General features: G+C 55.2%; 1 protein-coding gene and 1 long non-coding RNA gene across 23 annotated transcripts; one reads left to right on the forward strand and one right to left on the reverse strand.

Annotated features, from left to right (window-relative positions):
- Positions 1-2,436: 2,436 nt before the first annotated feature.
- BIN1 (bridging integrator 1) lies at positions 2,437-57,922 on the reverse strand. 22 transcript variants are annotated; one of them, XM_047722686.1, is made up of 20 exons: positions 57,503-57,920; positions 30,802-30,882; positions 24,421-24,475; positions 24,069-24,163; positions 23,619-23,714; positions 22,651-22,758; positions 21,746-21,838; positions 17,585-17,670; positions 17,308-17,383; positions 15,967-16,049; positions 14,535-14,579; positions 12,785-12,932; positions 11,366-11,494; positions 8,110-8,217; positions 7,572-7,595; positions 6,487-6,594; positions 5,482-5,571; positions 5,117-5,227; positions 4,707-4,808; positions 2,437-3,086 (listed from the first exon to the last, which is right to left on the reverse strand). In XM_047722686.1, exons 1-20 carry the CDS (start codon positions 57,584-57,586, stop codon positions 2,979-2,981), a joined length of 1,830 nt encoding a protein of 609 aa, XP_047578642.1. In that variant the 5' UTR covers positions 57,587-57,920; the 3' UTR covers positions 2,437-2,978. The 22 variants fall into 22 exon arrangements, with proteins under 22 accessions (XP_047578642.1, XP_047578643.1, XP_047578644.1 ...); XM_047722687.1 differs by lacking the exon at positions 14,535-14,579 and having other exon boundaries at positions 57,503-57,922; XM_047722688.1 differs by lacking the exon at positions 21,746-21,838 and having other exon boundaries at positions 57,503-57,915.
- LOC125096064 (uncharacterized) lies at positions 10,970-34,371 on the forward strand. Its single transcript, XR_007126046.1, has 3 exons — positions 10,970-11,098; positions 32,702-32,712; positions 34,361-34,371. It is a non-coding gene; the product is annotated as an uncharacterized LOC125096064 (long non-coding RNA).
- Positions 57,923-70,090: the final 12,168 nt, after the last annotated feature.

A 70,090-nucleotide genomic window follows, 5' to 3' on the forward strand; every position in this document is an offset into this window, starting at 1 on the left:
AACATGGAGGAACACCCCCACATGAGTTATATTTCCTGATCACATACTGACCCTCTTGAGGTGAGTAATGCAAGGGTCTACCCAGTCTCACACACATGTTTGCACTCCCAAACACATACACACACACACACACACACACACACACCCTCTACTGGTAGCCTCCATCCAGTCACATTCCCTGGTCTCATGGCCCCTTCTGGAAGACACCATGCAGTGCACACTCACTGGTTTGAGTTCCAAGAACCCATCCCCCATATCCTTGGAAACCATGCCCAAATTTGTGCTCAGGTGTCCACCCTCTTTCACTCAGCTCAGCCCCACCTCTGGCTCAAGGCCTTGTAACTTTGGGGGCTGACCAGCCACAGAAACTGAGTCAGCACTGGGGACTCAGGCCAATGAGACAAAACTTTGCTGAGGGGCTTCTGGAAAGGAAGACTCGTGTCCTCTGTGGAGGTCTCTTCTGCACATTGCAAGTGACAGACATCAAACCTGAAACTTTAAGAACCCTGTCCAAAGATGAAGCCAACCCCAGGCAACAGGGGACCCAAGAGCATCACAGAAGGCCTAAGCTATAGCCTGAGTGCCCACTTACTTTAGATGCCAAGAATGCCCAGCCAAGGCTTGCTGAGCAAATGAACCCAAAGTTTGGTCACAGTGTCTCCATTCAGACCTGGTATTTGGGAATAGGTGACACTAGGGGTGTGAATACTTAAATTCCCAGAGGCAAAAACCACAGGTGATGTCAGGGCTGGTGGGACTAAGAGAAGCAATGCCAGTGTGGTCTCCAAATCCAACCAAGGATGAGGAACAAGAGGTCAGCCAGAGCTGACCAGTGTCTGAGTCGCTGTGGAAGAGCTTGGGAGCTGGCAGGAGGGAGGGGAGACCAGGGGGACTTCCCAGGGATGGTCACTGTTTGTGCAGAGTCTGTGGCCTTGAGCAAGGAGAGGGGCCATTAGCCATGACAAGGTATGTGCTGTTCGCCTCTAAAATTTTGAATTCCTCTCAGACAGACACAAACCTGGTAGTGTCCCAGCTCCCAGACACTCGGCTGCAGGCCAACTGCCTACCATTTGGGCAGGGGTACCGCACCCAGGCTCCCTCCCTCTGGGAGCTATCTGTGCAGGGTCAGCTTCCTCCACCGCCTACACAGAGCTCCCTGCAGGTGCCACCCCTGGGAGACGGAGCAGGGCTTTTCCTGCTGAATGCAGCCCCACGGCAAGGGGCAGGACCTCCTTGAGGGTCAGGGGATGAAGCTCAAAGCCACCGTTTGATACAGCCATGAATCTCATACTGAGACAAACCCAAGGCAAATGTTTTGTCCTGCACAATGTGTTTAAATTTCTCACCATGAAATAAAACGGAAGATTCTCACGGCACACCCCCCCACCCCAGGTTCTGAAGCACAGTGGAGGGGACCAAGCCTGAACTTCAAGCCCACCTCTGCCAGCATGAGTGGTCAACGTAGGAGGAATGGACAAATGAATGAAGAGCTAAAGCTTCCGAAGCAGGGGTAACTGGAAATGAGCTCAGTGTGCCCCGCCCCCACCGTGCTCACGGAAACCATGGTGGGCAGAGCCAACACGGTCAGCCACAGACAAGGAAAGGCCACAGCAGTGATTATCCCCCCTGAAGCAAAGCTCAGGGGTTTTACCCAAAAATAAATCTAAGACTCTGACGTTCATCTCCTTCACTGGCTTTTCTCCACTATCCAAAGTTATGTAGGGAGACGTCCTTTCCACCTGGAAGTCCAGCGGGTCCCCGGGCCCGCGAGCACAGCTCCAGACCCAGGCCACCACTGTGTATGTCACAGGCTTGTTCACAGCGGCCCAAGCTCACTGAGCAGCTGAAGAGCTGGGCCGCATGCAGTGGGGACCTTCGTGCTGGAAAGCGAGGCAGGTGGTGTGAAGAGGGAGAAGCTGGCCCAGCTGTGCTTGTCCTTCCTGGCACCAGGCTCAGGCCTTTCCCATGCCCCTGAGGCCAACTGTGCAGATTCACAATCCTATCCCACTACTCACCAGCTAGCCACCCACCCTCCTTGGGCCTCCACTTCCACATCTGGGAAATGGAGTCCTGGCACCTGAGCCCACAGTTCTCACACATATTAAATAATGTCACTTAGGGCGGCACCTAGCTGGCTCTTCAAGCTCCTTCCCTGCCTGTCTCTTGGCCCCCATCACCTACACCCCAACCGACCACCAGTCTAACGGCCAGTGTGCAGGGGCTGAAGCATTCAGTGGGGCCCAGAGCAACTCCATAGGCGATGGCGAGCACACCGCGGCTGGTGGGGCAGCTGGGAGAACGGAGGCTCTTGACCAGCAGCACCTGCCCGGGCAGAGGGTCAGTGGGGTGGACTGCCTCAGGAGAAAACCCACTGATAATCACAGTGTGGTCGCACTGCAGACAGGAACGGAGTGAGGACAAATAAATGAACACAAGTTTTCTGCGTGTCTTTGTCAGTTGGTTTCATTTTGTTTAGAACACTAAGATTTATTTTCAAACAGCACACAGACGGTCTGCAGGGCAGGACCAGGCCAGGCCGATGTCTGGGTCCTAAGGTCTCTGGAGAGACCCGACCCTACCCACAGCAGCTGCCAGGAAAAAGAGGACCCTTGCCCGGGCTGCTCAGCCGAAGCTTCAGGCAAGCGTGGTGGCTCGGCAGCCCCCAGGCCCCGCCCTGCGGCCGGGCACACATGCGGGCACAGTGTGGGGGCGGGGGAGACCAGGGTGGCCAGGAACCTAACTAGGGGACACAGCAGCTTCAGGAACACTGGTGATTCCACTGGACTTGCCGAAAACAGGCTCTTTGGAAAACAACCTAATCTTTGGGAGAACACCTCTTGACTTGGGTCTCTCCTCTCAATTTCCCTTTTCTTTTCAAAAGTTTAAAAACAAAATCAGGAAAGAAAAAAAAAAAAAGCCCACACATTTTTCGGGAAAAGGTGTTCTTCACACGCCCAGAGAGCTGGTGGCTGCTGCCCTCACTGAACCCGCTCGGTGAAGTTCTCGGGAAAGACGCCCCGGCATTTCTCCAGCTCCTTGTGCTGGTTCCAGTCACTCTCCTTCACGCCCATGAGCCAGCCTTCATCCTGAGAGTGAAGCGGAGCACCCAGGTCACACAGGGAAGGGGACAGAGGGCACTCAAACCCTGCAGGGCATGGGTCACACTGGAGACCTGCTGGGAGGATATCCCCTCATTCTTCCTGATCATTTCCTCCAGCCTATCACACCCACCTGAAAGAATGCCTCCTCCAGGCAGCATTCCCAGCCACCCCAGATTCAAACCAGCCCAGGCTAGGAGCCATCTGCCTTTTATTTAGCAGGTGGATTTAACTCTGGCATTTGGGTGAGTCCTCCTCTCTCTAGAAAGGCAGCCTAACTGCTGCACTGGTCTGAATGTATCTGAACACCCTCAATCCCAGGCCAGAAGCTTCCCACTCTCTGGTGCCCACAGAGCACATCAGGGGTTCTTCCAGACTTCTACGGACCCAGAAATTTCTGGTGAGCATTGACCAGTTAAAGTTTCTCAAGTGACTCAAGGCCACCCCCTCAAGCCCTTTACCAAACACCTGTCCTTTGCTTTCAAACTGACCCCTCACAGGGACCACCTACCCAAGCCCTGACAAGATCCCTAGCCCCAGACCCTGACCCCTGGGCCCACAGGAGCCATACATCCCTGCCCAAGGTGGAGGCCATCACTGACCCCACTAAGCCTGGGATCTCCCTCGGTCTTCTTTATGTCATGGCCTACCAGTCACAGAGCCTATGTATGTTCTCTGACCCATGTCCACCCACCCACATGACTCCCACTGCGGGCTAGGGGCCAGGATTCTGCTTCTTAAAATCCCACCCAGTCCAGGGCTGGCCCTGGGAGGACATGAGTGGAGAGCCGGGGGTTGAGAGGAACTGGCAGGTTTAGCACTGCGCCCAGTTTAGCACTGGGCTAGGAGGTTTGTTACTCTAGGAGGTTTGTTACTCAAACCTCCTAGCCCTTGTGGCCTCAGTCAATACCTACTACACTCAAGTCTCAGCACCCACAGTGAGCTCCTGCTAAGAACCCACAGTTACCCAAAGCAAGCAGCCTGTGGGAATTTAGGAGGGCCGTCCCTACTCTGTGCCAGGCCCAGTCTCCACTAGGAGCTCACTCTGAGATCGACTAACGAGGAGAAGCCACCGCAGGGAAAGGTATCTGGCCTGGGAAGCAGCTGGGGACACAGCTGGGGGTGTTTGGGGGTCCTGCAGGAAACCACACACTGTCCCTGTGGGCAGGGGGCAAAGCCAGCCTGGAAGAGGCAGCCCAACATGAGGCTGACGAGAGGACACCTCACCGGCTCGCTGCTGGGCCAAAGGTTTCACGGAGAGGTGGCCAGGGATCCTGTCCTAGGAGGGGAAGGAGACTTTGAAGGGTAGGGGAGGAGGAGGGGAGAAAGACACCTAGATGCAAAAAACCTGAGAGAAAGGCAGAGCCAAGAAGGGAGGAAGCCAGAAGGAAAGCTGACAGCCCGAGGAAATGGACAGAGGGGACACGAAGACCCAGGGAAATGTGACAGCACGGGAGGAGACACCAAAGGGAAGGGAGAGACAAGGGAGAGAGGTGAAGGGAGGGGGAAATGAGCAAGGGGAGAAGAGAAAAAGAAAGAGAAGGAGGGGTGAGCAGCTGCGCACTGGTGGGTCTCTGCTGCCCCCTGCTGGCCACTCCTGCCCCTTACCTGCTCCTCAGGGTTCTGGAAGGGGATCACCAGCACCACGTCACCAGCCTTGAGCTGCAGCTCATCCGTGTCGGTGGCCACATAGTCATGCTGGGCCTGCACCTGCAGAGGTTGGGGGAGAACTCAACACCCCATCCTCCGAAGCCTCTGGTCCCACCTGCAACCTAGCGCAGAGCACCAGTCCTTGTGGTGGCTTCAGTGTGCCCTGGAAACATGGTGACTGGAAGCACGGGAAAGCAACAGGACCAGGGCTCAAGATGCCACCTCGCAGACTGGGTAGCAGGGGTAGTGGGGGCAGGGGAACTTTGGGCAAATGCACGTAGCGTCCTTGCTCAGTGCCCTCATCTGTAAAAGGGCACTGACGGGTCAGATGATGGCAGAGGCTGTGGGGTCAGCTGGCCAAGGCTTACCTTGAACATGAACCCCGGGGGCAGGTCCAAGCGTCCCGCCCCGCTGCCACCCTCCACGGTGCCGTTCACAGTTGCTGAGAAGGTCTCTACCACCACCGCAGGGAGAGAGCTCTGGGGGATGGAAACACAGTCAGCATGGGCAGGAAGCTGGTCCCAAGAGAGCAGGGGCCACAGGGGCAAGGGAAGGGGAGGGTCTCTGTGACCGATGCCAGACTGGTCTGCCTCCGGGTTCCTCGATAGGAACTGTAACCTGGACCAGCACAGAGCAAGGAGCATAGGCAAGACACAGGGCTGGGGAGCCACGAACGGGAGGGCAGGTAGACAGCAGGAAAGAAAAGACAGGGCCTTGGCCCCTGTCGTCTTACGGAGGCCGCTTCACTTGCTGCTGTCTCCCCGGGCTCCTGGGCTCCAGCCGCAGGTTGGGTCCCACCCGCCACCTCCGAGGCCTCCGCTGGCTGCAACATAAATGCCGGCATGGGGTCAGACACAGGACAGACACTGTAACCAGGACAAGGAAGGGGGGCATGGAGGGCAGTACCCCAAGTGGTGTCTAGAGCTCGCCAGTGCTGCTGTGTGGTACAGGGAGCCCCTGGAGGAAAGGCCAGCTTCCTGCCCCGGGAAACAGCTGGAGAAGCAGCTAGAGAAGGTGCTGGCAGCACAGAGATGCCAAGTGACCTGCCACACAAGCCCTTGGGTGCCACCAAGACCCTCCCTCACAGGCCCTGCCCTCTATGCCCAAGACCTGGCCAACTCTCAGTTTCTTCCCATCTTCCTGTCCTGGTGGTTGAGCCAGTAGACCCCACACTCGGGGACAACAGTAAGCACCTGTCCCAGCCCCAACAACCCAGGGCAGGCCAAGCAAACCCCAAGAAGGGGACAGCAGAGAGCTGGGCACCATGGTGGGGGCCCAGCCAAGGCAGAGTGGACACTGCCCAGCCTCAGTCAGGCTGACCTGGGTCAACACTCACACTCAGCCAGTTCCAAGCTCTGGGAGCAATCACTCAAGCTTCCTAGCCCCCACCTTCCTCATCTGTAAAAGGAGGAAATGTCTAGGTTAGGGAGAAAATTAAATGAGAAAATTCTGGAAAGTGCCTGCCATAGGTCAGTAGATGCTCTGACCACATCTGCCTCCATCTGCGGGAGGACTAAATTGGGAGGCTGGGGCTGGCAAGGAGGAGAAGGGCCCGTCTGGCCTGAATCACTGCAACCAGGAGTGACAAGCCCCATTGTGGGGCCTCCTGGCTCATGGCCCTGGCCTCACCATTAGGCCCAGAGGCCTTGTCCATCCTGTGCCCCCTCCTCGGGGCTCTTCCTCACTGCTACACCCCCAGAGACTGGGGACAGGTGGAGGCTGGCAGGTGGACACTTACTTGGGCAGGCCCCGGCTCGGCTGTCTGGCTGGGCCAGGCCACAGCAAAGGTGCCCTCGGCAGCGCTGGGCTCCCTGGAAGGCAGGCTGCCAGCCGGACTCTCTGTGGGCTAGTGACGGGCCACCAGGGAGAATAGGGTGGTGGGGGGAGGGGGGAAACCAGGGAGGAGAGGTTTTGGGCAAGGGCACGAGACAAGAGAAGAGAGTCGTGAGCAGCCCAGTGTTGGCAGAAGGGAGACTGGGTACCTGTGGCAGGCAGCCTGGCCCAGCAGTGGACAGACATGGAACCCGTAAAGAGAAAACCACACCCACTTCCTTGCTCCTAGCACTGCCAAGGGGACAAGCAGGTGCAAATGAGCCGCACACAGCTCAGCGCCCACCAAAACCCACTTATCAAGGTGGCTGCCCACACCAGGCTTTCTCTGGCCTCCCCCAGAGTAAGGTTATGTGGAGCCTTGGAGCTGGCGAGAGACTGTGCTACCAGCAATTCCACACCAGCTGCCCCTGATCCTGCAGAAGCCGCACCGTGTTTGCTGATGATGTCCCATGCCCTTCCTGAGCCGCATGCCCGAGCCACCCAGTGATGATGACACCCACCCAGCAGACCTGCTCACATGAGGACACCTGGGCTCACCCTGTTCATCCTGTATCTCAAGCGTCCCTCCCTCTCCCCTCTGTCCCAACAGCTCCCTGATGCCACTGCCCTGTAGGGCCCCCACAGATAGACAACTCCTCAAGGACAAAGACCCTCCACCCCAAGGCCCCCCTCACAGGCCTCAGCCCAGCAGGACACCACATCCCTCCCAGGCAACTGCTCACAGACCCTGACTAGGGAGCTAAACCACAGACCCTCTTCTTCAGCTAAGCTGAGGAGCCCCTTCCCCACAGGGCTTGGCTGAGAGGAGCTTCTCCAGACGGGAAGCCGTGGGACAGCTGGAGACAAGCAGCGGCGGCCCACTCCCTGTGTGCACAAGCACTGGCCTGTGCGGGCATGTGCATGCACCTGTGAAAAGGCCAGGGTGGGACCAGACACACATAGAGAGCAGCCCCTCCCCCCAGGGGTGGGCACAGAGCAAACACTGCTTACCTCCCAGAGGTCCCATGGAATTGACTAAATGCAGCAGAGAGGGAGAAGGAGAGAGTTAGTACAGAGGTTAGTTGGGGAGAGGGGGGAAGCTGTCCTTAGTGACCCCCAACCCAGGTCCCTACAGCTCAGCAGGGACAGGGCAGCATGGAACCAGGCTCCTGGGTCTCCAGAGGGTCAAGTCCTGGATGCCAGCCAGTGGGAGGAGACCCCAGGCCAGCGAGCACCCAGACGTGGGCCTGCTGCAAGGAGAGGGGAAGGACGCTGACGGGGCCCCTAAGTTACCGAGTGAGTGTTCAGTTGACCCTCCTCTTGAGGGCCTTCTCCCTGACCTGTGTGTGCTCTTACCCTCCTCCTGCTCAAGGCTGGAGGAGATGACAAGAGCTGGGGGCCAGGGGAAGGGCAGTGAGTGTGAAGAGAGCCTGTTGACCCCACGACCCCAAAGGCCTGGCTCAGATGGGCACACATGGCCAGACCTAAGCCCATCACCCAGTGCCCCATAGACCCATGGGCCCACAGGTGCTGGTGGACTCAGACCAACCTGACCAGAGGGTGTGGGTGCCTTCACAGGGCTCGCCACAGGTGGGAGGGGGTCAAAGTCCAGGTCCAGCAGACTGGCCTGCTCCGAGAAAGGCCCCGGGGCCTCAAACTTGGCAGCAGTGGCAGAGGAGAAAGGCAGTTAGTGACCGGCTGGGAGCATTCCATGGGGTACACACGGCAGGTGCACACACTCACAGACACCTCCGCCTCACACACAAAGGAGCACGGCCTATGCACAACCCTGGCATGAGCTCCTCGCACACAAAAACAGCACCCACCACCCACCTCAGACACCAGCAACAGACCCACCAGGGCAGCCACCCACCAGCACCAGCCCCGACTCTGTCCTGAAGGCCGAGACGGTCTCCCAGCACCTGCTCCTCCTCTCTGCTCCCCACATCCTCAGGCTCTTCCAGCCTCCCCACCCCCACCCCAGAAGCAGCACAGTCCACCACCCTGGGCTGGACGAGACCACACACACTCCCTCTAACTGAGAGGGGGCCCCTAGGACAGACCCTGGCCAACCCTCACTATCCCTAGACAGACAGGTCATCTGCAGGGACACCCACCTGCCCATCAGCTCCTCAGAGTGAGGACAGGGCTGAGCCAGAGCACACTGACTAGGAGCCCAATCTTAAGTGTGGGTTCCCCAACACTGGGGGCACCTATGCTCAAGCTACAGGTCCTACCCCCAGCCACCCCCAGAGACTCCCATTCAGGGGACCTGAGTGCAGCCTATGAATATGCTTGTAACAGGAAACTGTGTTCACACTGAGAAGCTGGGCCAGACAAGGCAGGGAGAGCTGCCCTTGAGGAGGTTAGGCTGGGTCAGGCGGGGCCTGCTCAGGGGCACCTCCCGTTCACGCACAGGGTTGTCCTTTGGGGGTCAGGGAACATTTTGCCTGAGAGAAAAGTGCCCTGGCTTGGCCCTGGGTCCTCCTGCCCTACTTCATGCGTGCCAGGAGGGCCAGCCCAGCTTCCCATGTCTACTCGCTCTTGATGGCGCCCAGTGCCGAGAGAAGCACCTTTCCTGCCTGTGTCCACCTGAAGTTTTCCATCAACAAGGACCCAAGGCTTTGGTCCTAGGGAGACGGTCTCCCCAGAAAGACCTTCACACCTAAGCTGTGGCCTACCAGGAGAGACCCAAGACTCTCAATTCTGAGAACCCAAAGTACCAGCTGTCCCATGGCTCGGAGGATAAGGCATCCACTCTGGGCCAAGCCACAGACAGAGAGCCCAGGCCAAGTGGTCTCACTTCCTCAACATGGGTCCCGATCTTCAAGCCTCTGCCCTAGGCTCACCCCTAGCCACTAACTTTCCTTAGGCTGGTCCTTATCTAATGAGCCAGGGCTGGGGCGGGTGGGGGGAGGGGGTGTCACTGCTCTGACCCCCAAACCCTGCCCTCTCTAAGCGAGAGAGTGCTCAAGACTCCATGAGTGCATGGTTTTAGGTGGCCTCCCACTTGATGGCAGCAGCATTTCCCTCCCCCAGGTAGCCCCAGCACCAGCCCCTTGTCAGAAGTCCATCAAGACCAGACAGCTGCCCTCTCATGCTCCAAGGGGAAAAGGTCGCCAGGCCAAAGGCAGACCACATCCTCCTGCCCTACCTCCCAGCTGGCCAGCTTCCCCCTCATGGAGGATCAGAAACTGTCCTTTGGTGTAGGGACACAGGCTACTCACTTGAGCCCTGCAGAGCAGCCCTGTTAGCACAGCCTCACCAACAGCCCACCCCAGCCCCAGGCAAGAGCACCCACGGTGTATGCATCCCCTCCCCCCGGGACAAAGATCTGGCTCCCTGGAGTGGGCAGATAGGGTAGCAAGGCAGGCATGCAGTGAGCGTGAGAACAGAGAGGCCGACACACTCTGTGCAGGCAGTCTGGCTCCAGGGCGGGCCCATGGGTTCCTCACCTGTTAAATGGGGACAACAACCCCCTCCCGGAGTGTAGATAAAAACCCAACAAGCTCGCGTAGATAAGTGGCTGGCGCCATTCCCCACTGAGTGTTTACTAGCGCTCTGCATCCTCCTGTCTCCCCCAAGCACAATGCCAGGGTGAAGACCTACTCCGGCGTTCCAGCAGCACATTGCCCAAGACGCTGTGCCGCCAGGTTTCCTCACGGCTCAGGAGCACCCCTGGACCAGTGCAGGCCACCATCTTCAGAGGGGAGTTCGCCTGCCTCCCAGGGCCCTGAGCCAGGGTGTCACCCACCTGCCCACTGTATTGAAAGTTCCTAGTCCTAACTTGGAGTCTTCCTGCTGGGGCTTAAGGCCCACTCTCCCCAGGCTCCTCTGAGCAGAGACCACTGTCCTCAGTTGTCAACTGGCTCTCCCTCCACACTTACACTCTCTGGCCCTGCCCTTCCCCTCCAGGCATCTGAGCTTGGGCAAGGGAGCCTTCAGGGTGCAGAGCACAGAGGCCCTGGGCAGAGCAACTCTATGGCAGTGCTCCTGAGCAGGGGACCACAACCTGGGATGAGCCAGCCTGCACCACAAGTGAGGACCCTAGTGGGAAGGGCCTTGGCTGTAAGGCCTAGAGACAAGACTCAGAGGGGTGAGCCCAGTGTGGCCTCTGCGAGCTGATCTGACATGTGCAGCCCACTCCCGTGCCACCACAGTGACCTTCTGTCCCTCTGGGGACAGGCATGACATACCTTATGAGCAGCAGCCCTGCTCTATGGCCCAAGCACCATCCCAACTCCAAAGCCAGTCAGCAGCTCTGGGAGCTAAAGTCTAGGTGCCTTGGCCAGACATACCAGGGTCTTCCCAACTGTGTTCTCGCTGCCTCTTCTTACTGCCACACTGCAGCACTCTGCAGACACACTGAACTCCCAGAAGTTTCTGTACCCCTCCTGGCCTACATACATGCTGCTTTCTCTAGGTAAAGCAATGAGTCTGCTTACAGCCACCTGGCAAATGTCACCTGCTCCAGGAAGCCTTCCCTGATGGCCCGAGTCCTCCCCCACCTCCCGCTCTGCCCTTTGGCCATGGCAACAGTGGAGGTATGAAGCCACTACTGAGTTGACCAGCTCCACAAGAACCACCCACCTGTGTCCCTGTATCTGGCCACAGTACATGCTCAGAGATGGATGAGGGAGGATGGATGGAGGGATGGATGAATGAGCAAGGGGGAGGCTCTGGGCCAACCTCTAGGGCCAGATTCTGGCTCTTGAGGCAGAGGCGCAGGGCATGGGATGAAGGAAGATGGCCATGCACACCCCGAGAGAGCAAGAGAGAGCTGGGCCGCGGTGGCCGCGGCTGACCTGGGAGGGGGTGGTCACGCTGATCTCAGGGACAAACGTGTCATCAAACAGGCTGAGGATCTGCTCCTGCTTGACCTCCTTGGACGGGGTGTGTTTGGGAGGCGGAGGGACTGGTGGCCCTTTCCGGAGCTGTGGGTCCGCGGGTGAGGGGCCGCACGGGGAGGCCCAGCGGAGCGTGGGGGCAGGGCGGGGCAGACAGACAGACAGAGACAAAGCCACAGTTAGTCACACCCCAGACTGTGGCCCCACCCAGGCAACTGAAGGAGACGAAACCAGAGGAATCACTGCTGCCCTAGGCACAGACACCAGAATTACAGGACCACCCCCGGAGGGAGATTGAGGCAAGAGGTCCAGAAACAATGTACAGAGTGAGAGGAGGAGAGGAGGGGACCGAGGGGGGAGGAAGTAAAAAGAGAAAGACAGGGAGAGGATAGAAAGGAAAGGAGAGAAAAGGGAGAGCGTGCAGGCTGCCTAGCGGCCACTGGAAAAAAAAAAACTAGGCTGACACCCAGCTGGGTGAGACACTGTAGAGAGGAGTAGATAAGAAGCCTCCTTCCCAGCCTGGGCTCTCCACCCTCCCTGGACCCTCCTTGCACCTCCCGCCCAAGGAGCTTTGGCTCGCCTGTCCCCTGTGGCAGAGCGGGAGCCAGCGCCTGGCAGTGGGGGACCTCAGGCAGGTAAGGAAACCCCCCCAAGCCTCGGTTTCCTCAGATGTTGAGCTGCTGGGCCTCACAGAGTGGTTATGAGGATTGAATGGATGAAAATGTAGAACGCACTGGCACAGTGTCAGGCCCAGAGCAAGTGCTATTCAAGTGTGGGCTCTTGTCACACTCTTAACGTGGTTATCCTAATCAGCTGCAGGGCAGGCGATGGCCCACCACCAAGAGGGCTGCTGCCAGGAACTGATGGTAGGAGAAGGCTGACAGCTCAAACAGAGCTGCTGGCCAGCTCCTGGGGACATGACTGAAACCTGGAGAAACTGGCAGGGGTAGGGGCCAGGTTAGGCTGGGTGGGGGCCTTCTGGAAGCTCATGGCAAGTCCCTTTAGCTATCGCACACTCCCCTCACTGAGCCCATTCCTGCTGACCCTGCATGGCCCCACACCTAGAGAGAAGGAAGGTAAGGAGGAGGGAAAGCAGCCACTTCTACAGATCTTGGTGCCCTGGGGCTGAGGGCCTTGGGAGCCCATAAGGAAAGGAGGAGGAGGAAGTCAGCAGCCCCAAGGGTTAGGGAGAAAGGGAAGGAGAGGATGCTGGGGGGGTAGAGGAAGAGACACAGTCACAGGTGCTCCTGAGAGAAGGCAGGGCACCCTCACTGAGGAGAACCCAGGCCAGTGTTGGGGATGGAAGACTGGGAAGGAGGGGGACACCGGGAATGCAGAAGGAAGACGAGGAGGGGGAGGAGGGGACAGGGTGCCTACCTGAGATGGGGACTTGGGGAGGGATGCCCCGGCTGTGGCCGAGCTAGGCGGCTCAGGCTCGTGGTTGACTCTGATCTCTGGGGTGGCTGCCGGAGAGCCATCTGGCGGAGGCGAAGGGCTCTTGTTCCCTTTTGCAGGGGCGTTGTCACTGTGGAGGTAAGACCAGAGAGGAAGGCTGATGGAGGGAGGTCACCGCTTACAAGAGGCAATGTAGGAATCCATAGGTGTGCATGGGTTGGGATGTGTACCCCAGGAATCCTTGTGTGAAAACATGTGTCCATGTGGGCATGTGTGTCCACCAATGTGTGAAAAGGAGGGGGTATGTGTGTCCACATAGATTTGCTGTGAAAATATAATGTCCATGTGTGCATGAGTGTATGTCCCCATGCTTGCATGGGAGAAATGCATGTGCACGTGTATCAGAGTGGGGAGAAATGAAGGGGTGTGGGCACAGGGCCTGCCTCAGAGACAGTGACAGCCCCAGGCGGAACTCCAAGCTGGAGGTCTTCAGTCCCCAGGGAAGCCACCCCACAGGCCGCTGCCAGGCTCCACCAGGGAGCCCTGCTCCACAGCACAAGAAAGCCAAACATCCTAGAGGCAAATGAGTCTCATCCCACACGTCACGCAGCAGCCCCAGTGCCCAGCCTGGGCCCCACTCCTCAGCCAGCTCCCCAAGGCCTCGGCTGGCCTCCCTGCCTGTCCACCCACTCACACCAGGACACCAACCACTGCCCCGTTCCCAGGGTCCACACTGCCCACCCACTCCGCACCCACACCGGCATCTCCACACCTTTGTCTGCCCAGGCCCTTTGGGGGAAAACAGAAGAAGCCAACCAGAGGCACAGCCAGAGTGGCTGCTGGGGATGAGAAGGGGAGGTCTCCCAGCCATATGGTTCAGTATAGAACAGAAAACAAGGGCAAACGGTGTGCGTCACCAGCCACTCGGGTGCGAGGGGGCAGAAAATAAAAACGTGTATTTGTCCTTGCATTAGGAAGCTCTAGACCGGCCCTGATGAAGAAGAGCCACTGGCCACAGACAGCCGTTTGAATTCATATTCAAATTAAGTGAAATTAACAGTTCAGCGCTCAGTGGCCCTGGCCACATTTCAAGTGCTCACCAGCCTCTTGAGGCGAATATCGTACAGGGCAGCTCTGGAAGGCTACAAAGAGCTAGCGACCACATCACCTAGGGAGCAGGGGGTCAGATGATGGGACAGGTGACAGGTGTGAGGGACATCATGGTCTTGCCTCATCTCTAGTCAATTTGTGTTTCATGGGAATGTATTTGCCTCCTTAGAGCATGTATAGTAACACAGTACACACACACACACACACACACACACACACAATTTTTAAAAACCCCACCTGCTACCAGAGCCCTTCCCCAGAGGCTCACCAGGCCTCCTTTCTGGCTACATTCCCTCATTAACCTCCTGGTCTGGGCCACAGCCTGGTGGACACACTGTGGTACAGAGAGGAATAGACTCAGCTGAGCTCTGGCCATGTGCCCCCCTTGCTCCCACCCAACAGCCCCCAAGCCCTCTGCCCCCACAACACACAGAGGACACAGCGCAGCCTGCCGCCCTGCCGGCCCCCTCCCACCAGCAGTCCCACCCATAGCACCGCACACAGGAGGACAGGTTAGGGGTTAGTGGTACCCTCCGAGAAGGGCTCTAGGCGCATGCACGGGGCCGGATGGCCGGGGTGCTGGCCTCGGACACCCCCACAAGGCAGCACTCGGTGCTGGTACCTGTTCTTCTTTCTGAGCAGCCGGGAGAGCAGTTTAGTTTTCTTTCTGTGGGAACGGACGGGATGCGGAGGCCTTCATTTCGGGCATGAATCATGCCTGATTCAAGGCTGGCTGGCCTGTTCCCTTCCCTCATCAGCAACCCCTGTGCTCAGAGGAGTGCCACAGAGCCAAGCCTCCCCTAATACTCAAAGACCATGAAGAGGGCCTGACCTTGCCCTCAGAACCCCATCGCCCGGTCCCTGGCCTCGGCCTGCTTCCAGGTGCCCTGGGACGGAGCTGAAAAAATGAGCAAAAGGAGCAGCCCCAAAATAGAGCATGATGAGCTGGGGGAGACTACCAGCCACCCACTCATTCCTGTGGTTCACCACACAGGGGCTCTGGGGGCCCACAGTGCCAGGAGGGAGGGGTGGGGTGGGAGGGCCACTGGCCGGTGTGGGGGCTGTGAGAGGAGGCAACCAGGCACAAAATGAGCCACCGTGGTCAAGGAGGTTCTCAAAGTTCCCCATGCCCCCCTCAGCTCAGAGCAGCCTTCTCCCACAGGAAGCATGGATCCAGCCGCCCAGGCCAGCTGCTGCTCGCCACCCTCCTCACCCATCCTGACCCTCCCACCGTTACCCAGAGGCCAGGCGGGAGCAGCGCAGGGACCTGGGAAATGGCCTTCTGGCCTTTATCCCCACCCCCTCCTGGCCCGGATGCAGTCCTTGGCCTCAGCCCCCCTCAGTCACACATGTCCAGTCTTATTTTCAGGGAGAAGAGAGCAGCAACACCCACTACCTTCTCAGTCCTGGGGGATCTCCCAGCGACCTCAGGCACAGATATATTCACCAGTTTTACAGACAGGACAGCGAGGTTCGTCCATGCTCGCCACACTGTGCTGCCACAGGTGCAAGCCAGAAAGGAAGGGAAACCCCAGACTCGCTACTGTTTCCCCTGAGCCGCAGCCAGAGGGCAAGGAACGTCCCCCCTCCCTCATGGCTTCCCCTCAGGAAGCAGGAATCTCCTGGACGCTGGAGGGGCCCTGAGAGGCGGGCCGGGCTAAAGACAGCAACAAGGATGCTTTTGTGGGTATGCAGAATGCCACTCTCCAGGGACTCGCCCTTTCCCAGGAGCAGGAGAGGGGAAAGGTTGCACTGCCTCCCAGCTCTAGGAGGAAGGCTCACCTCCCAGGTGGCTCTGCACCAGCACTGAATCATTTAGTTCCTGGGCCTCCCCTCCAGAGCCGCACAGCGTCCCTGGCTACTCCGACTCCACCAATGGGAGAGGCAGGCCCAGGCTCAGGGCATACACAGACTGCCCAGGAGTGCTCTTTCCCAGTGGGACACACCGGAGGGACGTGGCATGCAAGCCTAGCCCTGGTCTGGCAGGAATGAGCCACCCAGGACCACACCTCCCCCCAGCCATCTGCAGCCGGACCGCAGTACATGTCACACACCTGGGCTGGGCCTTGACTGTGAAGGTGTTGCTCCCGTGCTGCTTCTCCAGGCTGACCAGCACATCGTTGAGGCTCTCGTTGAGCTGCAGGAGAAACAGCAGGCAGGTGGGCAGTGCCTCTGGGGCCACCAAACAGTCCCACTGTCCCCAGTCACATCCCTGCTTCTCCCACACCCTGGCCCCTTCCTGGCACCCCTGTCCCTGACCAGGAATAAGCTTTCCTTACTCTATCAGTCGGAACTGGGAAACGCACACCAGACCCAGAAAACCAAAGGGGAAAATGGAGGAAATGGGCTCCATTGAGAAATCGTTACTGTTTCGGAGGACTGTCTTTTCTTTCGACTCAGAGAAATTTCCTAAAATGCCTCACACAGCATGTACTGTTTTTAAATGTTTTTAATTGTTTTTGAAAACTAACTTCAGATTCTAACTGTTAAGGTCATTTTGCCAAGATGTTTCCAGGCCACATTATGACTGCCAGAGATTTCACCAAAAGCACAGGCAAGATAAGAGGTTTCCTTTCCTCAAATGCCTTTTTCTGTTTGTTTGTTTGTTTTAATTTTTCATAAGTTGTCTCAAATCTTTAAAGGGAGGAAGGGAAAAAAAGGGAAGACCTAAAAGGCAGGAAACCATGGTCAGGGTGGTGACTCAGGATAGGCCCCAAGCTGCTTTTCCTCCTCCCGCCCTGGGCCTGGAATCCACGACCATCACTTTGTTCCTCTGGGGCCAAGAGACAGAGTCAGACCTGCTGACAGCATAGAGGGAAGGGCTGCCAACACTGGGTTTCTCCAACTCTGCTTTGCAAGTTTAATTGCCAGTTAAGTTAAAATGAACATAGCACAACATAAGAATTTAAGCTAATCACACCCCTTCTTATACCAGATTCTGGCAGATAAAACAGATATGTTTCAATGTCTTAAAAAAGATGAGAGAAAATTTGAGAAAATTCCAATACTTTATTATTCGCCTATGAACTGGGAGAGGGTGCCACCATTCTCTGTCTCTGAGCTCACTGGGTCAACATTGACAGCTGGAGAGGGGCTGGCTCTGTCCAGGCAGGAGGATTGGACTGGGGACTGGAAGGAGACAGGGGCTGGGCCTAGGGGTCCTGCTCACAGCCTCTCCAGCACTCCAGCTGGGCCTGGACACTCAGAATGGAGAGCTCCTGGAGGGCAGGGCTAAGTGGCACCAGGGCCCAGAGGTGGCGCTGTGGTCACCAGTATGCACCAAGCCCCAGCCGGAAAGAGGGCACTTGACCGGCCCCTTGTATGCCCCTGCCCCTGGCCCTTGGCACCAGAGCACAGCCCAAGGCCTGAAGTGTACAGGGGTCACCAGGACCTACCTTACTCATCTCCTTGTGGAAGTTCTCCTCCAGGCCCGCAATGCTCTGAAACGTGTTCACATAGAAACCTACACGGCTGCGGGAGGGAGGAAGGGAAGCAAAAGGGCGAAGTGAACACACAGATCAGTGCAGACAGCCCAGGAGAGCCACACCTCCACCCTCCCCAGAGACCTAAACCATGGGAAGGCATGGGGCCCAGTGGACAAACACAGGAAGATACCGCCTGAAGCCTCAGGAGGGAGGCCAAGGCTCAGCCCCACGACCTCCTGGGACTTACCTGTTCCACAGGGATGGCAGCTCTTCCTGCAGATCCACGTTCATCTCCTCAAACACTTTCTGGGCTTTGATGAGCTCCTCCTCTGCCTGAGGGGCGGGACTGGTCATTCCCCTCTGCTGGGCCTCAGTCCCAGCCAGCCCAGGCCAGGCCAAGCCCACCCCCAAGACCTGCTCCCCTTAACCTCCCACCCAACACATTAGGACCAGGGCTCTGGGCAAGATGGGGTTAAACCAGATGAGGACACTCAAGGGGATTCCCCATGCTCCCCTCTCAGGACACCTGCCTCCAGGTCTGCTCCAGGAAGGGGAAAGGAGAGCAGCCCATTAGCCCCACGTGGGCCAGGAGAGAGATGAGAAGTGAACAGGGCACTCCAAGAAAGCTCAAGACAAGGGGCCCAGGGCCTGGGGCCCAGGAAGGAGGCAGAGGCAGACCCCAGATCAAGCCCAGCAGGGATTCTGCCCACTTACCTGTAACCCCTCTCAGGCTAAGCATCAACCTGCTGCCCAGCTCCCTTGGCCTTGCCCTTGCTGTCCCTGCCTGAGTGTCCCTTTCTCAAAGCAGGTCCTACTCTGCCTCAGCCACCTCCAAGTAGGATGTGGCAGCAGTATTTCCTATCCCTACTCCTCTCTCCTCTGTGATCTGTCCCCACCAGCTGGAGACCAGAGGCAGCAGCTCAGGCACATCCAGGAAAGGCAGGGGAAAGATGGGAGAGAGGGCAGGGCCAGGGGAGGAGGGAGCTAGGCTGCTGGGCAGGATGCCTGTGCTCACCCCCAAAGCCTTCACCCTTCCCGGGGCAGGCCCAGTGCCCTCTGGGCCTGCTCATGCCCACCATCAGGTGGCGCTAAGGCCCCATCCCACAGCCAAAGACTGTAGGGAATAAGGCAGCTGGCTGAAGCTGAGGGAAGGGTAGGGGTGAGTCACAGACCCTGGGCAGAGAAGGAGCTCTGCTAGCTCATTTGGAAGGGGCTGCTGGAAACAGTGACTCAGGGGGGGTGACTTGGATTCAGGGTCTGAGTCACAACCCAGGAACGTGGCAGGCCCCGCCCCAGAGAACACTTCCCGCCAGCAGCCTTACATTCTCAGGCCTTCTGGCAAAGGCAAGCCAACTGGCCAGAACGCCAAACTGCCACAAAGGACACGATTTCCACGGCCCACCCAGCTGTCCCATCCAGCTTCAGGCACCAGCCCCAGTCAGCCCAGCCTCAGTGACATGGGTGGGGGCTGGAGGAGAGAGAGGCCACCTTCCTCCTGACTACAATTACCTTCAGGTTATCAGAACTTGCTAGAAGGAACATAAGCTCCACGCCTAACTTTTTAAAATCTAATTTAAAAATTAAAGGTAGGGGCGCCTGGGTGGCTCAGGGGGTTAAGCCGCTGCCTTCGGCTCAGGTCACAATCTCAGGGTCCTGGGATCGAGTCCCGCATCGGGCTCTCTGCTCAGCAGGGAGCCTGCTTCCCTCTCTCTCTCTCTCTCTCTCTCTCTGCCTGCCTCTCCGTCTACTTGTGATCTCTCTCTGTCAAATAAATAAATAAAATCTTTTAAAAAAAAAATTAAAGGTAGAGGAGGGGGGGAAAATAAGAAAGAAAAGAAATGTCTGTTTGAACATGCATGCCTGGTGCAGCTCCCACAGAGGATCAGATCGAGGGCCTTCCCCGCCTTACCCCACGGGGCATCCTGGTACCTGAGTGGAGGCCACTAACATGAGTCTACAACCCCTAGAACTAGTGACTCCCATAGGGGTAACCAGTGCCGGCGCTGTCACACACCCCTCCGACCTAGCTGCCAAGGGTCTGGCTCAAGGCCCATGTTCCCCAGGAACCTGCCTTGGTCTGGCTCCCGTACCCCCAGAGACCACCTCAACATGGGGATTCAGCCACCTCCCCAAATGCTGGCCATAACGCCTCGGATGAACATCCATGACAATGATGACGACAGTGGCACAGCAGCCCACGTGGGTAGCCCAAGCCCTATTCACACACCCAGTGATGCTGCAAAGAACAGGGTGCCTCTATTTTAGTGTTCCTGGAAATCAGGGCCTCTGTCTTTTATTCCCTTTGGGTCCCATTCCTCATATTCGGGCTGTTTCAGAAGCACTTGGGGTGGCAGGAAGTGGGGGGAGAGCTGTCCATTGTTGGGGAGGCTTTGCAGCCGCAATGGCTCAACTAGATGCAGATGGACACATGGAGCAGCCCCAACAGGCCACTGACCAGGCTGCAGGGCACCAGGGTCCTGCAGGCAGGTTTGAGGGGACTGTGGCCAGTGTGGAGAGCAGCTCAAGATGAGCCAACAGGGTATGTGGTGCTGGTCAGCTTGAGAGAGCACAGCTTCATCAGGTCACACTCCCTCCCCAAAGTCAATTTAACCAGCAGGACAGTCTCAGGACCCCAGTGCCCCGGCTCACAGCCAGCCAGCTGCCCATGAGAACTCGGAAGGCTGCCCTGCTTCCAGCCAGGCATAAGGCAGGGTGGGGGCAGAAAGAGGATATGCTCAAATAAAAATTGGGTCCAAATGGGAAAGCCAATTTGGCCGAAAGGCCAAACATCTGCAGTCCAACATCCAAAAATGAGATCATGTGTGTTAGCCTCCCTAGTGGCTCCCCTGAGGTAGGGGTGTGGGGCCCTCCCAGTAGGATCCCCCATCCACACCCATCTCAGGAGCCCAAAATCAAACCATAGGCACTACCCCCAAGCCCCTACTGTCCCTGTTTCTCAGGGACAACAAAAATTTTCACCTGGTCTCCCACGAAACCCATTTCAGAGAAAATTATGCAGACACCCTGGCACTGGGTCAGTGGCCCCTTCTCCCTCCAGCCAGATGTCCTGAACTCTACAGGTCAGGCTGGTGCTCCAGCCCCAACTCTTCTCCACTTCCCATGGACCATCTCCCCCAGACTGTGGAGATCCAGGTTACCCCAGCCTCAGGGTGGGACTGTCACCAACTCCAAAGTCAGCCCATAACTTTGGCCTAAAAGAAATCAGGCAGCAAGTCAGGTAAGAAATTGGGCCGTGATCCCATGCTGAGCCCAGAGCTCTTCACATCACAGGCATTCAACACATGTGGGTTGAAGATGATGAAATCAGGAGATGGCCCAGAAAACATGGGGCAGCTGCCCAAAGAGAAACCCAACCTTGTGGGTCAGGGCTACGTGGCCCATCCCCACCTCAGGACCATGAAGGGGTGCTGGAGTCCTGTCAGTTTCGCTGGAGAGGAAACCATGATGCAACCTCTCCCAGGGTGTATATAGTGGTCCTCGGACACACGGAGCTCACCCAGACCCCAACCCATCCCAAGGACAGAGGGCTGAGAAGAGTGAAGTACTGTCAGAGTATTAGGACCAGTCAGGAGTTTTGTACAAAGACCCTCCTCCAAGAAGCCCACCAGAACCACTGTGGTGCATAGTTTGCCCTTCATGGAACTCCTAACGGGCAGACCATTTAGGCCCCCGGTCTCAGCATCCCAGCCACACTTGAAGAGCCCTGCCAGGGCTCCCCATCCAGGAGCATCATGAGGGTCCACAGGTCCCAAGGGTCCCTTTGAGCTGGGGATTTTGCCTCTCTGGACAGATTTGTCTCTTTGGTAAATTCTGGATAGCCTTCCAGCTTTTATGAGGCTCGAAGGACCATACATGTCAGGACAGGAGACCTCAGAAAGGACAAATGGCTCAGAGGCTTTCCTGTGTTCCCAGAGTCTAGGATTTCACAGAGTCCCAGGAATACCAGAGACCTGGGCACGAAGCAATAGACTGGGGCCCAACCCAGGTTAACCAGAGCCCCAAGCCTCTCTCAGCACCTCCCCCGCCACATTTGACCTCAAGTCTCATCTAAATCAGGCACTCTTTTTGGCTCAGGTCATGATCTCAGGCTCCTGGGATCGAGCCCCGCATCAGGCTCTCTGCTCAGCAGGGAGCCTGTTTCCTCCTCTCTCTCTGCCTGCCTCTCTGCCTACTTGTGATCTCTGTCTGTCAAATAAATAAATAAAATATTAAAAAAAAAATCAGGCGCTCTCTAAGCAGAGGCATTTGAAAACGGCCCTGCCCCCCAACCCAGGAGAGTGACTGAGCCCTCCCCCGCCCTGGGCAGCGCAAGACAGGTGCCCAGCGCCAAGGACAGGACAACAGACCAGAAGGCGCCAGCACGTGCAAGGTTAGAAGCCAGTGTCACCTGATTTCGGAGCAGGTTAGTTTGAGCTACGAGATGAGCCTGCAGTTTGCCTTGGCACCACTGGGGGGCAGCTTTCTCAAGCAGCGAGACAGGCTGGGGGTGGGGAGGGGAGGTCAAGGCAAAGGAGAGTGGAGAAACAGGAGGGAGATGGGGAGAGAGAAACAGAGACACAGATATTAAACACCAAGTCCAAACGTCCCAAATGCAGTGACAGACAAGCCGGCCATCCCTCCAGGGGTCCAGCCCCCCAGCAGGTAAGATCCCTTGAGGCTAAAAGAATTAAGGGGAGCCTTGGGGAAGGGGCAGAAAAAGGGGTGAACTCCAACTGCAAAGCAAAATGTGAGAATCGTTAGCAGGTGCTCAGCAAGCTTGTTCCTTCCCCAGGATGAACTGGGGAGGGGGATCTACCCTCAGCCCCTCACTTGTGGACAGTGTGACCAGCTCAAGCCCTGTGCCCTCAGGCTTGTTCCAGCGGAGACAGGGTCACGTCGGCTCCCATGACAGAATTCCACTCAGAGCACGCCAGGTCGGGAGGGGCCGCTCCAGTGAAACCCAAGCCAGGCCTGTTCTCATCCTGGAAAGTGGCTTCAGAGCAGGGCAGAGGGCCCAGGGCCCAGGGCAAGCACCACAGGATGGGCAGGGTGGGCCCTCTCCCAGGTGCCCACAAGTGCTTTTCCCTCACCTGCCGTGGGCCCAGCAGCATCCCCTACCCCGCTCACTACCTGGGACTAGTCACCAGCTGTAAACCCATCTGTGAGTGGGGTTGGTGATTCCTGCCCCAGGGGAGCAGTGAGACCCAATAGTGCAAAGGCGTGAGGTGAACACGGCCCAGGAAGAAGGCCCCTCCAGGGTACCTGGGTACCCCCCCCTCTGACTCTCCCCCAGCCCCGCCCTCCAGCCCTTACCTTGGCAATTTTGGCTTCATCCTTCTTTTTGGCGGTTTGGAGGGACTCGTAATGGTGCCGGGCACTGTCATAGTCCACCAGCTTCCGCCCTCGCTTGGCAATGCGTGACTGGAGGACAGACGGCGGTTGGGTGGGGGGAGGGTTGCTGAACAGGGCCTGGCACCCACGCTGGGATGCTGACCCAGGCTGGGCTCAGAGAAACTGGGCTGTGGGCACTGGGAACTGGATGAAGCCGAAAGGCGCAGGGCAATCGACCCCAGGCTCAAAAGCGCATCTAATGCATGCTTGACTCACTTGCTCCAACATTTCTGGAGGCAAAGAGCTCACCCCTTCAAGGCAGCCTATGACCTTGGGGGTCCGTCCTTATCCAGAGGTCAAACCACTGTCTTCAATATCCAGACACTTTTGCCAGTACCCACCAGCCATAATGTGTCAACAAGCCTCCTCCCCGCCGGACCCCAGGCTTCTCTACTCCCAGGCTAGCACCACTGCCTCCCTCCTGCCCTCCCCATAAGGCATCTTGAGGAGCCCAAGGCATCTGCGTTGGGTGCCATGGGGGCCAACCCCCAGGGGATGAGGTCTAGCACAACAACCACCAAATGGCCTCAACACCTCTGCTTCCACGTCTGCAGCACCCAGGGCCCAACGGCCACAGCGGAGGGCACCTATTAGGCACCCGTGCTCAGGCCTCACCTCCCCTTATATACTTCCTACAACCTTATAGTTGCTCCACAGTGACACGGTCAAACAGATACACGTGCATCATGGGGTCTCTTCCCATAGTCTGGAGACCCAAAGGCCTCAGCTCAGAAAGGCCCAGGTCTGGGGGCCGGTGGGCTGGCCTCAGAGGGAAGGAATTGCCTGGTGAGAGAGGTGCCCGCCTTCAGGAGAGGGTCACCTCAGCACCTGCCTCCCCTGCACAGGCTACCGGACCAGAGCAGGAGAGACCTACAAAGGGTGCCTCTCACCTTGATGTCAGGGAACTGGCCCAGGTATGTGTCCATGGTCAGCAGCGCCTGGTCCACCAGCTTCTGGTGGTAATCCAACCAGAGGAGGTCATTGTTCTGAAGGAGGTGAGGGCTCATAAGAATATGGCCAGGGGAGCTGGGCCATGCCCAGTCCCCCGCTCTCTCCTCCCAGAGACCTGGGGTTCACAGGCCAGAAGCTTCTCAGAACCTCAGGTAAAATGGGGGTAATAACTCCTGCCCAATAGCCTCTTCCATGGCCACAGTAAGGAAGAGATAAGCCCCGAGCTGGGAGGGTCGGGGAGGGGAGGTGATTTGCCCAAGGGCACACAGCATGTGAATGCCCGAAGACCAGAAGGGCTTGTCCCCAAGCATAAGGCAGGGCGGGACGGGTCTGGGGCGGAAACCAGCGGGCCCTCTGGGAAGGACGCAGGTCACCTGCCTCACACTCACCTCAGCTATCTTGTTGGCTTCATCCCTGCCAGGCCAGTCGGGCTCGTACACCTCCTGCAGACATTCATTCAGTTTCTTGGAGGCCTCGTGCATGGCTGTGGGGCAGAAGGGCCATGCTGCAGCCAGGGCCATGGGGGATGAAGACGGGGGCAGGGGCGGGACACGGAGGGTCGCCCTTGCCCCCAATTCCAAAGGCCCAGGAGGTATGTGGGTCCCCACTGCCAGCGCTTACCCCTTCACCACAAACCCTGGTCCCCATCCCAGCTCTGCCCCCATCAGCTTCATGTGGCAAAGGCCCCTCAGTGTCCCATGAAGCCCATCTACTCAGACCAGGTCCTCTCCTGCCCCTTACCCTTGACTGAGGCCAGGTAGGTCCGGAGATCCTTCTGCAGTCGAGTGCCCTCAGTCTGCAAAGAGAAAGATAAGGCCAGGGTGAGGGCCTGGGGCACACGCTGTGCCTGACCCTGTTCTTCCTACACTCCCATGTGGAGAAACGCAGGCTGCACCTGATGGCCACCCCAGATCAGCTGTCCTCATCGGGGCACCGGCAGGACTGGAGAAGACAAGACCTGTGCAATAGTTCCTGGGCACGACCTGGCCCAGAGCACCCCTCGGAGCACGGCAGCTCCTTCCTCTCTGGATGCAAATGCGTACGGAGCATCCCATGCTCCTCATCCCCACCCCTGCCCTGGAGCCCTGAGCGCCATGGGATATTCCTCCTGGTTTGGCAGCACCTATCTCTTCCGGACAATCTTCTCAGTCCTGTAAGGAAGGCAGGAAAGTGGAGACCCCGCCACCCCAAATAAGGCACAGCCTAAATGATACAAATGACACAGCACGCATGTATAGTGGGACTGGCGTATGTCCCAGGCGTGCCCTCAGACAACCACGGACCGGGGGACCAATGAGCACAGAACAGGGGAGTGGAACACCCAACACCTTGCCCCAAAAGCTTAGGCCAGCAGGCTCCCACTGCCTCATGCCAGGGACGGAGGATGGCCCTGGAGGTAGACTCTAGAAGGTGGAAGGGAATGGCTTAGCCAGGCTGCACAGAAGTGGGGGGTGGGGGTCATGCCCATGACTCTCAGGACACTGGCCCAGCCAAGGGAGGATATGGGATGTAAGAGGAAAAGACTGGCCAGGGGACTGGGCCAGCCAGGGAAGGCCCTGAGCTGGGGAGGCAGCCCCAGACACTTGCCGAGACAGCAGGACAAGCAGAGACGACACACCCGTAGGCAAAGCCTCCACTTCCTCTGGATTATCAATTCCACACAAGGCAGGAACAGCAAAACTGAGCCCCAGGTGAGAGAGGGGGTGAACAGGCTGAGCCAACAGGTGAGGTATGGGAGCACCAAGAGTGAGATGCTGGAGCTTCCAGAAGTCATGTACAAAGGGGGAGAGAGCACACTGGCTTTGAGGTTATGAAGCCCCACCCAACTCTGGCTGTCACTGGACATGTAGTCCTAAGCAAGTGACCAAACCTCTCTGAGCCTCAGTCTCTTCCTCTGTTAGCTCGGATGAATGACCCCTGCCTGGCAGACCACAGGCTGATGCATGCTCAGGAAGAACAGCACAAGTGAGCCAGGCCAGGCCCCTAGGCTTGAAGGCCCGCTGCTGGAGATGGACCTTATGCTGAGGATGGTGATATGGGGCAGTGGGGGGACAGGAGGAGAGAGGGCTTCTGGAGGGCCAAGGACAGCAGGGCCAGAGGCTGGCTTCTGCAGGGGAAGAGCACCCTCCTGGAGTGTCCCTGCCTGAGGCTCTCACATCTCAGCAAACCCCGTGCCCTGGTAGAGCACTAGGCAGACACAGACCAAGCAAGATGCCACAGTCCCCCTCCTGGCCTGTGGCGCCTCTACAGGAGGTGAAAGGTGGTCTCCATGGTAAGCAGGGGCATAACCAGCCTTCTGGGCACACCCTAGGCACCCTCAAACCTCTCCTGCACCTGCCTCCCCACCCCCTGGAAACAGGCTCTCCCTCCTCATAGGCAGATCCTGCTCTTCCTCTCCTGGTGTCCTCAGAGTGTCACACAGCAGTGGTCCAGTGGGGCTGGCTCTTGCCCTGTACTCGTCTCCGTAGCATCATTGTCCCTGCCTGACCACTGAGGGAGCTGAGAGGTTCGTTGACCTGCCCGGTGCTATGCAGACTAGTAGAACCAGTGAGTAACCCCACAGCCTGGGCACTCAGGCCCCACAGGCAGCGGCAGACTAGTAGAACCAGTGAGTAACCCCACAGCCTGGGCACTCAGGCCCCACAGGCAGCGGCCTGCTTATTATGATGAAGGCTTCCAGAAGACAGAGAGGTTTCGTGCAGGGACGGTTCCAGGGCGGCACATAAGATGTTCAATGTGGCGGGGGGGGGGGGGGGGGGTGTCAATGCGGGGGGGGAAACAAGGGGTGGTGGAAAGGGAAAAAAAAACCCTCTCCAAAATTCCATCAATCCCCACAGACCACAGACTAGCCTCTAGAACCCTAGCCACACGGAATTCTGAGGAACTTCAAAGCTTGCGGCCTGCTGATTAAAGATAAAGGAAGAAACAAGGGCCAGTCCACAGCATTGAAACCTCTCTGGAATTCCATCAAGGCTCAGATGTGGGCCCCGTGAGACCAGGAATGGGGAAGGGCCCATCCCACTCTTGATGCTTCAGGCACGGAGATGAGGATTCAAACTTGCTTCTGACTCGAGGCTATTGCATTCATCTGATGCCACAGAATCTTACAGACTCGGTTTCTCTTCCTGCCAAGCTACCATCATCTCCCTCCCCTCCTCATCATCCTGCGAGAGCCTGTCTCCTCTGCACCCCGAGGAAGGGGTCTCCCCAGGGACGGGCTGCTGTGCTTGCCCGGGGCCTCAGGCCGTACCAGGGCCCCTTGTGCTTCCCAAACAAGGCCATGCTGTGATCAGGCACACTGGGCACAGATGTGCAAGGGGCCACCCCCGGAGCTCTGCCTCGCATGTGCCAGCTGCAGCTGGGCCCCTCAGCCACACTCCACAGTCAGTGCCCAGGATGAGGCCCAGCCCTCCCCCAGGCAGCTGCCTCCTGCAGGGCAGCGCCCAGCAGGCCAATGCAGAACCTGTGTGTTTGCTCCCAAACTGGCTCCCTTGGCCTCCCCACATAGGGCACCTGAGAAACAGCTCTCTGGAGGTCCCTGGGGCTTTAACATACTCCTTGCAGAGCAGCTGAGGGAGCAATAAAATTCTGGAGCACGATCCCTTCAGCCTGCTCTCCTGCCTCTGGACTTGGAGTCTGGAAGGACACCACAACCTAGTACCAACACCTAGCGTAGCTCCACGGGGGTGACTTGGCCCACACCCCACATCCCTGCTATACCTCCCTTCAAAGGGTGCTCCCCTGCCTCCCTTGACACCAGCCCCCACCAGTGGTCTTAAGACCCAAGCCCTCATCTTCCCAGTGAGCCTAGGGGGAAAGGACATCCCTCCTGCAGGACTCCCTCTGGCTCCAGCTGACTTGTGCCCTCGCAGTCAGTCCCAGAGGATCTTCACACAATAGCCCGGGATCCCCCCTTCAACCACAGTGGGCCCTGAGAAGAAGAAGGAATCCCAACTGGCCCCACCTCGGCAACAGACAAGCCAACAGCAATAATGAGCCCCTGCGTGCAAGCTACAGGTGGTCCCAGGAGAAAGAGCCTGATCCACTCCCCTCCCCTCCACAGCCCCCCAGCTCAGGTCCTACTCAGGCCTTCCCGGGAGCCATCCCTCTGAGTGGGCCAAGCTCTGTTTCTCTGTGCAGGGACAGAGGGCAGAAGTGCCAGGACTGGTGCTGAGTACACCCAGGAAGGGCTATGAAACCTGCCTCTCGTGAGAGCCAGCGACCTATGGCCTCACCTAGGGACCTATAGGAAGGGGTAGCAGATTTGCTTCCTTAAAGGCCATATTCCCTGCCATCCCAGTCCCCAACTAGGACGCTGTATGTGGTCTTCACAAATAAAAGAGCAGGAGAACACTCAGCTTGCAGACTTCCCATGCTCAATATCCACCCCATCTTCCCCAGGGTCTCCCAAGCCTGGGGGCCCAGCCTCGCCCACACACCCATCAAATCCAGAATCACGTGGCTGCCTTAACCCCCCAAGAGAATGTTACCCCAAGTCTCAAATGAGATCTCAAATCTACCCCCTCTTACTTGGCCCCTGAAAAGCCAGCCACCCCACCCAACCTGAAGGCAGACAGAGCCCCAGCTCAAGTGACCACTACGTGTCCACCTCCGGGGGGCCACCAGCACTGACTTGTCTTAAGTGCTGGCCTCACTCCCTGGTGGCTCTGCCCAGAATCAGAGTGACTCCTCATCCAGAGCCAGAGCCCAGCGGGGGTGACTCTGAGGGACGAAAGCAGGGAGTAATGTTCTAGTTCCTGCACTGGGGCCAGACGGCGTGGAACCTCAGCTCCCAGACGCGTGCATGCTCACCTTCCGCAAAACAGTCCAGCTGATGAGGCAGCCCCATCACCCCCGACCCAGATCAGGAGCTGCTCCAATCTCTCTCCCCCGCCCAGCCAGTCGTCCTCAGTACCGGGACTCAGCTCCAGAGAGGGAAACTGAGAGTGGACAGATCTGGACACCATGTGTTGTGTGTCCTTGGAAGAGTCGCTTAACCCCGCTGAGCTTCAAGCGCCTACTCTATGAAGAGAGTATCAGCACCCGCCTCAAGAACACAAGGTTCGGGTCTGTGACACACAAGCAGTACCTCGTCCACAATAGGGATCTAGAAACAGTGATTCCCTAAAGGACTTTCAGAGCATCCCACACAGCCTGAGGAAGCCAGCTGAGCAAGGGACCTACCTGAAAGCCCTACAGGGGCTTTCAGCAGAAAGAACCAGAAGCAAAGACATCAGGCTTTGCTTGTCCAAGCCTCCATTTTGCAGGTAACAAAACCGAAGCCCAAGGAGCAGGACACCCAAGGGCACAGGGCCCATAGATGGTTCTGACATGGCACATACCTGGGCCTTGAAACCCCTCCCATTTGTGGCCTGGGGGACAAGCAGCCTTGAGGGCTCCCATCCCTGCCCTAAAGAGACTTTCAGTGAGCTCCACTGGCAGGCAAGGGTGGGCTTGGCCCTGGAGACTGTCCCAGCGGCTCTCCAAACCCCTCTCTTCCATCAGGTATCTGCCCAAACCCGGCACTCTACCAGCTTACCCCTTACTATCTCCTAGCATGCTCCTCACTCTCACCCAGCTTGCCCTCTACTCTCTCCCAGCATACCCCCAGGGCCTCTCCCAGCTTGCCCCCTACTGTCTCCCAGCATGCCCATCACTCTCACCCAGCTTGCCCCCTACTCTCTCCCAGCATACCCCCTGGGGCCTCTCCTAGCATACCCCCCCACCCCGTCTCCCAGCATACCCCTCCTAGCCCCCTGCCAGCATGCCCCCCACTCTCTCCCAGCATACTCCCCAGCCCTCTCCCAGCATGCCCTCTGGCCCTTTCCTAGCATGCCCCCCACTCTCTTCCAGCATGCTTCTCAGCTCCCACCTCCTGGCCAGTGAGTGGACTGTCAAAGTTCTCCAAAGAAGGGTCTCCCAGGTTCCATTCCAGTGCTTTCAGAGGCCTCGGGCATGAACAAGGAGCAGGGAGAACCTGGTCCTTCCCAGCCCCAAATCTGGGTCTATTTGGCCCCTTTCCTAGCACAGCTTAGACGATGACCGCACCCCCCCCCATGCCCATTCCTTGTGGCCCCTGCTTGCCTCCATCCCCATCTGTTACTCACTGAGGGCTGGCCTGCAGAAGCCACAGGGCCATGGCCCAGCTCTCCCTCACTTCCTGCCACCAGGTCCTTCCCAGAGAGGGCAGAATCACAGGGGTCATCTCATTCCCCTCTTCTATATCTTCAGATACAGCCACAGAAGTGGCTAATTCTAGGGGCACCTGAGTGGCCCAGCTAGTTAAGCATCTGACTCTTGATCTCAGCTCAGGTCTTGATCTCAGTGTCATGGCGGTGGGGGGGGAGTGGCTAATTTTAGACTTAGTAGATGTATGTGAGGGAAAAGTTTTCAGGGGCATCCCCATTAAGGTATTCAGGGTCCTTCAGTCAGGAAATCCTCCCTGGTATCTAACCACCGCCCCCAGGCTGCCCACCTGATTCAGCCCCTCCTGTCACTGGTCTCTTAACTATCTAAAGGAGCTGGTAAGGGGCCATTGCAGTCTTTGGAACCAAACAAATATGGCTCTATATCCACTCCCAAAGCAGGATGGCTCTGGGCAAATTACCCAACTTCTCTGCTTCATCTATAAAAGGGGAATGATGATACTAGATACCTTACAGGGCTGCTGGGAGGCATCCAGAGGCCATGCTCAGCAAGTGCTCCAATCAGATCCTGTCTGCTCTGCTCCCACAGTAAATTCTGTAAATGCCACTCTCCTCACAAGAAGCTTCTTTAGCTCCCACTTGCCTTGACATTCGAGGTTTTCCAGAGTTTGGCCAAAATCTACTGTCTACTCCAACCCAAACCCTCCCACCCTCCCACCAATCCACCCCATATGCCTTATCAAAGACCTACAGCATACCCCTCAACCCTCCCTCCTATTTCCCTTGGTCCACACCCTAAGCCAGTATTCCCTCTTCCAGGAAGTCTTCCATGACCTTGCCAGCCCACACTGGATCCTTCTCCCAGCTCTCTCACTCCACAAACTCAGCTCTTGACATTTTTTACCTGGCAGCCTCACTTCTACTTTGCACAAGCTAAGGCAAAAGATCCCAAAGGCAAAAGGTCACCCACACTCACCAGCTGCTTGTTGAAATTCTGGACACACTGTTCAAACTGCTCATCCTTTGTCTCATCCGCCTTTCCCAGTTTCTGGAGGACCTGCCAAGGCAGCAGGAGAAAGAGTCAGAGGGTGGCCAAACCAAAAGCGCCCAATCACCAACACCACAGATGGCTTCCCACCCCAGCCAACGTCCTGGAGGCCCACAGCCAGCATCACACAGCCCAGGGCACTCGGACCATCAGAAGGTCTCGTGGCTGCTGTGATCCCCAAAAGCCACTCAGTCCATCAAGTCTTGAGACCTCCTCATCCTCTATCGGCCAAGAAGAGGAGCTTAGGTCAGGCTTGCTGGAATGACTAAAACCAGGAGGGGGACACCCTTAAAGACAGCTTGAGGGGTCAGGTACCACTCCTTGCTATCTCTCACTGCAACCCTGGGGGTTCCACCCAATCCTGGTGGCTAAAAAGTGATTGAGCAAAAGAAGGGCCAGGTAAGGGCAGCCACATCTCCCCACATGATTCCATTTCCTGGTCCCAAGACTCTTGAATACCAGAGGAAGGAGCAGAGCAGCCCTGAGCTGGGAGGTAGCCACCCCAGGACACGGAGGGCAGCGAGGGGTGGCCAGGGGTCAGGCTGTTTGTATCACTAGGAGCCAGCTCACAATCTGACTAGATTTTCAGATGTGACCTGCTCTAGCCACCCTGCTCCCTTCTGTACAACCCAGCAGGCCATCCTGGGCCCACTCGTGGTACTCACACTCACACTCACACTAACACACCTACATTCACACACACATGCACACACACATACAGCTCACAGCCACCAGCTCTACTCCCAACTAGACATCTCAGAGGTAGACTCTTCTGATGAGTCACAACTGTGCTTTCTCAGCTGTGTGGAGAGAGCAGGAAGGGAGGGCAGATGTGGGGAGAGAGCTGGGTAGAGGAAGAGAGACCCAAGACCAGAAAAGGGGGAAAGACCTAGAAAAAGAAGGAGCTGGATCAGGAGCCTGAGAGGAAGTATCATGAGAGAGATAGAGGGGTGGAGGGAAGAAGGGGTAAGGGCAACAGGGGAGGAGAGGGCAGGGAAAGAGAAAGAGGACAGAAAGGCTGCAGAAAGGGGAAGCTGAGGCAGAGATGGGGCGGGTTTGCAGGAAGAGAGGGCAGCAGAGACCAAAAGGGAGACAGAGACCCCCACTCACAGCACCTCCACAGGAAGAAGAAGGACAACACTGAGATGCTCAGCAAAGGCAGTGGCCAAAGCCCAAAAAGAAGGAGAAGAGAGCCTGGGCGGCTCAGTCAGTTAAGTGTCTGCCTTCAGCTCAGGTCTTGATCCCAGGGTCCTGGGATCCAGCCTGGCACCCAGCTCCCCGCTCAGTAGGAAGTCTGCTTCTCCCTCTCCCTACACCCCTCCCCGATGTTCACTTTCTCTCTTTCTCAAATAAATAAATAAAATCCTTTAAAAAAAAGAAAGAAGAAAGAAAGGGAGAGAAGGAAAGGTGGCAGTGGGTGGGGGTGGCAGGCGGAGGGGAAAACGGCGACCTGTACCAAGGGATACTCTGTCCCAGAACAGAGCCTGGACCCTTCCCAGCCCTGACTGGCTGTAGGATGGCCCAGGCTGCCATGCTGCACCATCTCCAGCAGGCTTGGGGGCCACAGCCAGGCCCATCGGCTCTCAGACCTTCTCTTGGCGTGTACATTTAGCACATCACCAAGCGCCTGCTCTGTGCACAGCCATGGGCACCTCTGCTGTGGGAGCAGATGCTAATCAGACATGGATCCAGCCAGAGAGAGGGCAGCATGTGGCACTGCAGGAGCCTGGGTGGATAGCCATATAGCCTGGACAATCAGAGAAGGCTTCCTGAGGGAAGTGGCAGCTGCTCAGATGGCAGGGAGAGAGCATACAGCAAAGGCGGGGAGACCAGAAAGATGTAAGATATGTTACCAGGGAATTTCAAATAACTTGAGGTGACCAGAAGCCACAGAGGATGGTGAAGGAGGATATGGGCAGCAGGAGGAGTAGGAATAGGCATGGGAGAGTAGCCCGCCAACAACTTTGTGCTGTAATGGTCACAACACAGTTTATTGGGCAAGTGCAGCTGTAGGCCAAAGGCTGACACTGAGGTGAGAGGCAAAAAGCAAAACAAAACAACCATGAGCAAGAAAATCAGCACTTCCCGCCAGCCACGGGCTCCCGCCACCTCCCCCTTGGCAACCATACACAGATGGTCCCATGGAAATGGGGTGGAGCTGTGGAAGCGCCTGGCCCTCTCTGCACGGAGCTTCAGTGGGTGACTCACCCCCATCAGACACCAGCCCCTTGGTGTCAGAAATGGAACACCAGGTGGGAAAGAACTTCCAGAAGTCAAAAGAGGTCACTGAAGTGAGCATGAAGCTCCCAGGAAGCAGGGTCAAGGCCAGATCGGCCCTCAAGACAGGAGGACTGGGAAGGTGGCCCTGTCCACTCCCTATCTCTCTTCTCCCTGAGGAGATGTACTCAGTCGGCCAAAGGTCCCTAGTCCTAGTCCTGCCACCAGAGCGCCTGAGGGCCCCAAGCCCCCAGAACCTCACACACACATGCACACCTGGCCCCAGCTCCCCAGCCGGGATGTAGGTCTTGCACCAGACAGGTCTTCACACCAGCCACAGCAAGCAGGCCAGGCGGTGAGAAGACCACTGAGAAAAGGGCATTGAGCCAAAAAGGACTGAGCCTCAAGGGCATTGTCTGGGAAATAAAGAGAACATTAGCACCTACCTTAAGGCTTGTGTCTGTAAAGTATATCTCTGTGTGTGGCACACTCGAGTAACCACAGTCTCTTACCAGGCCTTCAGAGCTGCTTTCACACAACGGGGGGCCAGGCCTGACACCAACCTTCCTCCAAGATGGATAGCAAACTCCTATCATCCTTCAAAACTTGGCTCAGATGACACCTCCGTGAAGCTGCCCCCGCCCCCTCTCTCCCCAACACTTCCTGTACCACTTAGGGCCAGGGACCTACTCCCCTCACTGCTGTGCCATGTGCCCAAGTGTCTGCCTCTGGCTGTGTCCCGGCCCATGAAGAGTCTGAGGTCAGGGACAGTGTCCAGTCCTTTCCATGTCCCCAGCTCCTGCAGAGGGCTGGGGACAGGGCAGACACAGAACTTGCTCTTGGTGGCTGCTGGCTAATCTAAGCCGTGAGCTTTGAGGACAGAGTCAAGACCTTGAACAAAACATCCCATCTCTCAGGCGAAGTATCCTCTTATGCAAAAGGGAAGGCTGTGTAAAGTACTCAGCCTGACACACGGACAGAAAGCTGAAGGTCACCCTTAGAACTAGGGTTAGAGGGGGCACTTCCATCAGTCTGAGGTCTGGTCTAGGGTGACATGTGCCAGCGCCAGGGGGTCCCAGGCCTGAAGAGCCAGGGTGCAGGGGAGTTATCGGCACAGGAAGGTGGCCCGGCTCCCCACTCTGCACGACCTCAGGCTAACAGCTTAACCTCTGTGGCCAAGGCTTGAGAAAACGCCCCGTGAGTGCATGCTGGCCTTGGCCTCATTAATCCTCACTGCACCCACCCCCATTTAACAGATGACAGAAGGAAGGACACGCAGCCTGGGTCCCCGACCTCAAGGCGCTGCTGGACTGGCTAAAAACAAGCTGGACATGCCTGCCTCGGAAGAGAGACCAGGACAAAACTCGGTCCAGTAAAATCCCACAAACTCCCGCTACCAGCTTCCATTTTTTCCAACCGCTGTAACTGGAACTCCTACCACGGCCCAGCCACTCGGTAAGAGGCCTTTCTGATCAGCTGCTGGCGAGCCCCAGACCATGACCACGGCCAGTCCCCTCCCAACGGTGGCCGTGGGCCTCAGCAGCATCAGAGCTCTATCCATTCAGCACGCGGTTAGTGGGGCCTCTTGGCTTTTGTGCCAAGCTCACACGCAGACCACTGAGAGCAGCAGGGGGACTCTGGGTGTCCAGAGGGGCCTGCTCCCAGGGGCTCAGGGAATGCGGGACAACTAAGGTGGTTACAAGGGATGAGCAGGAGTCGGTGGGCAGGAAGGCCTGGAGGCAGAGAGGCAGGATTTCCACTGCCTGCCGAGGGTTATGTAGGGGGAGAGCCCCAGACACTCTGGTGTCACAATTTCACACTTGTCACACACTATGTCACACGTTTTCACACTATGTCTGCCTTTGCAATAAAATAAAAGGGGAGCCTTTCTGATTATGGGACAGAGGACAGGTGCACAGGCCCTGCCACACCTCGGTGTTAGCCCAGGGCGGGGACGTAGAGATGGTTCAGCAGCCCAACGGCCAGCAGTCCAGAAAGCCTCATCAGGGCCACCTCTTCTCAGCACGTCCTCACCCCAGCCAGAGGGCAGTGGAGCCCACGTGTCCCCAAAGGGACCGTGCAGGGCAGGGCAGAGACGAGCAGCCGGTGGCAGAAACAAACCTCCTTCTGAGAGCATCCACACTCCCACCTCACTGAGCCTGGGCCATGACCCAGCGCCAGCAGCCCCTCTCTGAGCAGCGGAGGAGGCCCACCAGGGCTCAGGGGGAGCTTCGGAGGAAGGAGGTGCCCCTCTCCCAGCCTCTGTGCTTTGACCTTTCTCACAGCCCAGAGCATCCCACTCCCACAGCCAGCATGGGGCGTCCTGCCAAACCCTCACCTCTCCTCCTCCCAGCCAGCAAATGGCCCCTGGGACAAGACTGTGTCTCTGCACAGCCATGCTTACATGACCACCAACCCCAGAAGAACAAGAAAGCCCCTGGGGGCCAGGCTGGTTTGAACTAGGAGCAATTGATCACTTACTTCTCACCGAGCCCCGAGCAAAGCACATTATAGTCACCAAGCGCCCCCTCCTATAGTTGAGTGTCTTCACCTCCGTGTGACAGATGGCAAGGGAATACAGATCAGTCAGGTCACACAGCCTAAGGTCTTATAGATGGGAGTAAGCTCTGAGCTTCTCTGCTGCTCCTGGCCCCCAAAACTTGAGGAAGGGCACCCCATAGGCCTCACCGGGCACAAGCCACTCCAGCCCAGCAGATACAGTGTAGGTGAGCATGTCCGCAGGCCCTCACCCCCTGGGCTGATGGTGGGTAGCCCTGCCTGGAGCCCTGAACTCAGGACAGTCCCCTCCCGGGGGCTCTAAGCCCTCCTTCCTCCAGAGAGGGACTGAGTTCTCCTGCACTGAGGGGACACACACTCACATCTGAATGGCACGGCACAGGGCAGGAATAAGTGCTTTCTAGAACCCAAGGCTAGAGAGAAGGACCAAGTCCAGGGGCCTAGGAGGAAAACCCCAGGGAGGCAGGTCCCATGTTCCCAATCAGCCCTGGTCCCCAGGCTCTGGGCCAGAAAGAAAGGCAGGGGGCCCCTCCAGCATCTACGGCACACCTTGTCATGGCTGCTACAGCCGGCATCTCACACAGCCAAAGAAGATGGGGACCCACCCACACCTTAACCCAGTGTCCCCAGAACCCCAACCCACACACATACACAGTGGGGAGAGGCCTCATCCGGCTCCCCTCCAAGGACCCACCACCCAGCTGCTGAGACCCCGCCAGACGTTCACCTTCCTCATCTCCTCCTGGTGCCTGCCCAGTGGCTGCCTCTGTGGGGGCTGGTGGAGAAGTGAGCTGTACCCCGGGGGCTGGGCGTCACCACTTCACTGCTTCCTCCCAGGAGAGCTTGCGGTCCGGGGTGGGGGGGGGGACCACAGCAACAGGATGCACGTCCTCGCACCTCACACAGAGGCTCCCAAACAGGCAGGACACACAGACCGACACACAGAGGGGCAGGTAGGTATAAGGCCAGATTTTCCCACAGAGCACTCAGCACACACAGCCGGGCCCTATTCTGAGGAAGACACCCCAAGAGGGGAAAAGCCACAGCTGCCCCCTCCCCAGGCAAACATGCCAGTTTGGCATACTCTGCCCCCTCTCCCCAAGGGGCCTCTGGGTTTCTGGCTCACTCCCTGTCACCCCAGGGCTTTCTCTCTGTGGTCAGCTCTGGCTGCCTCCTTCTGCACCACCTCTGCCACACACAGCAGGGGTGGGCCAGGCAAGGCTGGGGAGCTCTGTGGCCCCACAGAACCAGCCCCCTGTTCCTCCTGCTCCTCTGCTGCAGGGGCCCTCAACCCACGTGACAGACTCTGACACTAGTGGTGTGAGCTTGTGGCCATGCTCCTCTGAGACCCTCTGGCAACCCAGGATCTGGGCAGGACCCCAGCAGCACCCACAAGAGAGCACAGGAGAGGAAGAAGGTAGGTCCCCAAGCCAAACACTTTGCATATGCCTCGCTGACACACTGCAGATGACTCCAGAATGAGCCATTTCTCCAAGGAGCCCTGGCTGTCTTTAGGGGCAGGTGTGTTCATTGCTATTGGGTATCCTTGCTCCTGAGTATCTCATTTAATCTTGAGGCCATTTCCTGAGCTACATATTCTTTCCCCAAACTTTAGAGATAAGAAAAGTAAGGCTGAGACATTAAGTAATAAGGCCACATGGCTAAGAAGAAGCAAAGCCAGGACTCTGTGGCTTTTCAGTGGCCGTGAACAAGTGTGCCAAAGTAGCCTTGTGCCTGGCCAAGGCTAGAGCCAGGGCTCCTGACTCCTGGGTCCTTTCTCCTGGGCACAAGGAAGTAGCTGCATCTTCCCTTCTAGCATCCAGCCCCAGCAAAGTCTGCCCCCTCCTTCCAGAGAGCCCCATGAACTCACTCACGGAGCAGTCAGTCAGCTTTGCCTTCAGAGCAAGCAGCTGTGCTTCCCCCAAAGGCTGAGGGTCTCCCAGTGACCAGTTTGCCACTGAGCAGCCCCAGGCCTGCTGCTGTGCCTTTGGGGTGTGCCACGGAGCGGGGGGAGAATGAGGGGCCTGACCTCTCTGGGAAGGAGTCTAGCCCCACTCCAGCCCCGCTTCGACCAGCAGTAGGGAGAAATCACTGAGGCTCCTGCCTGGGAGCAGAGCCCAGGGTCTCAGAAAGCAAATCCCTGGCCAGTAAAACTCCTTAGCCCTCCGGCAGCCCCAGGCTGGCCACACATCAGGCTTTCCCTTACTACTTCCCAGAGGCTCAGAGACTTTTGAAGAAAGATAAATGTTGAAACACGAGCCTTGGGCAAGAGCCAGGAGCAGGATTCCATCCCCGGGAGAATGCTCCCCAGCACCGAGGCCCCCCACGCAGCACCCGGCTGCACACTCGCAGGCTCCCATGCACGGGCAGCAGGCACACCTACTACCCTCGTGTTCACGTGCTGATGCTCACCCACGTGTCTGCGCACACACGCTCACACATACTTCCTGATGGGGCCCCTCAGTCGCCCCCAGGCACAGCAGGAAGGCAGCGGGAACCACAAGGAGGCCACAGAGCCAGGAAAGAAGCAGAGGAGAGACCAGGAGATGCTGTGTAAGAAGAAGCCAAAATGAGGAAGGAGAAATGGAGAGAAAACCAGAGAAAGGGAAACCAGCAGGAGCCCAGAGAGCACAAGAGCTGGGCTCTAGGCCAGGGAAGGGCCCAGCAGCTCTAGGGAGGTGGGTCTCAGTGAGGAGAGAGACACTCCAGACACCAGATCCCTCTCCCCACCCCAAACACACACACACACACACACACACACACTCAAGCACACACACACATTTCTGCCCCCAAAAGACAAGCCTGGCCAAGGGGCCCTAGTCCCTTCTCTTGGTCTCACTGCACCCCCATCCTAGGACCTCCATTTCCCTAGGCTGGCTGCAAAGTGGTGGCAAGGGAGGCTGGTTCTGGGGACTAGAATCTGGCATTCTGCCTTCCTCCCAGGGGAAAAGAGATGCCAGCCCACCTCCCACTCCGGAGGGGTCCCCTCACCATCAGATCCCAGCCCAGCGGGGCTCCCCACAGGCTCCAGCTCTGGGCACTGCAACGGCCCTCCCCCTGAGCTCCACAAAGATCACACTACTAGGCGTCACCCCAGCAAGCCGGGTCTAAGGACCCACCTTGAGGGAGGCCCATCACCTCTGACACTTGCTTTCACTGGGCTTACCGGACATCCTGAGGTGGGAACTGTCATCTCATTTTACAGATGAAGGAACTGAGGCTCAGAGAGGTCACTTAGCTGATAAGTGGCAGAGCCAGGCCCCAGACCCAATGGACTCCAAAGCCCAAATTCAACTTGTAATTCTCCAGTGAGGACTGCACAGACGCCCAACAGTCACAGGCAGCACACTTAGGGTTTACTACAAAAGATTCATCTTGCTGCTACTCCATCTTGATGCATTCCAAAGATTTAACTGGCAAAGAAAGCACTTTTGAAGGAGCACCTGGATGGCTCAGTTGGTTAAGCATCTGACTCTTGATTTTGGCTTAAATCCTGATCTCAGGGTTGTGAGATCAAGCTCTGCACTGGGCCAGGCGTTGACCCTGCTCAGTGTTTTCTCTCTCCTATTCCCTCTGTCCCAACTCTCACCCTTTATTTAAAAAAAAAAAAAAAAAAAAAAAAACTTTTGTGACACACCCAACACAGATAGACAGATTGTGTAGCAGAATGCAAAGTTTGCAAAGATTTTTGCCATGAAATACAAAACTAGAAAAACAGTTCCAGGTTCCCACTAGCCCACTGAGGTTGGGCTGGGCTGGGCTGGGCACACCCCTGCCCCTCCCCCAACCCAGGAAGCTCCTCCCCTCATCTCCGCTTGGTGATCTGTTTTTTTTTTTTTAACAAGTCCTCGTGTTCTGGAAGTCACTGTTCCCTGACACCAGTCTACAAAGAGTGACTGGCCTTGCTTGGGAGATGGTCACTCTAAAATTACCTCCTTCCTCTTTTAGTGATTTTCCCTTTCCTTTACAAAATACTGGTGAGAGTGAAGAGTGATGTTTGGTTCTCTCTTTTACATTCCTAACTGAATATATAAACACTTTGCCCTCACGAATATCAGCCCCACCACAATGCCTTGAAATGTGACTGGTTGGTGAAAAGCCAGAGTGCAGAGAGCTCCGTGGCCCATGTCAGTTGTCTTTCCATCAATCCTTCTGTCCCAGGGCTGGAAGCCTAACCCCTGAGACAGGTGGGGGGCTGGGGTCTGCTCTTCCTCCATACCCACCTCTCCGGATGGAAGGGAAGGCTCCCTCTCCAGGTGCCTGCAGCCGAAAGCCACCCCCTCCCCTCTCTCCTGGGAGGGGAAATTCCAGCCTGTTCAGCAGATAAGCCTATGGCCAGTGGCCAGGGTAGGGCCACCCAGAGCCCAGGGGAAGCTAGGGTGCAATGGGGCGGGGGAGACAGGAACAGCCCACAACAGAGCACAGGGGAGCAGAGGCAGCAGGGGCCCACATCAGGATGGGGACGGAGTTAAGGAGAGCCCAGAGGGCCCAGCTGAGCTGGGGTAGTTGAGGTGGAAGACATAAAACAGCAACAGTCACCCATCCAAAGGTGTCTAAAAGGCTTACAGGAGTTCCCCACATCTGTGAGAAGAGGGAGGTGTTCCACTGATGAGGAGACTGGGGCTCAAAGCCCGGGATCTCAGGGCGAAGTTAGGCGAAAGGAAGTTTAGGCTAAAAGAAACACTGGAGCCCCAAGGGAGTGCTGGAGGGGCCCTGGCTGGGGACGGGCTCCCCTCCCCTCAGGGACCACCCACCAGGTTGAGTCCATCCCTAGTCAATAGCAGAATCAGGCTTCCACGTGAATAGTTCTTCTGGAAGGGCCAGAACCAACCAGATGGAGGCAGGCCACCCTCCTCCACAATCAGAAACCACCCAACTGTCCAGACCTCCCCAAAGAGCCCTCCACTCCTCCCATCCATACTCCAGGGGGAGAAAGGAACTTTTTACCAACTTTCCAGGAAGGCTCAAGCTGCTCTCTTCTCAGGAGCTCCCACTGGATTTTGACCCTCACATACAGCCCTCGGTGAGCAGTCCCTATTCCTGGACTCCAGGATGTGGCCTCCTGGGCTGGGAGAGCTGTGGTGGGGGCTCATCTTGGACACCCTCCCCCAGCCTCCCTGGCTCTGTTCTGCAGGGAGCAAAGCAAGATCCCTGAGCCAACACTTGAGAGAAGGCATGACTGGTGATAATACAAGTCTCTAAACAAAAACACAACAGTGCACAGAAAGAGTGAGGCAAGGGAGGTGCTGTTCTTAGGAAGTAGCTCAGGGAAGTGACAGTTGAGACCTGATGAAGGAGACAGAGCCGGCCAAACAGAGTACAAACAAGTGCAAAGGCCCTGAGGTGGGAAGAGCAAGGTCAGTGCAAAGGGAACTAAGAGGGTGGGTGAAGGAGGAAGAAGTCCTAAAATGCCATGCTGAGCTGAGCTGAGCTGAGCTGAGCTGAGCACTCCACACAATTTACCTATCAATCTCCCGGAATCCTCACAAGGGAATAGTAGTAGGATCCCCCACTTTGCCTCAGAAGAAACTGAGGCACAGCTTTAAAATCTCCCCAGGGTCACAGAGCTAGTCAGCAGGGTGGCAGGAATCCAAACCCCAAGCCTGCTTCCAGAGGCCATGTATTCTCACCACTGCACAAACCATCTTAGCAGCCAGGGCCAGACCACAGGGCCTTAGCTGGGGGCCTCTGCTTTGAAGCTCTGCATGGAAATAGGAAGCCCTGGGGACCTCTACTCTGACCCACGGTGCTAGAACACTAAGGCTGCTGTTGGGGACAGACCCAAGAGCAGGGTGAAGCAGGGAGCCCATTTAAAAGGTGTCCTCGGGGCGCCTGGGTGGCTCAGTGGGTTAAAGCCTCTGCCTTCGGCTCGGGTCATGATCCCAGGGTCCTGGGATCGAGCCCCACATCGGGCTCTCTGCTCGGCAGGGAGCCTGCTTCCTCCTCTCTCTCTCTGCCTGCCTCTCTGCCTACTTGTGATCTGTCTGTCAAATAAATAAATAAATCTTTTTAAAAATAAATAATTAAAAAGTAAAATAAAAGGTGTCCTCAATGACTCAGATGGAGCCAAAGGCAGGAAATGCCAGGTTTGGCAAAGGCAGGAAATATGAGCAGTGGCTGAATATGGGATGACAGAGAGAAGTGAAGGAGACTCCAGAGTCTGAGCAACACAGGGAAGGAGGAGTCATTACCGAAGTATAGGGACATGGTGAGTCTGAGGTGCCCAGAGATGTCGGGGAGGGCAGGGCAGTGGGGACACAACAGCCAGGACCCAAGGGCAGCTAGGGCAGAACCCACCATCGGGCTCCTGAACCCCCATTCCCTGTCCACTTCCGCCCTCAGTCACTCCTGTTCTGGGACATCCAGCCCAGAGTGTCTAGTCTGGACAGCTGCAGGGGAAGGGGAGAGAGGGAGGAACATCTCCCGCTCAGAACTTCTTCTGGTATGAGAAGCCCCACAGCAGAAGATTCAGGGAGCAGGCCCAGGCTGTGCAACCCTGGGCAGGGAGTACCCCTTTCTGAGCCCTGAGTTTCATCAGTAAACACGGAGCAAGACAAGGGAGGATTAAGTTTGGCTGAGTAGATAAGAGGGCCCAGCCCAAAGTGGTAGCTGATTTCCTTTCTATTCCTTCACCGTAACTTGACCTGGGATTCCTTATACCCAAGCCAGAAAGTTCAAGCAGCCTCTCCCACCTAGTCCCCACCCTACCCCACCCTCTCACCCACCCCCTCCACACATGCCTTCCATGGTGCCTGCCACCAAGCGCACCTGCTCCCCATGACTCACCCAGGCTTAAGCACGACACTCCTGGTGGACGGCAAACACTAATCCACCCCACCTCCCCACAGCAGCCTCCTCCACCCCACAGCTCAGCAGAGGCCCTGCAAGCCACCCCCTTACCCTGCCCCTCTTTGGCAATCAGAGGGCAAAATGGTAGATCCTGTGGAAACTAAACATCAGCTATGAGCAGTGGCAGCCCCCACTAGCAGCCCTAATGCGCCTGACATTCCTGGCATGGAGCCTGGGAGACAGCCCACTCTACAAAGAGGTCCAGAGAAGGCCCACAGCCACCCCATCTGAGTGACACAGGGCCTCCTGTCATGCTGCTGAAGAGGGCGGGAACGACCCCACCCTTGGCCCAACACCCCATACCACCTGTTGAGAGATGTCAGCACAACCACCCCCAGAGCCATCACCCACCCATCTGTCCCCTCCATGCAAGTGTGAGTGCTATTCTCAGCCCCAGGCTCCAGGACTTGGGCCATAGATGGAGGGGGGCATCTGGCCCTCCAGTGCACCGCCTCCCACAGACCCCTCATCAGCTGCTGCCTTAGCTCAGTGGGGGAACAGCCTGCGTGCAAGAGCAACCAAGCATGGGCCCAGCCCACAGCTCAGCAGAATACAAACCCAGAGCGGGGGAAGAGAGGGTGAAGTACCCACATGGACTGGAGCCAAGAAAGTTCAGCCCTGGGTACCCACAAGCTCCACAAGGAGACCCTGCTTCCTCATGATGCCAGCCCATGTTGGCCTTTCACATCACCTCTTCCAGGCAGGCTTCCCTGACTCCACCCCAGCCACAGGGACTCACTTGCCCCTCCAGATGGCCTGAGCCCTTCGCATATTTCTGTTTCTATCAGAGAAGCTCGACCTAAATATGCAAACAGGTCATTCATTTATTTCACCAACTGGAATCCTCCACGTCCACATCTGTGAAATTGTAACTATTAAACAGTACTTAATGGAGATAAGATACGTGATATTTTTTCCAAACACATTATTGCTACTATTTTGGCTCTTGTTGTTATTTTTGTTATTCAAAGGAGCAATGCCCACGATCACTTTTAAATAACTCATACCCAGTCCGGCCCACCAAAGTGCAGACAACTTCCACTTGGCCCAGGATTCAGTGGGGAGGGGGAGACTCAGCCCGGCCCCTGTGCTCACTCCCAGGCCTTCATCGGCCCAAAAGCTGTGCTTGAGACTTCCCTGCCTCAGCCCTGGACTGTCCACAAATCCCCAGTACCTGTGAGAGCACCACAGGGACCCCCAACTTCACAGATGGGGAATCAGTGGGTGAGGACTGGCTCGTTCAGTGCTCCCCAGCAGACAAGGACTAGTTCCACGGCATTTCAATAGAGGAGGCAGGGGGGAATTTGGGAAGGAACCTGAGGGGAAGGGGTGTTTGACCACTTGGTAAACCGGTAATCCGGTAATCCGGTGGAGAGTGAAGGCTGGGGTCAGGGAAGCAAGAGGGACTACCAATGGACTGGGGGACGTCACATGGCTGTCCCTGCCCCTGGGAAATGGAATGAATATTCAGGGGCTTTTGCAGGCTTCCTTCTGCTGATCCTGCATCCTGTTTTTCTGTGCTTCTGGGGGGAGGTTAGAAAAATAGGGTGGGCAATGGGCAGGCTGAACGGGGAGGCACCATCCCCCCAAGCCCCAGCAGACACAGGAGGTCAGTGCACAGGAGCAGAGCCCTGGCGGCCTCCCTGTTGCTAGGGACAGCTGGGGGGATGATGTGGGGCCCACCAGAGGCCTGGGCACGTCATCACTTTCCAGGTCTCAGAGTCCTACCTCTGAAATCAAAGGAGGGAAGTAAGGACCAAGTGAGCATGAAAGGCCTGTCCATCTCAGCTTCCCAGGGCTCATGCAGACCGCCAGCCCTGGAGTCCCTGTCTAACCAACTAGGGAGGGACCCCAGGATCTGGCCCACATCCCTCCACTCAACACATCTAGGCTCCCACCAAGGTTCCAGAAGGGCTGAGACAGTGAGGACAGGGAGGTGCGGCAGAAACCCACACACACACACAAAACCATAGCCAACACCAGAACATCCTCTGTGCCTGTTAGAGAGGGGTTCATGCCCACCTCCCCTTCCTCCCCTGGGGCTCTCCTTACCAGAAGAAACACAATTAAACACGGAGGGTAAGTTGAACAGCCAGACAGAGTTATAAATCCTTTAAAAAAAAAAAATGTTTTTAAATCATGGGAATGTGCCCAAGGAGGCACGCAGGGAAGATCCGAGTAGAGCAAGGCCTAGGGATGGACACCCAATCCCAGATTCTGAAGGTCGGCCCCTGGCCTTCCCCTGCTACAGTTCTGGACACTTCTGGATCAACTAAACGCTGGAAAGGATTCTGTTGCCTACAGGGAGAGGAAATCAGAGTGGGAGAACTGAAAGAGTGGGAAATAAAGGGGGGGGTCCATGTTGTCCCCCGGCATCCCACCCCTCCCCTCATGAGGCCATCTCCAGGCAATGCCTTCTTCCTTCCTTCCTCCTTGGAGGCCTCGGACCCACCATTCCAAGCTGGGCTGGACTTCTGCACCACCAATGGGCCAGGATGGCCCAACAAGACACACACAAAATGCCAAGGCACAGTCGAACACCCACACCCACCCAAGGCACCTCAGCACCCCCACCCCAGAATAGAGCTGGGTCCACGAGCTGGCATCCCAACTTTCAGTGTCCTTGGTGTGAAATGGAGACACCATTCTCCCATTTAATCCTCACAAATAGGAAAACCAAGGCTCAGAGGGGATAAGTAACTTGCCCAAGGTCAAGGGCTTGAGAGGAGCAGAGCTGAGATATGAACCCGAGCCTCTCACCTTGCCACAATATATGAGGTACTATGCAAAACATTCACCATTGCTTCTGCACTGGAGCCTCACACTCCAACTCACTTAACATTAGGTGTCTACTATGTGCAGGTGCCAGGGTCACAGACCCACCATGGGACCAGCCTCCACCCTCAAAGACTCTGGATCTAGTGGGGAGGATGGTTACCCCATTCTACAGAGAAGCAAACCAAAGCAGGAAGGATTAAGTAGCTAGACCAAGTCCTAGATAAAACAAGGAGACCAGGAGCTAGAATCCCAGGACTCAGGGTGCGCTGAAAGCACTTGACTGCCTGGAGGCTTCTCTCTCTACCGCATTGCTCAGGAGCAGCACTGCACTGGCTGCAGAATGTGTTGGCGGCCTCCCCAGCTCTCCTAGGGTGCACAACGTCCAGGGTGACCTGTGAGTGCAGCCGCACAAAGCAGGGATGCAGGCACTGGATGCTGTCCTGCTGCTGACCGTGGGTTTCCCACAGTGCGGACTCAGCTCTCCCTCCAGGTAGCTTTTGCAGTGCCCTGGGCCAGAGGTGCCAGGATCAGACGCCCCTCCCCCCACACCCACGGCCCCCGGTCCACCAGATCCAGACAGAGCCTCCCCAGCGTCCTCAGGAAGGGCCCAGGACCCCGCCTTGGTCGTGGCCTCCTCCAGACCCACAGTCCACTCAACCAGGAGGGCTAAGTAGTCAACTTGGGGAAGGTGGTGACATTCTAGCTGAGCCAAGTCCACTGCCCGAACAGACTGCTAAACTGTCCTGTTAGGTGCGGAGGGGATGCAAATAAATAACACACTAGCTTAGTTTCTATTTCAGAAAAATAACAGTTATTTGTGTCCTGTCCCAAGTTTAGTAAATGTATCCAACTAATTGTGGATTTTGTTTCTCATTTTGAATCAGGACTCAGCTCACACCCTAGCCATTAGCTCATTCTTAAGTGTTCCCTGCCCCAGGATCCCCCAACTCTTTCTTCATGGGAGGTATGAGCTATGGGGCCTGTGCTCAGCTCTTTCTCTACCTCTGCCAGCTCTGTCCAAATCTGACCCTCTAGGGTCCCTAGATTCCTGGGGGCAGCCGGGTTCCCACCTCCCTCATGGAGTGGGTTGGTGGACACCTGGCTATGAGGGAACCCCAGACTAAGGGAAGGGCTTGCTCTGCAGCTTCAACTTCTCCTCTGATGTGACAGGCTCCTGGGGCAACCAAGAATCGGCTTCCCCACCACACACAAACACACACACACACACACACACACAGGGCACAGGCATGAGCATTTATCTGCACTTTAGTAGTCTCCCCCTGGGGGAGCCTGACTGATCTGACTGGCTCAGTAGCTAGAGCTCTTGACCTCAGGGGTCGTGAGTTCAAGACCCTTAGGTGTGGAGATCATTTAAAAAAAAAAAGTCTCTCCCCACCCCTGGATTCAGGGATGAGGGTGGCAGCACCTGGGAAAGGCCAACCTAGAGCCAAGTCTGATAGCAGGAAGGGAGGAAATTCCAGAGTTTCCCTGAGCCTCGGTGCTCTCAACTGCCAAATGGAACCATAATCCAGTCCTGCCTACCTCATAGGTCAGCAAGACAATGAATCAAATGAAAAAAAGGTGGGTGGGAGGGTTCTGCATAAATTACACAATGCCACAAGGATAAAAAGACTTTGTCACCCTCCCACCCGCAACCCTCTGGAGCCAGCTGGACCCAGCACAGACACAGCTCTGCCTCCAGCAGCATTCACCTTATCTCACTAAGAAGAGGATCTCATGCTTCTCAAATTCCCAGATGGGCACACTGAGGTTTGGGGGCCGAACTAGGGTTCAAGCCAGGTCTCTAAAGCCTGTGCTCTTCTGTTGCACATAGGCTCCCTGAGTGGAATGATGGGAGACCCCTCACCTCTGTCCCCCTGCTCCACATGCCTCATCTGGTCCCTGGAAGCACAGCCCACCTGGAACCCTGTGTCCTTCCCTGACCTCATTCAATGGGGCTCTGGCTCAGGGGCCTCTGACTTCCCTCCTCGAGAAGATAACACCACGACCTCCCCGTTCAGCTTTTTCAACCAGCACAGGAAAAAAGAGGGAAAAAATGTATACCGCAGTTCAACTTCAAGAATCCTCTCATAAGCAAAACAAATAGTTCAACACACAAAAGCCAGAATGGTCCCTACCTGTGGGTTCACAGGGGCTTCCCCAAACCTCCCCAGGAAAAAAACCCATGTGCCGGTGCCCACCAGGGACCAGGCATTGTCACATCACTTCCTTTTGTTCCCAGGTACAGAGGAGGAAATGGGGGCGCAACTTGCTCTGGACTTCAGAGGAGCCAAGTTGTCACCGGGGCCACACTCCACCTTCTCTGTTAGCGTCTGTCTTCCTCCCATACACACCTCTTAACCACGGATCAATCTGTCCTCTGACCCTGCCCAGCTGCGAGTGTTCCGGGGCCCTGGGTTAGCATTTGCATCTACCCATCACCTGTATCTGCCCTGGAGATAGTGAACATGTCCTGGCAGAGTGGATATTATCCCAGAGCAGAGAAATAGGGCACCATGGCAGATGGGAAGTGGGAAGTGGGGGTCCCCTTGAGGGGCCTCTCCCGGCCCAGGTCTCCTGTGCCAGGTCTGTCCCTGGTGCCCAGTGGCGGGCCCAGGCTTGTCCAGTCCTCAGGCACGTTGGTGACAGTCCTGGGGAGATGCTGAGCTGACCAAAGGGTCCAAAGAAAGTAGCAGCAGCTGTTGGAAAAGGGGCCAGTCTGACAAAGGCTCTGCTGTCACCTGATACCCCCATCCAGCCCCACGGCCTCCGATGGCTCCTCCAGCCACAGGCCTGAATGGAAACCCCAATGAGCCAGAGCTGCCCCCAAGCCTCCTTCCGTGCATTACTAACATTACTGTTCCTGTTGTCCACTCCTCTCCCAGCAGTCTGCACTTAGAGCCAGAGGCCCTCACCTGCTGGCATGACCCCTCCTTCCCTGAGGATGCTCCTCCTCTGATGACCCTCCCCTGCTCTGACCCAGGAGCTGGGGGACCCCCACATGGCCATCTCACAAGTGGCCTGGCTATGAAGGGCAGAGCACACAGGGTACCTGGAAGAGGGGTGAACTGATGCACTGAGGGCCTCTCCCAGCTGTTAGGCTCTCCAAACTTAGCAGTGTCACCCCCCCAGTGCCACCTTGGGACCCCAAAACAAAGAAGCAGGTGCACATGTGGGGTGGGGAGTATAGGATGTTATGTCTTTCTAGCAAGCCTGGGGAACAGACATCACCCAGACCTGTGATCTCAGCCCTGACAGGGTAGACTCCAGGATGGTAGCCCGACCCCAGACCCCCTTGTGCCTTCCTGGGCACAGCCAGATCCTAACCTGGCCAAGCCTAAGGACATTCCGTCAGGACTCAGGACTCACCCCCTCACCCCAGGGCTCCTCCTTTTCCTCAGAAAGCCGGGGGTTTCCTCGGCCCTGGACGGTGAGACACGGGGTTCTCGGCTAAGCCCAGACTGGAAAACAGACAAATAGACAAATGGCTCAGGCAGCACATGAGGAAGGAAGGTGAGCAGGCTGAGGGACATAGGGGTCCCTCCTGGCCCTCCGGGGCCTGTTCTCCCCCGACCTATCCTTTCAGTCTCGGGCCTCACTAGACCACCCTCACTCACACACATTCCAGCCACCCCAGACAGGCTACCAGAAACATCCCTGCCCACCCCACAACCCACCCTTTTCTGCCTTTCAAATCCAGCTCAGGGTTTGAAAGTGCCTCCTCCAGGGAGACTTCCTGATAGCCTAGGCTGGAGGAGAAGCACTTCAGGGACCAGCACCCTTGCTTTGATCTCTCCCTACTGCTGTGATGGGCCCTGGGAGCTCCTTGAGGTCAGGGGCAGGTTCTCTCTTGGTACCCCAAGCACCTCAGCATCCTGGCCCACAGTGGGCAAGCCACAAACAGGGGAATGACAGAATAAATAAGGTCACCACAACCTGAGGGAACTAATTCAATGTAAGCTGAAGCATCTAAAACAAGGAGCCAGCAGGGATGTCCCTACAAAGGTGCCCTGGGAGCTCCAGACAGGGAGGCCTGCAGGGGCCCGGGAGGCCCTGAAGCCCTGGCCTGGCACCAGCCGGTACGAGTCCCTCCCTGCAGCCATGTGGTGGCGGGTGCTGGCAACGGCCCACTCACTCCCCAGCCCATGGGGCTCAGCCCAGAGCCACTGCAGCCCTCGCACTGCATCTCTCCACCCTTCTGCAGAGGCAGCGGTGGGGGGCTGGCCCATGGCCCCAGGCTTGCGCACCGCATGTGAAGCACAAGTGCCCAACCCCAGGGCACCCCAGCTCTCTATTCCCTGAGGCCACTGTCTGCAGCCAGGCTCCAACTCCCCCTCTTGGCGTATGCTGGGGCTCCAATCCTACCCCATCGGCTGGGCAGCAGGGCTGAAAAGGAGGTCCAGAAAGCGGAGGGAAGAAGACCTGCAGACAGTCCAGCGGAAATGGGCCTGAGGGCAGCAGCTCACTGGCCCTAACAGTGAAGTCATGGGTTCAGCAAACCATACAGACCCCCAGGTCAGCGATCCCTGGCATTTCTGTCACCCAAAAGCTGTTCCCAGTTGGAAGAAGGCTCTGGCAGAGAGAGGGGTTAGGCCAAGCCCTCTCTGGCATCTGGCCTAGAGCCAGGCAGGGCTCCTCAGCAGGGCCCCAGCCCACTCTTGAGGACCTCAGTTTCTGGGACCAAATGCTGCAGCCCCTGTCTCAGGGAAGCTCCACCAGAGTCCTAGGCCATTTTACTGTGGGAGACTGCACTCTGCAGTGATGCCTAGTCCCTCAGAAGGTGACTGTGGCAAGGGGGAGGTGCCCCAGCCATCCGACTCTAAGTCCTGAGCTCTAACTATGGCCTCTTCTGCTCCCTAAAGTCCTGAAGTCCTACAGCCCCAGCTGCCCTCCCCCACCCACCCCGCACCCTGAAAACCCAGGGGATCTCCCAGGCCTCTGCCAGCCCTGCCTGAAGAGTCCGTGCATCCTTGCGAGCACACACCCAGTGCACTGAGCTGGGAGAGGCCACGGCCACTGCAGGAGGCAGGACCCACCCTCAGGAAGCAGATACTCTAGGGGGCTGGTCCCAGGCTACCAAGGCCCAGACTCAAGCCTGAACCCAGGAGAGCTGCCTTCCCACGCCACACAGCCAGTCTGCAGCGGCGGGCAGCAAGCTCCCCAGGGGCAGTGGGTCCCAGACTTTTAGATTCCACTCCATGAAAAGACTTGAGAGAGAGAGAAAAAGAGAGAGAGAGTGAGTGAGAGAGAGAGAGAGAGAGTGTGTGTGTGTGTGTGTGTGTGTTTGGTGTCTGTGTATGTGTGGTCAATCGCATGACTATTTCTTCCCCAAGAACATTAAGAAATAACTAGTACTAACATTATTTCATAAAAGAAACACTGTTGCAACAACTTAAACAAGAGTAGACAGACTCTCTTAATAAAGGGGGTTTGTTTATACTAAATGAATTGGATGCAACTTTTATGTTTGGGAAAACACATATACTCACATACACACCACATTTCCTCCTTTGTCCTCATTTTCTTGCAGAAACTCTTGCATTAGACTGCATCAGGAAACCTCAGGCCATCCCCTCACCCCAGAGCCCACCACACATCCCAAAAGGATAGAGGTCACACACAGGTGAGAATCTAGTGGGGGACAAGGGCCCTCAAACCTCCTTTAATGGGGGAAGAAGACCCCTCCTTTAATTTGGGGACCCAAATCTATCAAATGATCCCCCTCATAGGCAAGGACTTCTTGGTCAGGAGGGGTCAAGAAAGGTCACTAGAAATTCCCATCTCATTTGCATGGTTCCACCAGAGATGTGGTAAGCCAGATAGTTGACCAGGAGAGCCCATGGCCAAGTCACACCACTGCTCAGCCTCAGTTTCTTCATCTGCTCAATGGGAGTCATCACGACCTCACCTGGCTGAGTCGGGATAAGAATTTTTACCAAGCAGGTATAGAATAAACCATGGCTGTTATTGCTAAGTTAATATTTGACAAAGGCTTCCCTTAGAGCAAGAATGTGCCTTTCATTTTTCAACTGCCCAACCCTGACCCCTATCAGCCCTCAGCACAGAGCCAGCTCTGCTGCTCAGTCCACAAATGGGTGGCCTCCTTGGGAGATGGCAGCCTCTTTGGGGAGGCCCCAGAAACCCCAGGTACCAGCCAGTTCCCACGAGAGGGCTCCTTCCATGGCATGGGGAACGATGAGCCCTGCCCTTTGCTTCTGACCACCAAATCTGCACAGCATGCTGCATGGCATTTGTCCCCTACAGCAGGTGAAGAAGCAGGCTCAGAGAGGTGAACCAGACTTGCCCAAAGGCAGGAAGGCCTGGGGAGCAATGCAAACTCAGTTTTCTAAAAAGTCTTACAAGTGCCTGCCCCCAAGTCTGGGCCAAATTCAGTGCCTCCCTCTTCCTCTTTCAGGGCCCCCCTGCTCTCCATCCTCCAATCCTACATCCAGAGCCCCTGCCCAGGCTCCTCCGAAACTGTCCAGGCCTGTCCTCTGTCAGTGCCCTGCTGAGTTGTTTTAACATTGGGATCCTTTTCTTTGTACCTTTAATCCGAAAAGGAGACTTGCCAAAGAGGCTCCAGAAAAACACAACATACCAGGGTGACATCCAACAGAAAGCCCTCTTCCCCCAGGTGCCCTCTTACCTGGAGACCAGAAGCTTCCACTCAGCCTCTCTCTAGCTGATCCTATGAACTGCGTGAGCACCCACGTTCACAACCCCACCTGAGCCCTCAGCAGGGGCACTACGGATGCTCAGGAAAAGTTGCACCCATTAATCAGACTCCCCCGAGAAAAAGTGAAGGGCCACCTCCTGCTTCACTAGCTGCCAGCATTTCCCCCCACCCCACCCTCACCCCCACCCTCGCTCCCTGATGGGTCAGTTCCCTGAGGGTAGGGTGTGGTTTTGTTCAGTCCTATACCCTCTGTCCCTAGAAGAAGGCCCAGAACCTAGAGGGTGCTCAATGTTCATTTCATGAGTAGAAGAATGAATAAGCAACCCCCATCACTCTACTGACTGCCAAAGTGAAAAAGCCCAGAGTGAGGGGAGGGGGGGACTTACTTGGAGCCACCGAGTTTATGTGTAAGATGAGTTAAGATTCACTCCAAAACTGTCCGATTCCCTCCCCTGCTCTAGGCTGCCCCTCTATGCGCACACGTGTACGCACACGCACACGTACATACACACACACACACACCACCGCCGCCACCACTACCCTGGCACTGGAGCATCATAAGCCCTGATCAGCTAGGGCTCAGCAGGGATTAGCTGTCTATAGAGGCCTGAAATGGACACTCACAGGGGCAGGGTTGGGAAGCAGGACTAGGCAGGGATGGCAGGCTCCTGGGTGGCTTCATCATACGGCCCTGCCCCACAGAGCAGGCATCTAGGGAGCACTTGCCATGTGCTGGGCCCTGTCCAAGGCTTTACTCTCCAAAACCAGTATGTACAGAGGAACCATTATTGCCCCAGTTTATACATGAAGGTCCTGCCACTTGCCCATAGACAGGGAACTGAGGACTGCCTGCCCGCCTGCCAAGCCCACGCATGTCTGTCTCTCCGACGTGCCCTTGTACTCTCTTCTCGTGGTGAGAAAGAGGCCTAATGCTGAGGGTAGGCCCCAGGGATCCTAGAACCTGATGCAAACAGAACCAGGCAAAGCCTGGCCTTGGGTTAAAGCAGCAGGGAGGGAAAGAAGCATTCTCTTCATATTGTCCAAGTCACACAGCTTGTAAGGGACAAGTTGGATCAAGACTGCCTACTCCAGAGGCAGGGACCTGGTTGGCTGCCAGAAATCAGAGGTGGAAAGGGGGCCCCTGATGGGGTCATCTGCGAAGAAGAGAGAAGAGTTCAAACCTCAGCTTCTCTGAGAATCCAAGAGATACAAAGATTTACCCACAAGACTTGATCAAATATGGCCTAAATCTACCACCCAGCCACCCCTCACCACTCCCAACCGTGCCCCTTTTCTTCAAAGGAACTAATGGCCTCCTGTGTTCACTCTCATCCTGCACCTTGGCCCACATGGACCCTTCCGAAACACCTTCTCCATGTCCCATGCAGCACAGGAAGCACACCCTTCTCTGCATGCCTCTGGGCAAAACAGCCTTGGCCTCCCTCTGAGTCCAGGCATGAGCCAGCAGACTCTCCTAGGTGGGGACTCAGCTCCCCCCTGGGCCCCAGCCCAGCCAGGGCACACTGGAGCTCGGGAAAGTCTAGAGGCCATGTTTCCACCCTCTCCATGCCCACATTCCCCAGCCAAATGTCTCCCGAGTCCCCACAGACACCCTACCAGAGATGATGGCTAGCTCAGAAGCCTTCCCTCAGCGAGCAAGGTGAAAGACCTACACCGATAACTCAGATTCAGGGAGAAATTGCTCTGAGGGAAGAGGTCAGAGGGAAGAGACACAGAGCAGGGAGGTAGAGAGAGGTGGAGGAAAAGGTTACACTGGGTGGGGTGTGGGCAGAGAAAGAGGGGCAAGAAGAGTCCTCAGATACCCAGGGACAGAGAGAGGAAAGATGTGGAAAGAGAAATGCAGAATATGGGGGGAGCACAGGCCCTCCCCCAGACCCGGATGAGCCCCTTTCCAGGGCACCTGCTCTTCTGTGCCATGTGGCTCCTCTTATGGCTGCCGTGAGGGTAAGGATTGGTTGTACAGGCCTGGCCCCATCGGCTACTTTGTTAGGAGACCTTGACCAGCAGACGAGCATAGTGCCATCATGGCCATGTGTCAGGGTCCTATAAATAACTGCCATTGCGCCTTCCCTCTGCTGAGCATCTACTCCAACTCGCCAGCCCTGGGCCCTGCCCCCTCCCAGCTGGGCCTCCCCACTCGCACCAGGCTTGGGCCTGCCATGAGGGAGAGAAAGAGTGCATACTCCCACCCCTGCCAGAGCCTTCTTCCTTTGCTCATCATCAGCCCAGCTCTGGCCCCCCTCTGTGAGGACTCCTAAGCAATGGGCCTCAGGGGCAGGACCCAGCAGGCCAGAATCCACCCCCACCACAGCTGTCCCTTCTCCCCAATCTGCCCCTCCCCCAAGGGGCCCAGGCAGCCAACCTCTAATCCTCTGTCATCTGACCCAGGCTCCACCCTACATTGGCTCTGCCCAGTCACCCTACTGAGGCCCAAAAATGGACAAAGTCATTCACAGAGGGTCCAACAAGCCAAATGTAATAGGAAGATGACCTCATGACGCCCAAGCTAAAGGCCCACGCTCTGCACCCCAGCACTCTGGGGGCAGCCAGGGGCTAGCAGGCGAGAAGTGCGGTGCATACTCAGACCCTGGTGACCCTTCCAATACACTCTTATGTCTCCTCAGGGCCAGAGGCTGTGGGACCTTTCGACAGTAAGCTCCACAGCAATCAGAGCCTCACACATCCCACTCTGCACTGCACCCAGGGCTCTGCCCAGGACCAGGCACACACCACATGTCCAAGGCAGGATTTGCTGAAGGAAGGAAAGCAGAGGAGCACACAGCACAAATCAGCCCACCCACAGGCCTGCATCAGGGCTCCCCAGCCAAGCCCCCAAATGCTCTTTTGTTTGTCCATAAACAGTCACTCTGCACCTGCTGGGGTCAGGTAAATGCCTGGATACACACACAGATCTGCCCTCCCCTCAGGGGGAGCACCCAGACCAGTGATGCAGGGTCAGGGTAGGATGAGATGGTAATGCCAAGCTAAGACCCATGGAGAGACATACTCAGCGGGGGACACAGGAGAGCTGGCCCCATGGGCACCAGAGGGCAAACTTTCCTTGACCCCATTGTCACCCTCTGAGTCCTGGTGGATATTTGGGCTGAGAGGGGAAACTGGGAAAGAAGAAAAAAAGAGATAAGGCCCTCCTACCTATGGGGATATTATCCAGGCCCCACACCAAAGCTACTGCTTGTCCCTGGTCAGGAAATGCCCTCCTATGGCAACGCAACTGGAACTGTCCCTATTACTCATTGGTTTGCCTGAGACGAGGCAGGGGCAGGGGTGCCTGTGAGACCACTGGCAATGTGAGTTAGACGGGGTCCTGAACACCACCAAAAGACGCTGGGGAGTTGACCCATGCTGCAACAAGCTCTGAACCACAAGAGGGCAAAGGGGAGAGGCTGGTGTGCATTGAGGCCTCGGGCTTCCCCAGAAGGGGGTACTGCAGCAGGGCCAACAAAGGAGGGGACTGAAAGAAGGCTACTCTCTGGCTTCTGAGAATAGGGGAGGGTTTCCTAACCAGTGCGCGGTGCCAGAGGGGAAGACAACAGCAGTACCACTAAACAACTCCAGTCCCCTGCAGCTCAGGCTTGCGAAGGGCCAGCCTTTGGCCAAGGCCAGGCCAGCATCCATGGCCGATCAGCTGTCAGCCAACTGTCCATGCCACAGACCAGGAGCTAAAGAGAGAGCAGTGGCAGCAGCTCAGTGGGGTCAGTGATGACATATTGCCACTTACAAGGAGGGGACAAATCTCATGGCTACTGCCCCTGAAATTAGCGAAAGATGCTGCCGCAGAGACAAGACAACCAGGGCAAAGGGGACACCAAAAGAGCAAAGGGGAGCCAGAGCAGAGTAGGACATCAGTGGAGTGGGGGCGGGGAACTTGTCTCACCTAACCAGCTACCCATTCATCTTCCTTAGCCCCTAAGGAGCAGGAAGTCGGCTTAGCCCAGAGCTGCCAGCTCCAGGCACCTAGATGGATTACCCGGTCCTGGGCAGGAGGAGGATGGGGGGAGGAAGCAAGGGCAGCAGCATCTGCCCCTCTCCACCACCACCAGAGCTTATTGAAGTCTACCCAGCCCCCAGCCAGTATCTGCGGTGCTCTAATCCCTCCTCCCGCCTGGGGCAGGAGGTGGGGGAGGAGGGTCGGTGGGTAGGGTATACAGCTGCCGGGGCAGGCCAGATCTGGAGCTTGGCTGATGGCCCTAACCTCCATGCACACCACCCATCTCCTTAGCCTGGGACTACAAGGATGAGCCGCGGGACTCGAAGGGAGGCGCTGAGGAAGCTCTAACCGACCCCCCCCCACCATCACGTGACTGCATCCTTAGGGAGCCCGAAGGTCTCCGCTGCAAAAGTCATTGTTTATAAACAGCCACAGACTGGTTGAAGGAGGCCGGCCTGTCCTCGGGTTCCCACTCTTGCCTGAGTGTCGGGTGGGAGAGACTCCGCTGGGGGGCACTGGGGGACCACCCTGACTGGAGCACAGAATCTGAAATCCTAGATTTCAGAGTCCCAGTCGGCAGGGGAAGTGGCGTCAGCAGCTGGCGTGATCCAATTCAATGAACCAGAGGTGGCTTGGGATAGAAAGCTGAACAGGCGCGGACCCCCGCCCCCCAATACTGCATTTCCTGCACTGTCAGGGTGCCACGGAAAGCCCAGGCTCCATCCCCTTCGCCTGCTGCCAGTTGCTGTGGACACTGAGGGGTCGGGTTTCCTGCGGCGCCCCCCACGCCCCCGGTGTGGCCCCAGCTCCTTCGGGCCAGCTCCCCACCCAGGTGGTGGGCTCCCGGAGCCGAAGCCACCACCCCCTTCCCAGCCGCGGGAAACGCAAAGCCGGGGCTCGGAGGAGGGCACCTCCCGGAGGGGCGCGCAGTGCTGTGCTCCCCGGGGACCCGGCCGCAGCGTCCAGGCCTCCGGCACTTCTCAGGAAAGGAAACCTGATCCCTCCTTCAGCCCGCGGGGACTGAAGGTGGAGAGGCGGGTAGGGAGGAGGAACGGCGGGCGCAGGAAGCGCCCAGAGGCCTGGAGCTAGACCGCTGGCACCCGAGGGCTGAGGGACAGCCTCAGGATTCCCGGAGCAGAGCGGCCCTGGGACACAAGGGGCAGGCTCCCTCCCCCTAGCAAGGGCCCAGCCCGCGTGGCCCGCGCAGGGCTGGGGGACTAGGGGCGCCACCTCGCCTCCCAACCGCCCGGCCCTCGGCCTCCAGGGCAGGATTTACTGGACCTCGCGCCCGAAGAAGAGCGTGGGCCGCCTCTTCTCCGCGGACAGGCGGAGAATATACAAAGCTGGGGGTGGGGAGAGCGGGGGGTGAGGAGGAGGGGGTGAGAGGACAGCTGCGCCCTCTTCTGCCCCCGCTGGGGGTGGAGAGACAGAAGACGCGGACGGGAGAGGCGCCCAGAACGTCGGGGGCCGCAGCCTATGGAGCCCCGAAGGCCCTCGGCAGCGGTCGTCCGGAGGTGACAGCGCCCGATCCCGGGTGAGGACCAGCCCCTGCGGGGGGAGGGACGGGAAGGGAGGCACAGGTGGCTTGGACCGCGCGGAGGCCGGGGATCGGGCTCGCTCACCTTCTCTTGCGCGCGCGTGAGCTTCTTCTGCACGTTGCTGGCGATCTTCCCTGCCGTCACCCCCTTGCTGCCCATCTCAGCCATCGCGGCTCAGGCCTGGCCCGGTGGCGGGCGCCGATCTCCCAGCCCCCAGCCCCTAGCCGCGCGTCCGGCCCCGGCTCCGGCTCCACGCTGCGCGCTAGACAGCCGAGCCGACTGACGGAGGCGGAGCGTGCGCCCGGCGAGCGAACGAGGGGGCGAGCGACGCGGGGACCCAGGGAGGGACGGACCGAGGGAGGGACAGGGAGGAGGGGCCGGGCCTCGGACGGCGGTCAGCGCCCCCCGCCCGCCCCCTCTGGACTAGACTCTGCCTTTTAAAGGGCCATTGCGGGCCCCGGAACGCTTGGCTAAGAAGGAGGGAGCGGTGCGCGCGGATGCCGGGAGCTGCGGCGAGTGGGACTCCCGGGACACTCCTATGACACCGCCCCGGGGCGGAGACTAAGATGCCGGTCCTCCCCAGAGAGGAGGCCACTTTGAGACCAGTGCGTTCCAAGACCAGGGTTTAAGAGCTACGATTGGTGCATGTCCCTGGAATCAGAGAAACGCCGGCTGCGAGCGCGCGGCAGAAAGCCGCTCTCCTGCCTGGGGCTGGGCTCTGGCCTCACGCCGGACGTTCCGCCTCCTCCTGGCCTATAGACTCACCGGTTTCCACCTGGGTTCTCTGGGACAACTTCACATCTCTATCCCTGGCACCTAGTTCCATGCCAACCAGGATCTCCATCTTAGCATTTGCTGAGAGTTATTATTATTACTACTACTACTATTTAACATTACTAAGCGCTTACTGTGTGCCTGACACTCAGCTAAGTGCCTCCACGACAGCCCTAAGAGGTGGGTGCTATTATCATTCCCCTTTTACAAATGAGGCACATGGGGCACCTGGGTGGCTCAGTGGGTTAAGCCTCTCCCTCCTGGGATGAAGCCCGCCTCGCTCAGCTGGGAGCCTGCTTCCTCCTCTCTCTCTGCCTACTTGTGATCTCTCTCTCTCTCTCTCTCTCTGTCAAGTGGATAAATAAAATCTTTTAAAAAAAGAGGTGGGGGGAAGGGGCGCCTGGGTGGTTCAGTGGGTTAAAGTCTCTGCTTTCCTTTCGGCTCAGATCATGATCCCAGCGTCCTGGGATCCAGCCCCTGCTTCCTCCTCTCTCTCCCTGCCTGCCTCTCTTGCCTACTTGTAATCTCTGTCTGTCAAATAAATAAATAAAATCTTTTTTAAAAAAAAAATGAAGCACAGACTGGCCTGAAACCAAATCTCTTGATTCTTCATTCCAGGGTCTCAAACACTATACTGTGGGCTGTCTTCTCTTCTGTGCTGGGGGGGGGGGGGGGGGGGGGGGGGGGGGGGGAATGATTGATGATCATTATTCAAAAAGAGGATAAAGTTATTGCTAACCAGCTCTGCCAACAAATCAATGACACTCATTCGAAATTTATAAATATATATTCAATCTACTGATTCCTCTCACACCCCTTCCCCAAATCACGTCAGAGGCTTTGAAGGATGCCACAGCCCTTTGCTGTCCTGGAGGCCAAGGACAACCCTGGAGGATTTCTCAGAGACTTGGTGGAGCTGAATGTAGAAAGGAGTCCTGGAGGCCCTGCTGAGGATAATGGACAGAAGCCAGGGAAGGGGTCCCTGAGAGGCTCCTGGGAAGAGCAGGAAAGGCTTTGCAGATCATACACCAAGACCCTTCCCCATACAAGTGGAGAAACTGAGGCCCAGGAGATAAAAGGTTCTGGCTTCCCTCTGCCTGGAAGTCCCCCCAAACTCTGGCTGCTCCTTCTGGTTCTTCCCATTACTGCTCAGCACCCACAGAGGATGATCGTAACCTCCCTCCTGGTCTATTATTACTCCTATTTTGCAGAAAGATAGACTGAGGCTTGCTGCAGGTCACAAGAGATAAGCAGATTATCCAAACCCAGATCTTCTGGCACTAAAGCCCTCAGCTGAGACACTGAACTGCTTCCCAGAAAAAACACCAAGCACTGCACGAATGGAAAGCATTTTGTCAAAATTATTATTATAAACTCATGATCGATTCACAAGTTACAAAAACAAAACCTAAACGACCTGGCCTGAGTTGCTAAAGCAACTTTCTTCTAAAAGCTCAACATGCTTTCACCTCATGGTCTCTTTTCCATTTGCCATTTCTAACCATTCCCTAAGAGTGATTTCTCCCAACACTCCTCTGAGGAAAGGAGGAAAGGAGCAGAAGTCAAACTGTATTCCAGCTGGCTCCCAGGGAACAGTGGGAGATTCTGCTTTGCTGGACTTCGGTGTTTCAAAATATCACTTGACAAAAAAAAAAAAAAAAAAAATAGAAGCAACTTACACGGTTATTGGCAGAATAGAATCAGTTAGCTTGCACAGCAACCAAAGGGGCCAGTGAGGGATCATTCTAAACAACTGTTACAGGGCTATAGCAACATGAAAATAATGCTTACGGTATAATTGTGAGTGAAAAGGAGAAGACCAAAAACTGCGTGCACTATCCTTGCAACCACTAAAAATAAATACAAGTGCTCATGATCCAAGACTCAAAAGGACCATGCACAAAAGAAATAGATGGGGCGCCTGGGTGGCTCAGTGGGTTAAGCCACTGCCTTCGGCTCAGGTCATGATCCCAGGTCCTGGGTTCAAGCCCCACATCGGGCTTTCTGCTCAGCAGGGAACCTGCTTCCTCCTCTCTCTCTGCCTGCCTCTCTGCCTACTTGTGATTTCTCTCTGTCAAATAATAAATAAAATCTTTAAAAAAAAAAAAAAAAGAAATAGATGTGTTTAAGGTTAAAGCATTATGGCTGATTCTTTCCTCTTAATTCCCTAAATATTCCGTAATATGCTATTTGGCCTTAATAACTAAACACACACATAGCTCTATCTTTAAACACAGTAATTCTTTTTTTTTTTTTTAAGATTTTATTTATTTATTTGACAGGCAGAGATCACAAGTAAGCAGAGAGGCAGGCAGAGAGAGAGGGAGAAGCAGGCTCCCTGCTGAGAAGAAAGCCCAATTCGATTTGGGGCTCAATCCCAGGACCCTAGGATCATGACCTGAGCCGAAAGCAAAGCCTTTAACCCACTGAGCCACCCAGGCGCCCCCTAAGGAAATATTTTTGAAAATAAAATAGAACTCTCATAATACACAAGAAAAACACTAAGATCCCAATATAACTGGGCAAATAGCACAAATGGACAAGTCACAAAATTGGAGATTCAAATGACCAATAAACAGGTTTTAAAAGTTCAGTCTTGGGGCACCTGCCTGGCTCAGTGAGAGGAACATGTGACTCTTGATCTCAGGGTCATGAGTTCAAGTCCCACATTGGGTATAGAGATTACTTTAAAAAAAAACAAAAAGCAAAACTTTAGATGTCCAGTCTTACCAGGAAATTTAAAATGCATTCATTAAATCAGTGAAAATATCATTCCTCCCTCCACTTTCATCAAATCAGTGAACAGTTTTTTAAATTACATTACTTAAAACCAGAAACACAGACACTCACATGCACTCTTCTGAGAGTATAACAGAAAATGGAATTTCTGGAAAGTGATCTTGCAGTATGTATTAAGATTCATCAAAATGCTTTCATTCTTCAATCCTAGAATTTCAAGTCTAGGAGATAAATAAAAATTCAGCAAAGTTTAATCACACAGACTTCTGTCACCTTAATTTATAATCATGCAAAACTGAAAACATGAGTGTTAGCTATTTATTCCCCTATTTATTGCCATTGTTTGCTGTTATTATTCATGTTTGCTCTGTCCCTCAGTCTCCAAACAGTTCGGAGCACCTCCTAGGTACTGGTCCTGAGCTGGGCTTGGCAGAAACGGTGGTGGGTTCCATAGGGCTCCTTTCCCAGGAGTGCACCACATCTGGGACAGGATGGGATCTGGAAAGGGGCAGGGAGGCTCTTTAAGAGAGGGATGTTGAAGACCTGAAATGGGCATTGATAGAACAGGAAGGGAAACTGGTGCCTAATGGAGCCTCAAATATTAAGGCAAGAATAAATGAACAGACAAGTAAATTTGCAACGTGTTCTGGGCCTGTCTTTCCTTCTGCCCCTTCAGGGCCCAGGTCTCCCGCCCCTGCATCCCTCCAGCTCTGCACAGAAGACCCCGAGGGCCCAGCTGTCCAGCCCACTCCCAGACCTCTGCGCAAAGGTCTGTTACCCTGTGGAGTTAACTATAGTACAGCAATGCAAGAAATGTCTGCCGAAACAATGTTTATGAAGTTTTTTGTGATGGGGAAATGCCACTAACGTGTTGATAGCAGAATAATGCAGAATATTAAGTTGTATATGATTCTAGTGTCAGTTGCTATCCAAATGTGTTTTGTATCTCTCTGGGTGGAGCAATTCAGGTGTTTTTTTTTTCCTCACTTTTTTATTTTCCAAATTTTGCACAAATACTATTTTTGTGATCAGAAAGAAATGTTATTAAAAATACGAATTGAAATGAGGAAGTTGTCCCCTGGGGTAGTGGTTGGGAAACCACAATATGGCAGCACAGAAAGAGTAACCATAAAGACGAACTATGTGTGCGTGCACAGCTGAACTCTGAGGTCTGGGAAAATGATTTTCCAAATCGCCAAAAACTCACACAAGCGGCAGTCCTCCTTTCCCTTGAAGAGAAAAAACACTGCCCGCACGTTTTCCCTCTGTTCTTCAAGAATTGAATAAGAAGCTCTCATGATCGTCATCATCATCATTGTTTTATCTTACGAAACAAGATTTTTTATTTGCATGCTTGTGACTATCAGAAGAACCCTGTGTGCAAAGCAGTAAGATTTTTGCCAACATTGTATAATGATGGGGACTCAGAGAAGATAGGGTGGGTTTACCCAAAGGCACAGGACACAGTGTAGGTCCAAGGCTGAGATCAGTCAGCACCTGGCCATCTCCAGTGACTGGAATGGGCCAGCTTTCTACCTGCCTCCTGGCACAGCAGCCTTTGTCGCCTACAGAGATGGAGCATCCAGGAGAATCTACAGGCAGAACCAGAAGGGGATTTGTCTTTCCAAAAGCATTATTTCAGGGCAGCCTATGTGTGATCTGTGTCCAAGAAGCCCCCCCTGACAGATTATCCTCACTCCCTCTCAACCGTAAAAGGCCACCAGGATATCGTAGAAGGAGCAGACAGATCTGGAGTCAGAAGTCAGGTCCTCTGTTGACAACATTTCCATCTGTGGCTATATTATTTAAACAGTTCAAGCCTCATCTATAATGTGGGGGTGAATCTCTTTATATAACTGTGAAACGATGAACATTATACGTAAAGCCCCTGAGGATCAAGAGGTGACCATGTAAATGATGGCTGTATATAGTGGATAGCGGATGCAATTTCGTCAGCTCAGCTGATTGACCTACTTTCTTTAGGGACTCTTTCCTCATTTGGTGTGGTTTGGTGCAGCTGTGTCCCTTTGCCATTATGTGTAGGTACCCCAGGCAAGCCACTCACCCAAGCAGTAACAACTGGCTCAGGATGAGCACATGACCCAAGCAGAGCCAATCAGAGCCTTCCCTGGGCATGAAGGGATATACGCCTATAGGAAAGGAAAGTTCCTTTTTTCAGAAAACTTGCTAAGATGAGAGGATGTGAGTCTAGAGTCCTCAGGGGCCACTTTACCCACCATGTGGACAATCCTGCCTAGAAGATGAAACTGACAAGGAGTTGGAGAGTTGGGGACAGTGAGAGAAATAGGACAGAGAGACAGATGTAACAAAATTGTTTGAGAACTTGGTTCCAATCAGGCTTGGGTCCTGCACACCCCTCAGCTCCAACAGTCTAGCTACATGAACCAATACATCTTTTTCTTGCTGAGGCCAATTGGAAGTCACTTACAATCAAAAGAGTCATGGCTAATGTGTGTTCTCATAATAATGCCCTTCTGAGAGACAACCCTATTGACTCCCTGATGTATCAAGTGAGAGTTTCTCTGAAGTGCCTCTCCCTGGTCCATCTGTATTAATATAAACCGAAAGGGGTTGGGAGGGGGGTGGATTCCAACTGAGAGTAGACACAAACCAGGAGTGTTCTGGGCAAATCAGGATGTATGAGTACCTAGTGAAAGGATAGGAGGCAAGACTAAAGGTGGAAAAGGAAGCTGAAGACATGCAGTTCACAATCAAGCTGGTGCTGAGTGGACATCTGTCCACTTTCCCCGGCCTGTGCAGCCATAATTTAGGAGATCCTTGCAGAAATGTCAGGGCGACCTTCCAGAGGAACTTCTGACAGGAGACTTGTCCGGGGATTTGCCTCCTGGTTTCCAAACCTACCACCCCAGATGTTTAGCTCCAGCCTTGATCGGATTTAACCAGGTGCTGCAGGAAGAGTCTGGGGAGTAGGGCCGTCACTGGGCCACCAAATGCCTCTGAGATATTTCCAAGGCTTCTGGGAAACAAGATTTCCAGTAAGAACCAGTTACTCCCTTTTGCCACCAACAAATGAAGTCTCCAAGAGCAAAGCAAAATTTTTAAGATAATCAACTTACTTGTGCTTCTCCTCCATATTTTAAACTTTTGCTGTCATGTGTGTGGTTTGCAGTGCAGCTAAAATGTAGTAGAGCAAGAAAATGACTTCATAGTCTTCAGAGCCAGAAGGCAGAGGCTCTGTCACTGTTAGTCATGTGACCTTGGGCCAGTCACTCCCTGTAGCTTCTAAGTGAAGCAATAATACACACAGGGCAAGGCTGAGAATTAGAGGTAACATAGGGCTTAGTGGTCTCAATAAATGGTAGGTACTATCATGACACATTTTCTTAAAGGCCAACAATTGTGTCTCTCAGTTAACCTGGACTGTGGCTGTCTTTGTGGTGAGACATAGCAGGATGACCTTTGCCAGCTTTACCGACGGACAAATAGAGATGCAGAAAAGCAAACAACCCTTTGCCCAGTGCTCCTTCAATAAATCACTGCTGACTTCCTTTGGAAATAAGATTCCAGACTTTGGAAAGGCTCACTGGAAATTTACTAGCATTGCCTTTGTAGTATCTATGAAAAAAAATGGTTTCCCAAACAGAGAGCAGGGACAAAATGCCACATGCACGTTTTCAGACATTTCTAGAGTTTCATTTATTTATAAACAAACTAACAAGCTATTGGACTCTTAAGAGGGAGGATTGGGTGGTCCCTTGAAACTGAGCTTCATGTACAAGTGACCAGGAGCCCCCTAGGAAAGACATTTCAGAGCATGTAACAAAAGACTTGCAAGCATTGGCGTCCTAAGAACAGAACACAGGTCTAAGTGTGACACTCCTCACAACAAGTGAAACAGTAAAAAGTGGGAAGCAGCCTCAATATCCAAGCATGGGCTGGTTAAATGAGTAAATTTCTAAGTTTTGGCATATCTATATTTTGAATATTAAGCTCCCACTAAAAAGTGATAAATGGGACTTCCTCAGCATTTAAAAAGTCTGTTCTTTCAAAGCGACCATTATGAGGTCATTCAGTCACATAAAATCCACTCATCATGCATACGAGGAAAGGACTTGCATTGAAAACATATGAACAACTGTTATAGCTCAGTTACAAGAAGGTAAACAACCTGTTTTAAGAGACAACAACAAAAAGGCAAGCAAATGATCTGAAGAGACCCTTCATCAAAGATTTCAAAATGCACATGAGAAGACAGTAAATTTCATTAGTTTTTAGGAAAATTCTTCTCCCCTTATACCAGATTCCTCCTTCCTTCTTTATGATGAATTTTTCTCTTCTCATCTTTTTCTCCTACTTATTCTACTCAAGTTCGTCATATATACGTGAAACATAATTGCGGCCCAGCTGAGTGTTTTGCTTTCTGAGCATCCTTGTGTCTGCAAGCAAACACCTGGGTGGAGGGGGCCTCCCTGATGCGTGTCACCTTGTCCAGAGAACCCCCAGTTGTGCTGGGCCTTTGAATGTACCCTTCCTAAAGTCTCATATGCATCTGCTGCCACGCCCAGCCCTCAGCCCCGTGTCTTCACCTGGCTACCCACCAACCCCTCCCCACCCTTCAGACCCAGCTCACACGTCATCTCCTCTTTCGAGCCTTCCTCCACCCACCTAACTCAGGCAGGGCTAAGTGACCCTTCTCTGCACTTCTCTGTGCCTGCTTTCTCACATACCTGATATCTCCCAAAAGTCAATCCGTGATTGTGAGGGGAAAACACTTTAGGACCCAATACTTAATTCTGACAGTGAGCCGGGATGCATCCAATGTGCTCCTCCAGCCTGATGGCAACCAGAGCAGAAGTAGAGGTTATGCATCTTCATGGGGAAGAATCATTTCTTTCTCAGACGACGAGCTGAGAAATGACAACCTCCTACACAGAATTGTGGTGGCCTTTGAGTGGAGGCCATGCTCCATTTGAGAACCACAGCCCCAGCTGACACTCCTGGGCAGCCGGGACTGGGTCTGGTTAGCTCTGACTCCCGACGCTCTCCGTGAAGCACGGATCAGACACTCAGCAAATCCCTGCTAGAATGTTGCCACTGCACCTGGCTCTGGGCATGGTCCACCCAAGGTCAGCCCAGGCACTCAGCACCAAGGCAGGGGAGACCTACCTGGAGCTGGTGTCTCTTTAGTGGGCAGGCTGTGTTCAATCAAAGTCGCCTGCCTTTCTGTCTTCACATAGGTCCCACCCTTGTCACTTCCTCTCTCTCTAGCTGACGCTTGCTGCATTCAGGACGCTGTATTTACTTATGGTTTTATAACTCACTGGCCATGCTTCTTCATTCACTTATTTCCTGCTGACCCGCATTGCATTTAAGCCGGTTTCTACCACCCAGCCTCGTTCCTGGCCCCTGGGAGCTGGTAGAGGCACCGAGGGTCCAGCTGAGCTCTGACTCTCGGGCCTGCCATGTGGGCTGCGGCAGCGCAGACAGTGATCCACATTCACAGAGTGCAGGTGGCCTGCAGCACTCTTGTCATGAAATCATGTTTCTCGTATTTTATATTTTACGGAGTGGGACACAGAACATAATAGTTTTTGTTCACTTTAAGTAAACATCTGACAATGTCCAATTCAATGGCTTCTGCCTCCAAAACACAATGCTTCCTTAAATAAAAAATGGCTTAATATATGCATATTCATAGGTAGTAGGGGCAGAGCTCAAGCCACAGTCTGGGCTGTGCTAGAACTAACTGTGACTTCGTTTACTCTTCCCTCTCAAGCCTTATTTCACCGAGAAGTCATTCCATCCCCCTTTCTCATTTCTCCAGACTTAGAAGGCTCTGGTCCTCACATTTGTCTTCTGGCCACTTCCACACCATAGTGTGCCTTCTTCTTCTCTTTCCAGCCTGGGTTCTCTGTGTCACCCACACGGCTGCATCCCAGGTCTGATCCAGGGCTTGAGAGAGACATCTTACATCCTTCATGATTGAGGTTCTAGGATACCTCTCGGGCAGTGGGGCAGACATAGGAATCTTTTCGCTGGCCCCTCCATGTTGGGGCCATGGGTAACCTTCTGAGGCTTCCTTAGCCCACTGCCCAGACAGGAGAGCAGAGCTTCCCGTGCCTTGTGCATGACTTCTGGGAGGACTCTGTGCAAAGTGTACTATGCTCTCACATTCTTCCAGACCTGGCTAGGATTTCCGTCGCCCTCCCTGTGCCTGGGCATTGGTCTCCATCAGAACCTAGAGCATCTAATTTGTGTTCACTTTCCCTCTGACTCTCCACAGTCCCACCCTAAGAGTAACTTTCTGGTCTTATAGGAGACAGACTTGTTCTAGGCTAACTCATACGTCACTGCCCCCGGTATACTGGCTTATGAACAGATCCCGGCTTTCAAATGTCAGAAGCCAAAAATTTGACTTGTCCCTGGAAGCAATGAAAGCAGAGCTCATCTGTCTGAACCAGGAAAGGTCGGGAGCAACAGAAATGCCAAGGGGCAAAGCAGTGGTTAGCATTCCCAATGCTATCCTGTATATATCATACACAGTTTATGTACATATATAGTTTATGCAAATTACGTGTGTGTAGGTATATATAATATATATAAAGTTTATGTAAACCCCACCATAAACATGAAGCAGGGAGGTGTTTTTTTACAGCCTAATTAGACCCCAAAACAGCCTGCCTATAAGTACAGAAACAAAGGCTGTTGGAAGAACTGTCTGCCCGCAGGGAGTGAAATCTCCAGATCACCCATCATCAAGCACTAGGCGGGCTGGCCCCAGACACTGGGGACACACACAGCAGAGAATACAGCAGGTCCCTGCCTGCAAGGAGTCCTCAGTCTGGAAGGGTACAGGTAATACTCTACGAACTACCCATAGTAAATGATAATTTGTAACATAATAAAATGTTGCTTGTTGCCCAAAATTCTGCAAGTGGGAGGGGGAAGGAAACGTGAACTAGGTAGGTATTTCGAATTGATTAACTTCTACAGATACACAAATGTAGACACCTCAGGAGGAAAGCAACTGCCTTGTGTGGGCCCTGTGCTTGAGGTCTTCACCAGTGCAGGTGCAGCCCCCCTGGAGAGGGAGAGGTCCCTGCAGTGAGCACCTTGACATACCCATTTTAAAATTCTGACATTGGTGCAAGTCATCTACAGAAATTAAAACATTCCCAAGCCATGACCAGGCTCTTGGCTCAGCATCTCCGAGAATGCTATGAGGTAGCCCGGGGCTGGACCCACGCTGCCCCAGGGTCCAGGCGGGGACAGTTTGGCAGCCAGGAGGAAGCTGTGTTCCAGAGATTCTTGAAAGGGACCTGGCTTGGGCTCTAAAGCCATTATAGCCACATTGTGTCTACACAGCCCTGGTTAACTTTGCCCCTCCAAACCATCTCCCTCTGAATCCTCTTCCCTGTGCCCAGAGCCTGTCTTCCTTCAGGCCTCCCACCTCCCATCTGCCTTGCCCTCCTGTCTGGACCCTTGCCTTTCCCCTCCCATCTGCCCTCTCCTCTGCCTGGGGAGATTTTTCTCAAATGTTATTCTGACAGTGCAACTCTCCTGCCCTCACTGCCTCCTGAGATTCTAAAACAAATTCCAAACACTGTATATTAATGTGCAGGGTCTTGGTGCCCCAGCTCCCACCTGCCTCTGTACCTTCCTCTCCCTGCACTCCTAGGCTCAAAGCCAACCCCAAGCCTTACCTGCCAGCCCTCCCCTACAGGCCTTGGCACAAGCTCTTCCCTGGGTCTGACCCGCATCCCCCTTTGACTCACTGTTTCTAACTCAACACTAGACCCAGTTCAAGAATCCCACCACCCAGAAGCCTCCTCTGGTCAACCAGGCAGCCCAGTGCCCTTGCTCTGCAATCCCATAGCACTTATTTTGCCTTATTGTTTGTCTCTCCAAGGAGAGGTCAGTGCCCACAGCATCTGAGGTGGAATGCACTCAAATGCATGGGAGAAGCTGAGATGAGAATGAAAGGGAGAGCAAGGGCTATTTTATTATTTGTACCTTTTTTGACTAGATGAAGCCTTTCTCTGGGACAAGCTCTGCCAACCATCAGGGCCCCCCACCCCAGGGCAAGCAGACAGCATCTGCACATAGGAGGACTCAAACCCAGCCTCTCTACCTCTCTGATTCTCAGACTGGGGTTGTGGGCTCTGGAGGGGAGCAAAGTCTAATGAGGTGCACAAGTCAGTCCATATCCTTTATTATAATTTCTTTCTGGAAAAGTCTTGATTTTGCTCCCATTTTTTCTTTACTTTCAACCACGAAATAATGGCAAATTCACAGGAATTTGCAAGATAGTAGCGAGAGAGCCTGTGTACCCTTCACCCAGTTTCCCCCAGAACTAACATCTCACATCTCACATTTCCCCCCAGAGCTAACACCCAGTTTTCCCCAGAAATAACATCTCACATACAATATAAAACCAGACCCTGGGGCACCTGGGTGGCTCAGTCATTAAGCATCTGCCTTTTGCTCAGGTCATGATCTCAGGGTTCTGGGATCAAGCCACATATCAGGCTCCCCGCTCAGAGGGAAGCCTGCTTCTCCCTCTCCCACTCCCCCTGCTTCTATTCCCTCTCTCACTATGTTTCTATCAAATAAATAAATTAAATCTTAAAAAAAAAAAAACAGACCCTGACATTGGTACAAAATGTGTGTGAAGCTCTTTGTCATTTTGTCACATGTGTAGATTAATATAAACCACCACCATGGCCACACGTGTCGGTCTATTTCTGGGTTTCTCTATTTTGTTCCATTGATCTATGTGTCTCTCTCTTCACCAATACCAGATAGTCTTAATAACAGTAGCTACATAATAAGCCTTGAAAACAGATAAAGTGGTTCTTCCCCCTTTATTCTTCTTTTTCAAAGTTTTTTTAGCTATTACTAAATAATATGTATAAAGAAATTTATACATATTATATAATATACTATAATATATAGTATAATATTAGTTATTATATAATAACATAGAGAAATTTATATTATATTATGCAATATAGTATAATATAAAGTATAATATTAGCTATTATATAATAACATATACAGAGAAATTTATACTATATATATATGCTATATATATTTATACTATAATATACTAAAGAATTTTACTGGAATCTGTCCCTTGTTCCTAGATGAGAACGTAGATCCTTGGAATTTCCAAAG

The sequence above is a fragment of the Lutra lutra genome, chromosome 3 (assembly GCF_902655055.1).
Source record: "Lutra lutra chromosome 3, mLutLut1.2, whole genome shotgun sequence".
NCBI classification, from domain to species: domain Eukaryota; kingdom Metazoa; phylum Chordata; class Mammalia; order Carnivora; family Mustelidae; genus Lutra; species Lutra lutra.

Coding starts and splice junctions, on each gene's coding strand:
- BIN1 (XM_047722686.1), bottom strand. CDS start 57,586: ATGGCTGAGATGGGCAGCAAGGGGGTGACGGCAGGGAAGATCGCCAGC. Junction 17,671..21,745: donor CTAACCTGCTCCGAAATCAG/GTGACACTGGCT, acceptor CCCGCCCCTCAG/GCAGAGGAGGAGCTCATCAA. Junction 4,809..5,116: donor CCCCGGGGTTCATGTTCAAG/GTAAGCCTTGGC, acceptor CAACCTCTGCAG/GTGCAGGCCCAGCATGACTA.